This window comes from Misgurnus anguillicaudatus, chromosome 21 (genome assembly GCF_027580225.2).
Source record: "Misgurnus anguillicaudatus chromosome 21, ASM2758022v2, whole genome shotgun sequence".
Classification (NCBI taxonomy): Eukaryota; Metazoa; Chordata; class Actinopteri; order Cypriniformes; family Cobitidae; genus Misgurnus; species Misgurnus anguillicaudatus.
This window is the reverse complement of record NC_073357.2, coordinates 12,137,176-12,209,264: the sequence shown is the minus strand read 5'-3', so window position 1 is coordinate 12,209,264 and position 72,089 is coordinate 12,137,176. Positions and strand designations below refer to the sequence as shown.

General features: G+C 38.3%; 1 protein-coding gene, 3 long non-coding RNA genes and 5 pseudogenes across 20 annotated transcripts; 7 read left to right on the top strand and 2 right to left on the bottom strand.

The window, feature by feature from the left end:
• Positions 1-27,182: 27,182 nt before the first annotated feature.
• On the bottom strand, positions 27,183-29,439 carry LOC129442743 (E3 SUMO-protein ligase ZBED1-like). The gene is made up of 2 exons (XM_055203357.2): positions 28,429-29,439; positions 27,183-28,120 (listed from the first exon to the last, which is right to left on the bottom strand). Exons 1-2 carry the CDS (start codon positions 29,249-29,251, stop codon positions 27,183-27,185), a joined length of 1,761 nt encoding a protein of 586 aa, XP_055059332.2. The 5' UTR covers positions 29,252-29,439.
• Positions 29,440-29,899: 460 nt separating this feature from the next.
• LOC129417509 (5S ribosomal RNA) lies at positions 29,900-30,018 on the top strand (annotated as a pseudogene).
• Positions 30,019-32,658: 2,640 nt separating this feature from the next.
• On the top strand, positions 32,659-32,777 carry LOC129417137 (5S ribosomal RNA; annotated as a pseudogene).
• A 141-nt stretch (positions 32,778-32,918) lies between these two features.
• LOC129417601 (5S ribosomal RNA) lies at positions 32,919-33,027 on the top strand (annotated as a pseudogene).
• Positions 33,028-33,146: 119 nt separating this feature from the next.
• On the top strand, positions 33,147-33,263 carry LOC129417652 (5S ribosomal RNA; annotated as a pseudogene).
• Positions 33,264-33,642: 379 nt separating this feature from the next.
• On the top strand, positions 33,643-33,761 carry LOC129417047 (5S ribosomal RNA; annotated as a pseudogene).
• Positions 33,762-41,056: 7,295 nt separating this feature from the next.
• LOC129436019 (uncharacterized) lies at positions 41,057-48,860 on the top strand. Of its 9 annotated transcripts, none has more exons than XR_012360162.1 (9): positions 41,057-41,596; positions 41,727-41,795; positions 41,891-42,003; positions 42,875-44,618; positions 45,181-45,306; positions 45,564-45,588; positions 45,862-45,936; positions 48,437-48,509; positions 48,758-48,860. It is a non-coding gene; the product is annotated as an uncharacterized lncRNA (long non-coding RNA). The 9 variants fall into 9 exon arrangements; XR_012360163.1 differs by having other exon boundaries at positions 41,058-41,596; positions 45,188-45,306; positions 45,564-45,584; XR_012360161.1 differs by having other exon boundaries at positions 41,058-41,596; positions 45,188-45,306.
• Positions 45,100-52,215, bottom strand: LOC129436061 (uncharacterized). 5 transcript variants are annotated; one of them, XR_012360172.1, is made up of 7 exons: positions 51,976-52,215; positions 49,986-50,084; positions 48,767-49,901; positions 48,425-48,493; positions 48,247-48,284; positions 45,684-45,918; positions 45,100-45,361 (listed from the first exon to the last, which is right to left on the bottom strand). It is a non-coding gene; the product is annotated as an uncharacterized lncRNA (long non-coding RNA). The 5 variants fall into 5 exon arrangements; XR_012360168.1 differs by lacking the exon at positions 51,976-52,215 and adding an exon at positions 51,135-51,748; XR_012360169.1 differs by lacking the exon at positions 51,976-52,215 and adding an exon at positions 51,135-51,748 and having other exon boundaries at positions 45,684-45,737.
• On the top strand, positions 49,895-58,065 carry LOC141353146 (uncharacterized). Of its 5 annotated transcripts, none has more exons than XR_012360158.1 (6): positions 49,895-50,697; positions 51,745-51,872; positions 52,028-52,065; positions 52,210-52,380; positions 53,336-53,395; positions 56,093-58,065. It is a non-coding gene; the product is annotated as an uncharacterized lncRNA (long non-coding RNA). The 5 variants fall into 5 exon arrangements; XR_012360157.1 differs by having other exon boundaries at positions 51,745-51,918; XR_012360156.1 differs by lacking the exons at positions 49,895-50,697; positions 51,745-51,872 and having other exon boundaries at positions 51,882-52,065; positions 56,093-56,278; positions 57,278-58,065.
• Positions 58,066-72,089: the final 14,024 nt, after the last annotated feature.

Sequence of the window (72,089 nt, the reverse complement as noted above, 5' to 3'; positions counted from 1 at the left end):
TGTCACTAAAGTCAAAGCTAAATACTTAGATAAGGCCAGGACAGTGAGCTAGCTAGTCTGAACTACAAGATCTCCTGAGTTAAAACTATCCTAACTTCCGAGAAAGAAAATAACAAACACAGGAAAAGTCTTCCGGTTCAGCTCACTTACCCACACATACAAATTCAAACTCACTGTTTGATACCAAAAGAAAGGCCTACATACAAAAGGTTTTCAAACAAATGGGTAGCTATCCTCTGTGGGGGGGGGGGGTTGGTGCAACAGCTCTTAAATAGTTATACCTTAGGTGCCATAGATAATTGGTTTCCGCCCTCTTTCAAATGGACACCTACTACAGGGTGAGAGAAAAAACACAAACTACACAAAAATAATTATATATAATATATAATTTTCAAATTTAAATACTAATGGTCTGGGCTGAGTTAACTAGCACACAAGCATTTTCAGTATCTTGGGAGTGTGTATCTTAAGACATTTCTTCCACATATCCAAAAAAATTCAGCTACAACAAGTTTTTCTTGTTTGCAACAGGAAAAAGTTATAGTCTGGTTTTTACAGGTCTTCCTAGTTAAATTTACTATTGTGAAATTGTCTGTGAATGTCGTTGTAGCTCACAGATTAAACCAAGTTCTTCATACATATCAATTTTGCCAAAACATATATTTATCCAAATGTCAAATTGTGATGCAATTATTATGGAATTTTCCCCACATTTATTCCCCTAGTTCCATTAGTTCTGTTGAGACATTATCCTCTAGTGATGAATCTACATCATACACAATTGGGGCTACAGTTATGTCTCATTTTTATAATATGAATGTGTAGCAGGATTAGGTGAGCTGCCTGTGATTGACAGCTACTTTCACCTATCAGGAAGGGGCAGTCCCTTTTTAAGCGCTGATTGGCTGCTGCCCGGAATGCGTCATGTCCTGTTTTTCCCCCGGGTGTTTGCAGCAATAGCGACAGGTGAGAATTTTTAATGTGCTGTTCGTAGTTTTAATCTGTATGTTATTTAAAACTAGTTTGTGTTGGTTTTAGTGTGTTTGTCCAGCGTACTGGTGCCCTTGTGCTCAGTGGCGGATTTAGCAAATTGGGGGCCCAAGGCGGAGGTACGTGTGGCCCCCCATCCGATCTATAAAAGTATTTTTTTACTCCAAAATGAAGATGGAAAGCAGAGGTCACACAAAGTGCAGCACTACACAAACCAATAGAGAATAAGTTAATGGGGCAAAAACAGCCACGAACAGTAAATGAGGGAGAAATAATTTAAATCTGATGCTGCACAAAAACTTGCAATGCATCAAAGCCAATGTTGTTACTAATCTTTCACATGCCCAAGACTGTGATAAAAGGTTAAAAAAATCCAGTCTACAATCACTTTTTATATTAAAAATATGTTTTCTTTGATGTTTTCTTCACAAACATAACAAAAGGGTTGTGAATTTTCCCACAGTGTATTGTTGAGTTTTTGAGCATTTTCCCAAAATATGTGTCAACATAAGATTTTTCACCAAAAATCATTCCATTTGCTGAAAGTTGTGGCCAAATTAAGACTCAACAGCACCCCATAGTGGACGAAAACATCCCCAACATAACAACAGCAGGGCTCCAGACTAACATTTGAGAGAGGTTGCACTCAATTTGGTGGCACCAGTCACTGGGTGGTGTAAAAACAAAAAATAAACACTAAAACTAAGTCCAAACATGTTTAATGCATTAATAATTCATTAAAACCTAAGTCCCAACATGTTTAATGCATTAATAAATTAATTACAAATACAAATAATTGTATTCTTTATATACATTCATTTCTTTAACTTTACCATACTTTTATTTTTAATATATATTTGCCTCACTGTAAACCATTAAACTTACAATCAACTTTTTATTACTTTGTTGTAAAAGCACTCTGAAGATATCATTTGGCCAGGACTTGTAATCTGAGGTACTGAGCACAATGTAGCTATTGCGTTTTTTCTGACTTCTAGCGTGAATATGCAGTGTACAGCGCTATTTTTAGGCTTTCATTGATTAAACTAAAGCAGCTGATATCCGCCTCTTTTATTAGTGTCATTTTGCGAGCGTGTGGAGGTTGTGGGGAGATTATTTCATCAACTGTGCTGAAATATCAGAGAAAGCTCTTACATACACATAAAACACACTGTAGCATTGTTAATTACAACACAAGCACCGGACTCTGACATAATATTACTTAGTTCGCGTCATTTTAAACCCGTCATTTCTCCCGAAAACGAAAGCAGAGGCTCTCGCCCGCAATCTCCATAGACCACCCCTTAAAATAATCAGGGCAGAAGCGGTCGAAATGGGACAAAAGAGACGGATTTAGAGAGGTGATATGCACCTGAGCTGTGATAGAAAGCAACAGGAAGAGTGATTCGATGCGCCGCAGACGTAATCGCCTGCGCATTATATTAATATAATTGTATTTAAATTTCATAGTCGCGCCAGTGCGACGTTTAATAATAAATTGTCGCATAGGCAGGGAAAATATCCGCAAAATGCGACTATTTACTTGCAGTCTGGAGCCTGGAGGGATACATTCGTTTTTTTTCTGTAGTAACATTATTTACTTCACCACAAAATAATTTTTATCAATGCAGGGCTATTACTAGGCGGTTGACTTACCAAAGCCCCATTTTCGCGTTTATATTTGTCTTTACGTCTCTGTTCGTGTACTTTCCCAGTCCCGTGTCACTTGTGTTTATCTTTCGCGCCGCAGCACGCACCGTTATGGACTAGTCCATTTCATTGTGAAAGAAGGGGGTGTAAGTGTTTAGTGACAGAACATGAACTGGACATTTTAACTACTATTTCAAAGTTTCAACGTATTTCTTAAGAATATTAATACAATTTACAATGCTTTTGAAGTGTTCGTGATGATAAGGGTTTTATTTATTTATGTAGGCTATTTATTAGGTTGGTTTGGGGCCCCCCTAATTTGACCGCTGGTGGGGGGCCCCAGGCGGCCGCCTACCTATGCCTCTATGGTAAGACCGCCTCTGCTTGTGCTGTTAGTGGCTTACATGACTGTGTACCCTCAGTTGGCTGTGGTTGACCTGTTGTAGGTGAAACGGTGCTGTAAAAGACGTTAATGTGTCTGGGGTGATGCCACTGTGCGGGTTCTCCCTTTTGCTCTACGTTATGTTTACCTCTTGAGTGTTTGGTTCTCGTTCGGCTGTCACACCGCTGTAAAACCGACATCATCTTCCTCGCAGTACAATGGATTGTACATCGTCTGGTTTCTGCATTTAAGTGTATTATATCTTGGAGTGGAGGATTAGCTAGTGCGTTGGAGCTGGCTTTTGGACTTTAGTTGCCTGTGTAGCTCCACCTGCCATTCATTTTTTGTTTTCTTTGCCTTTAGTAATTCTTGTTTAATTGTTGTCTGAATATTTATTTTGTTTGATATCCTTTCAGGAGCTGGGGTCCCCCCGGGTGAAAGAGCTTGTGGTGGTGGTGGTACTGCTTCAACATTTGCAGTGTTACACATTTTGAAGTGCATAAGTGTATGTTTTTGAGTTCACGGTGTGGTGTGAGTGTGCTTTTGGACAACTTGTGCCAGTGATCACTCCGGTGGGTAACCTCAGCTCTGTAGGTTTGTGTATTGTTTCAATTAGTTTATTATTTGTCTTCCTTTCCACGCACTGCATTTTAGCAGTGAGGACTGTTAAGCCTTAAGTTGTTTTGTATTTCTGTATAACTTTGTGATTGTGATGTTTTATGTAATTTGTTTTTATGTCTTTTGTTTTGTTTTATGTATTTTGCTGCAGTGAGACAGATTTGCTTTGAATAGTGTCGTCTTCTGTCTATTTGACACCTAGCTCATTGACATGAACAACGAATATTGTGTAATAAAATCTATTTTTGTACTTTACCCACGTCTCTTGCTCACTCTGCCTTTTAAGAGGAACGAACTTGTGTGCCTTACTGCCTTTTTGGGTGTAAGGAATATTTCCCTGGGTGTAAGTCCCAGGGTGGCGTAGTCGGAATTTTATGCAAAATCTTTGCTTTCGTCATGAAGCTGACCTCTCACCCCCTGGTCATGCCACAAAGGCTGTAAAATGAAAGTAAGGCACTTAAATTTTATTGCTTCACCGAATAATTAATGATTTTAGGGATATGCAATCTTTGTTAAATGATCTTCTACCCTATCAAAGCTAAACTCTGTCATGTTTTTTCCTTACTTATGCCTTCTAATTTGCTGGGTCATAATTTCAGTCTTATATGCAATTAATCTTATAAAATATTTAAACTATGTTTAACAATGTTGTAATTTAGCTCTAGAGGCTTTGTGCCTCCCCCCTCAGATAATTTATTTAATACTTTTATAATCTCTACAGCATTGCTCAAGTGTGGAATAGCAAATCAATAGGTCATCCACATACTGGAACAGCGCATTGTCCAGCACTAGATCTTTTCAAATCTGTTTTTAATAATTAACCCTCTGGGGTCTAAGGGGTTTTTAGGGCCCGGGGGAAGTTTTGACATGCATTGACATTTGTGCTTTTTTCAGTTGCTTAAAAACATATAAATGGCAAAATTCTCATAACACTGGGTTCAGCACGAACTGGGCTACAATATTTTATTATCAACATGTATGTACATGTGTGTATTTTTGAGACCAAATTGTTTATGCGTGGTTTTTGAAAAAGCTACATTTTTAAGTCACTGATACAAGTCCACAAAACTCATTCTAAACATGTTTTCCCAAGACTTTTCAAAACAGGATCTAGTAGTCTAGAGTTTTTTCTTCAAAATGATGTGAAAATCATTCGGCCCACTCATTCACAAAAAGCAATGTATTGATTTACAATTTCTAAGACATTTTTTCCTGGGAAAGGCTGTATGCATGGAGGTGGGATAGCTCCTGAATAATCAGTGATTGACAGCTGAGGAACAAAAGAGTTGCATAATGAGCCACATAATGAGCCTTGTGGGGATATTCAACAGGAATGTAACTTTCTCTGTAGTAAAACCATGATAAGGTTTAAGCTACTTGGGAATTTATAACAAAACATATATATATATATATATATATATAATGTGTGTATATATATGTCACACCCAGGGGCTGGCTGCAAATGGCTAAAGCCACGCCCCTTCTCAACTTCCACCTCGAGGAGGTCCCCAAAGCCAACCCAATAACCAAACAACACGAGAACAAGTAAGTATAAAATAATCTTTATTTAATAAATATCTAAAATGTACTGGGGAAATGGGGAAAGGGAAATTAAAACTAAATTCTGGCTCTGCCCTCCAGATGGGCCTCAGCCGGGAGATGACGGGGAGCAAGGGGGCAACGGGGGTCCGGGGCGTGGGACTCAGGCTCCGGCCTGGATTTTATTATCTGTGGCGCGCTCCTTCTTCCTCCTGGAGGCAAAATCAAAAGCCAAATGAGTGTGGGGGGTTACTATTCTGGTTGCGTACCTGAATCTCTCTGGTGGAGGCTTTTCCTCGTACTTGCACAGCTCTGGTCGTGTCACTCACTACTTTCCTCTATCTCTCCACAGGTAGCCACTGGGACGGAAAGACACAGTTAGTTCAATTTGGATGGGTCTCACCTCTCGGCCGAACTCAGCGTACGGTAAGTACAGATTTCCTCGATTCTCTCCTCAAATTATTCACTCCCTCTCCTCTTCTCTCCACAGGTATCGACTGGGACACAGAAGCACAGTTACTCTGCTTTGGATGGCTCTCACCTCTTGGCTGGACTCGGCGTACCGTAAGTACAGGTTTCCTCGATTTATCCTCAGATTATTCACTCTCTCTCCTTTTATCTCCACAGGTATCGACTGGGACACAAAAGCACAGTTACTCTGCTTTAGATGGCTCTCACCTCTTGGCTGGACTCGGCGTACCGTAAGTACAGGTTTCCTCGATTTCTCCTCAGAATATTCACTCTCTCTCCTTTTCTCTCCACAGGTATCAACTGGGGCACAAAAGCACAGTTAATTTGCTTTAAAGGGCTCTCATCTCTTGGCTGGACTCAGCGTACTGTAAGTACAGGTTCTACTCGATCTCTCTCTTCAAGGTGCTCCTCACAGATCGACAGGTACAGTGTGTGCTCCGTCCTTATGAATCGACGGCTTAGAAGGTTGAAATCTACAACTGGCAGCAGTGGCGGACTTACAGCACTTTGCGAGGCGTCTGATGGGGTAAGTAGTTCCTACTTGGCGTCTGGGGCGAACCCTCTCGACTACTCGGTGGTGGCAGAGGGGTGGGATATCACAACGTCTCACCGGGCCGAGCGCTGCCCTCTCTTCGCTGCCGTCAGGCGTTCGAACTCTGGACAGGGGCGCCCCTTTGTAGAGGCCACGGGACGATGGAATTCCTTCACCTCTCTCTCTGCAACAACAATATTCATACAATTGGAAGTATCAATGATAATGACCCCAAATCGTACTCACACCTCTGCTGTTTCTTCAGCTCTTTACTGCCACTCTTCACATCCGCCCGATGTCCAGACGGGAAAAGATCGTCCCAAGGCACCGTTGCTATTTCCCGAGATCTGAAGCACGCTCACAACATATGCTGAACTGAGCTAGGCTAGGACCAGCAGCCTCTTTGTCCTTCCTCGACGAAGTGCGTGAAGGCGGGGGTTTATCTGACAGGACACACAGCAATACACAGCAACCCACAGCAATATACAGCACCACGTCAAAATTAAAGGTGTTCACAGCACAAGGACTCACCCACCACGCTCAGTGTACAAAAAGGACACCCGTCTTCCTTCACTTCGCTTAGTTCGGATCTGGCGATGAAATATGCGGCCTAGCTAGTGGTGTCGTCGTTGTGACTGCTTCGATAAGTATTCTTTCGGCTCACCCACCACGCTATGCTAGGGGTAGGGCCGCCCTCCTTCTCCTGGAGGAATCCAACATAAAGCCAGGTAAATATACAGGATGCTTTCAACTTGATCTTGGTACTCACATCAATGCCGTTTTCAATCCCCTTTTTCCTTCGTCTCCGTTTGAAATATACTCCGTTCACTTCTCAACCTTTAAGGTTCGCGATGTCTTCCACAACCATACGGTTTCAGCCTGAGAGAGAGAGAGAGTTTAGACAGCCACCAGCAGCGCACCAAACGGGCACAACACAGTGCTTCAACATGCACCAAAAAGCTCCCAGACTGTGAATAAACTTGGCCTTAAGTACTGCCTTGTTTGGCGTATCCTCCAATCGCCAACCGCTGTTCCTAACTAGGCACAGGTGCATCGAATTCCCTGATTTTCCCGCTTACGGTGCTACCGGAAGTTCCGGTGTTCTGTTTTTCCAGTCCGGGCGGAAACACTTCCGGGCAGAACCAAACTTCCCCAACTTTGGTTCCGCCCCCTAAAAGATCGTCACCTTGTGACATATATATAAATATTTTCTATTGATTTCACAGGTATACCTTTAACAACCATAGTAATCATAGTAAAGGTACTGTTTTGGTCATCGTACAAATGAACCCAGGAATAGTGTTTGGTTGGCCAGCGAGAGTTTTACTTTTGTGTAGTAAACAGCTCAAAATAAAAACTGCATATCGTTGTCTGGACTATTATTTGTGTTTTTGTAATCATTATAGTAGAAACACAACAAGGGACAAGCGTGTAAAAACGTATCATTGTTTGTTTACAGCCGCCGCCATTACCTCACGTGTTGATCATGAAAGCAGTGAATGTGTGCACAGGCGCGTGATTCTGTGTTTAATAAACTTGCTGTGCGGAGATATGCGCTCGCAGTCGCGTATTTTATAAGAATACCAAAAACCGCGTCAAGTTTCCTGACTTGTGTGTTTGTTTATGCGTGTTCCCCTCGCGTGAAATGTTTGACGGAAGAACAAAGAAACACTCACGTCTGGAGATATTGACACACATACGCAACTAAATAAGGATTGTACTGTTTGCAGTCGCGTATTTTATAAGAATACCAAAAACCGAGTCGAGTTTCCTGACTCGTGTGTTTGTTTATGCATGTTCCCCTCGCGTGAAATGTTTGACGGAAGAACAAAGAAAACACTCACGTCTGGAGATACTGACACACATACGCAAGTAAATAAGGATTTAGATGTCGTGTTTGGTGCATTCGGATGAAACAACAAGGAATAGAGAGACTGGATTGTGAATTGTGTATCCATTGACTGCAGGAGGCACGAGTTGTGCGTGTGGATGTTTCTGCTCGTTCGCTTCAATGGCGCGGGGGTGTGGCGATCTGTTCTCATTAAAGATAATCAGTTAACAAGAGAAAAACGGTACTTGTCCTCCTTCTCATACAGTTTACACCGAATGACAATATATGTTTTCGATCTCACTTACATCATTTAAAAGTAGACATTCCAAGCATTATGTAGACATTTATCTTTTTTTTCTGTGAAAAGTATTCGTTAAGTTACAGTTTATTTATCTGACGCGTTTGAGAAAGGACTTCACTGAGGGAGAGAGAACAAAACGAGCATCATGTTTATTTTCTTAATTTTGCATAAAGCACAACATTCTGTTTTTATTGGGAGTGGACAGAAAAAAAATAGACACTTTAACGATTAAAATGATGTATAAATCATATCTGTATGTCAAAAATTAGCAGAGTTATCTAAGTCTCTTTGCGGAGTGAATAAAAAATAAAGACCTTGCGGCGCCCGCGCCGCAGCCGACCCCAGAGTGTTAAAAAGGAAATCTTGCAGTTATCTAGAATAAGTGAGTTGTTTACCTTTGTAGATAAATGCAAAGTTTCTGCATTTCTCGTCCAGTTAAATACTAAAGAAAGCAGAGCATAAATCAATTTCATTGAAACATTTTACTTCAGGAGGGATACTAGTTAACCGTGTGTGTGGATCTGGAACTTACTGTGTGCTGGCCAATCTTCAAATACATCATTTATATTTCTCCAATCATGTATAAAAATAAAGCTTTAGCTATAGAAAATATTGGTGTTTTACAATAGCTTGTTGTTTCTACTAAAAACTCCTAATGCCTCAATAGTGCTTCTAACATTTTATTGTTTCCTGTCACAATGGTTACTCTTGTTTTCTATTTTAATTCTTACGGATTTTGCTAATTTTTGTTAAACTCACGTATGTTTTAGCTTTTCCAGAAATTAGTTCGAATCAGTTGCTCTATTTCTGATGTTAGGCCTGCCTGTATTTCTGGGATGACTGCCAAAGCATCTCTATCTTATCAGTTGCAACTACTCCTGCCAGAACCATGGTGCACACAACTTTCTTGTTTCTCCTCTCTTCCAAAATGAGCAGTATAGAATTTTACTGCGTTCCCTATTTTATTTTTCATCATATGGCTAAGATCTTAATACTAAAATTATTTGCCTGCAAAATAGTTACATGTGTTGTAGAGTCAAAAATCCTTCTTTCTTTTTTTTTTAAATCAAGTGTCTATCTGTGAAGCTGTAACTTGGGGCCCTATTCTATATGTGGGGAAATCAGGGGAACTTTTGTGGAATTTGATGTTGTTTAAATGTATTCTACTAATCATATCATTATAATTCAGCTTATGTGTGCCTTTACAAAATTGATTCCTGTGCTGAAAATATGGGGGCTGTCTGTGTGTGTGTAGAAGCTGCAAGGTCGTGGTTTCGGTTGAGCGTAGGACCGACCTTGCAGCTCCTGGTGATAGCCAAAATAAGAACAAGGCTTGAAGGAGAAAACACACAGACAAAAGAAATACATGCTTTCGATATTAATTCACTAATAATCATTCATTTCCAGATTATTACATATAGAAGTGTTTGGATTTATAAAATTAAATGTTGTCATGAATATTAATGTATTAAAATATATAAATGATTATGCCTTTGTGCCCATGAATAATGTAGAAGATTGCCCTGTAACAAGACATTGCCATATAAGGATGAAATGCTCTAGGGCACAAGGTGTTCTGTATGTTTGTGTGGTATATACCCCCACAGGCTGAAACTGGGTGTGGTGATGGAGTCAGATCAAGGAGGAAAAGCAGCCTTTGTGGGTGGAGATTCTAAGAAGAAGATCGACGTCACATACTTTATAAATAATTGTTTCCCCAAATGCTGGGGGTTGGTTGCTTGCCAAATGTGGCTTTGAAACAACCCAGCGCGCTGTAAAACGTTTTCATATCTGATCAATAAATAGCTTATTTTTTAATACCATGTCTTTCCTCTAATTATGAACATGCAATGGACGCCTTAAAGTCCAACAATTGGTGACCCCTGACGTTCTTTGGAGGGAAAGGAGAGAGTGAGAGGAAGGAGGGTTTCGTTGCAGAGACCTAAGTAAGGGAGGATTCCATTTCAACACAAAAAGAGCGCTCTACTAAAATAAGGTAAGCAGAAACCTGTTTTATCGAATTCTGCTATTTGGATATACCAAATTACTTGTGTTGATAAGGAGATCCGAACTGAATTACAAATTTACATTTTTATAAACTGATCAGAGTGAAAAACTTTTTGAAATCATTGAATTTTGCTATTAATTAAAAAGGTTGAGGATTACTTTAATACATTAGGTATTATAAAATACCGACTCGGTTGTAGCCGTAAGGAGTGAAAGGCTCTTGGATGAAAGGTCCATAAATACTGTTAATGGCGGTGTAAGTTAACAGAATTAATTAAAAAGGTTGAGGATTCCTTTAATACATTAGGTGTTATAAAATACCGACTCGGTTGTAGCCGTAAGGAGTGAAAGGCTCTTGGATGAAAGGTCCATAAATACTGTTAATGGCGGTGTAAGTTAACAGAATTAATTAAAAAGGTTGAGGATTCCTTTAACACATTAGGTGTTATAAAATACCGACTCGGTTGTAGCCGTAGGGGGTGTAAAGCAGCCCGTGGATGAAAGGTCCACAAATACTGGAAAGAAGAAGTGACGTCTTAATGTGAATTGTATTGTTGATATATTGTTGTTATTTTTGTGACATTTCTGTGAAAGTTGTATTGTGTTTGTATTGCGGGTGAAACTCCTGAAAACTACTGGTGTATATATCTTTCTGCTAGAAAAGAGTGACGTGTTGTGCTTTTTGAAGTTTTGAATGCTTGTAAATTGTGTGAAAATGGCAGTTTCAAAAGGAATGTGATGAGTACGATTGTCCACCAGTGTACATACAATGGCAAAAAATGGTAAAACTGCTGATGGCCCAAACTGATCCGAAAGATGTTAAAAAAAAGACAAAAGGAAATTAAATTGGGGTGGAAAATATTAAGAGAAGAAAACTGTTGGGAGGCAGAGGAGAAAAAGAAGGTTCCTCTTGCACTTATTGTTTTTGCTATGGAACACAGAGTAGTACATAAAATTGAGACTGTACAGAATGAAGGGGAAAAAATGGTTTGGTAAAGGAAAAAGTGTGACAGGCCTAGAGAAAGAGTTACGATTCTGGACTAAGTTGGCTGTGGTAGCTACCGCTATGCAGGCTATTAAATCAAAGAAAAAAGGGGAAGTTGACAGTTGTGCTGTGAGCGAGCAAAAGGAAGTAGAACAAGGAAGCACTGAGCCAGTACCCTCAGCCCCACCCATGGCTCCTCCTCAAGTGAAGTCACTATACCCCTCACTGCACACACCTCCTCCTTATGAGGAAAAGTCTGTTTTGATCTCAAAGCAACAGCCGGTGTTAACAGTAAACAGCGGTGAACTAGATGTTGAATTTGATGAAATAAAGGCCCTGAAAAGAAAAATGGAAAGATTACAACAATTATGACACAGGGAGAGATAATCACAACTCTATTAAGATTACAGAGAAATATAAATGATAACAACATGGGAAAGAGATCTTGTGTATTACACAGACAGGGCCATAAACAAATCACACAAACAGAACTTGTAGAGGTAGATAAGATTAAGAATAAGCTTTTGAAACTGCAGCTAGAACAGACTAAACAGGCCAACACAAAAAAGAAACAAATGCCCCAGCAGGCCCAACCAACACCAGTAGCTATGACAACTAGTGTCCCGGGCAACGTACAATATCCCAATCAGCCGATAGATCCATATAAAGGCCCACCCTATAAAGGAAACCCGTGGGAGGGATATAACCAACAGAGAAGGGGAGGGCCAAGAAGGAGTAGTAGACCAAAACGGGGAGGTTTTGGAGGTTTTGGCAGGAGTACATGTTATGTGTGCGGACAAGAAGGTCATTGGGCCAGAAGATGCCCTCAAAATGGGTCACAGCCCCAATATTCCGGTGTAAGGTATCCACTTAACGCACCAAATGCAAGGGGATGGGGTCCCAATAGAGGAGGTGGCGGGCGTGGGAATGGTGGTTTTGCTAGGGGACCACCAGCGCCACACAACTCATCATCACCTGATTTAATGGCGCCTGTGCACCCATCATGGGGTCATGGTGATGGTGCAGAGGAATGACGGGGCATAAAGAGAACCACCATGAGGGGAATGGCTGAGCCCCTCATGGAAATAGTGGTAAACGATACACCACTAAAAGCTCTAGTGGATAATGGAGCTACATACTCCACTGTAATAAGAGGCACCATACAGTCAAAAGACCTGAGTAATAAAACAGTGAGTGTGATGGGTTTCTGGTAAAATTGAAAAGTGACTATCAACCATCACTACCCTATAAGGTAGCAAACCAGTCTAGTTTGCACACATTTCTGTATTCCTCCAACACACCAGTTAATAAGAGATAGGGACCTAGAAATTACTATGAACTGTCAATGTTGTAATGTTCCCCCGGACGGACGGGGAACAAATGAATGGCTAATTAAACTATGGAGAGATAGAGCCTTATGTCTGGCCCAGGACCAGAGACTTATGTTATTTTTATTTTTTTTTTTTTTGTGGGGGGGGGCCTTATAAACAACAAACAATAAATAATAAGGTATGTACCAATATATAAAACGGTGTCTTAGATAAAGTTTACCAAAAAATCCTGGCCAACCAAACCTGAAATTATGTCCATGAGGGTGTAAACATGACTGACCTAATTACTGAGGGGATGCCACATGATAGTAAAAAAAAAACAAACAAACAAACAAACAAACCCAAAAAGGGCCAAACAAAATTAGACATAATTTGTTTAAAACACCACAGCCAACTACCCGCTACTAATTACGCTATTTACGGATGGCTTTGTTTTAGAGCATCAGATGGTACGCTAAAGGCAGGGTTTGCTGTGGTTGACCAGGTTGAGGGTGATTTTGTGACTAGAGTGAGTGGTAAATTGGAGGGTAAGCAGTCAGCACAGAGAGCAGAAATGATAGCTGCTGTCAAAGCCTTGCACTAGGCTGGTGAAGAGAGGGTGATTATTTCTAGTGACTGTGAATATGTGATTGGTGCAGTATATATGGAACTGCCATATGGCAGATAGGTGGGTTTGAAACCAGGAAAGGCCGGCCTATAACACATGATAGCGAAGCCTGACACATAATAAAGGCTGTGAAGGTACCTAATGAAGTGGCTGTTGTCAACTGCCTAATAAACCACTTATATCCCCAACCATGGTTTCCCAAGACAAAGTTAGATCTGACAAACTGACAAACACGCACTGGAATTGACATATAGTTTCTGGGCTGCTCATCACCCCAATGACAGAGCAAAGCTGAAATAATGAACCTGACTTTGACATTAAAACTTGACTTGACAAAATCTGTGCACAGACAAAAATAACATGGCTTGACGCATTGCCAATTGCATTAATGTATAATCGCTCTTGTGTTAACAGGATTTCTGGTTTCTCATCCTTTGAATTGCTTACAGGTCGACAGTTTCCAGGCCCACGGAACGCCTTGGTGTAGGATCCAATCCTGCCACTAGCTAATGATGTTTATTTCTACAAACTAACTTCTCTGATTAAACATTTTTCCTGCCAGGCTACCACACAACGAAATTGTGAGAACGACCCAGCTGTTACAAATGATGATTGGGTTTCTAACAGACAGAGGTGTGGACCTGAGGACTCAGGTCCAAGAGAGAGAGAGTGTTGAAAGTGAAAGTGAATCAACTGGAATACAGAGAGAACAAACAGGAAGTGAAACATCAGTGGTAACACATCAGTGGTAACACTCGCACAACACCAACAACAAAGTCAACAAACACTCTGTAAAATTGTGCATAAAAAAGGTGACATTTTTTCCAGCCCAGCAACAGAACCACAAAAGGTTGTAAGACAGAACAAACACACAGGTGAATGTGCAGTTACCCATGAGGACGACGGCAGACTGATCTTTCATTTAATAACCAAACAAAACTGTACTGATTTACCAACATATGAGAATTTTACCATCAGCTGGGGTGTGGGTTAGATAAATTGGAATTCCATAAGGTGGTGGAAATCCTGACAGAAGTGTTCAGGGACCTGAACATCACAATTACTGTTTATTCATTATAACCTGGGTAGCTACATAACATATTGCCCTTCAAATTTCGAATTTCTTAAGTTTCTTATATAATCTTACATTTCAATGTTTCCTTTTGAATTTAATTTCTAAGTTTCTTATACAATTCTACAGTATTAATTTTACATTTTAATTTTCTTTTTTCCTTTCCGATTGTTATTTGAGTATTAGCCAATAGGCATAAGTGTATTTTTTCCACAGAGATGAAGCTATATGGAAATTGGAAGGTTCTGTGGGCCCTAGGGGTTATAGCTGCAATTATAATCACCATAATATTTAGCATAAACAATGGAAATAATCTGAAAATTGACAAGAGGTCCAAAACAACACCACAAGATCAGTGCTTAAAGAGATATGGGGGAATTGAATTAAATTACACAAAAAATTCAACGACGTCATAAACCTTTGATTTATGCAGTGTGATAGACTGTGTGTGGAGGGCAATAGTAACCTCTATAGTAGTGTCCATCGGTCTATTTGTGGCTATCCTGGTGACCTGTGGATGTTGCTGTATTCCCTGTCTTAGATCCCTGTGTAACAGACTTATAGTGTCTGCCATTGAGAAGAAAGAAAATAATCCGCCCCCATATAGTATGTATTATAGGAGGACGAAGAGAATGTGTGACCTCTTTCAGAGGTCAAGAGAGGGAATTGTGGAATTTGATGTTGTTCAAATGTATTCTACTAATCATATTATTATAATTCAGCTTATGTGTGCCTTTACAAAATTGATTCCTGTGCTGAAAATATGAGAGTTGTCTGTGTGTGTGTAGAAGCTGCAAGGTCGTGGTTTCGGTTGAGCGTAGGACCGACCTTGCAGCTGCTGGTGATAGCCAAAATAACAACCCAGCGCGCTGTAAAACTTTTTCATATCTGATCAATAAATAGCTTATTTTTTAATACCATGTCTTTCCTCTAATTATGAACATGCAATGGACGCCTTAAAGTCCAACACTTTCTATCCTTCCTTCTCATTTATTCACTCTTTTTCTAGATCTGTTCTGCATAAGGGGTCATACATCATAATACAGAAAAAATTCAGACTGTACCTTCTATGTTCATTAATTTGCTCTTTCACAAACTTTTTCCATTTTGTAATTATCATGTATATATTCTATTCTAAATTTTCCTATCCAATATAAGTTTACTTGTGGTGTCATCATTGTAATTTTTCTAACTACCTCACTGTTAATATAAATTCCATCAGGGGAACAAGATATCTGCAATTTTAATCTACACCAGACACCTCTTTCTAATAATTAATGGGTGTGCTTAGAAACTAATATTGCTAAAATCACTTGTTTGACTTTTGCTTACAGACAGACTGTGTCATGACTTTGGTCTTTTCGACTGTTCTGTTTCTTTTGTTTTTGTTCTGTGTGTGTGTTTTGTGTTTTGACAGTTCTCACGTGCGCGTCTGCCACCGGAGCGATCTCATCATCACTGATTTCATTCACCTACGACCTTATTTGTCTCCCAATTCGTTTGGTATTTCAGCTCTCTGTGTTTAGTTGCTCCTTGCGAGTTCGTCAATGTTATGTTGATTTAGTCTTGTCATGTCATGTTCGCCGTTTTTGTTGGATTTATATATTTTTGACCTTTTTGTATTTTTTGCCATTTTTTGCTCTGCCTGCTCTGTCTGCTTTCTATCATTCACCTCTCATTAGGACATCAGCACCTCCGCTCCTCTCCGCTTCAGTGGATTATTACACCTCTCTCTGCCCTGCCGGTCTTATGCCCTGCTGTCTCTCGTGTGTGGCCGTTGCTCTGTTGCACTGAGTGAGCTCCTCTCCGCCGCTCTGTTGTATCTATCGGACTTCATACTGTGCGCTGTCCAGAGTACTGGTAATCCCTGCTGTCCAGCAGCACTGTGACGGATCGTTTGGTGTCCAGCCTTCAGCCGGCTGCATTGCCGGGTTGTCATCTCTCATCTCCCCGATTCGAATCGGTGGTTTCCCTACTTCGCGCTGGGTGCACGATCTCCAGTGCACGTCTGAGACTTCTATCCTCTACTCTTCACTGCGGCAGAAAACTTTGGACAGTTTCTTGGACTATTTGTGACCGGCAGAGCGGTGGTTTGATTCCCCGAGTGTGATTCCAGATTTTTCTCCCTGGCTAGCCCAGTGGTTTTTCTCTGTCTATGATTTGATCTTTATTAAACTTTTGAGTTATCTGCAATTGAATCCTTGCCTCTGTGTGTGTTTCTACCAGTCCTGACAGACTGGAGCAGTCAGAAGTGTCAGCTGGGTTTTTCCTTAAAATCCTGCTTGTTTTTCAAAATTTTCAGACAGGTGGAGGTGTGTAGTATAATTTGGACTTACGCATGTGTAAGTTGCTCAAGTGTCAGGCTCTGTTTACACGTACATGGTTATTTTTAAAAACTGAGAGATTTACCTTCGTTTGTGCCCCTCGTTTACACGCAAACGGAGAACTCGCCTCTAAACCGATTGTTTCTAAAAACTCCGGCCAGAGTGGAGATCTTGAAAATCTACGGTTGCATGTAAAGTGAGACAAACGGATGTTTAAGCAGGCAACGTCACAGAGTATGCGCCAGAGCTCGCACCTACGTCAAAAGTGCGACCCATGTTTACATGTGACTGCTACTCTGAATGCTTCCAAGATCACATTTATGTTCGTGCAAACTCGTTTCGTGTGTTTGTATTTGCAAATACAGCTGCTCCATTATGTCGAGAAGCAGAGACGAGTGCTCAGAGGTCAGCAATTTTACGCGTGTTTGACTTCATGCGGCGCTGCAAGAACCGACGGACGGATGATGTCAAAGTACTGCGAGAGCGATTCGAAATTAGACCTCTACGTGTGATTCCTCAACTCGCTCTCGCGGTACGTTGACGTCATCGATCACCTACTGCAACAGCTCACGAAGAACCAGTTCGCGTCACCACCAGCGCTGCCGGTGATTGGCTTACGTGGGCTTGAGCTTCTCTTGACTGCATATATGCACGGGTACGTGTACATAAACACTTTTCTGAAAACTGACATGTGTGCACAATATTATTTTTGAAACCGGAGAGGTTGAAATGTCCGTTTATGAAAATAGCCGTCCACGTGTAAACATAGCCTCAGTCATCATAGGTTCAGACTTGCCTTCAACTTCAACCTGCAGAGTCAATAATCTGTCGTTAGCATTGTCAGTTATCAATTAATGTTGGCCCCTCCCATTAGGATCCTCTGGGCAACCTTAGTAGGTTTGGTCTGGCCCACGCCACAGATTCACTGGACCACACTGTGATTGTTGTTGTGATTGCTGCTGCTGCTAGGGTGGGCCTTATGTCTCTGGTTTGGCTGCCAGTCTTGTTGGTTCTGCTGCCAGTTTTGTTGATCTTAATATAACCATGGGTTATTCGGACATTCACTTCTGAAGTGTCCAGGCTGCCCCAGCATCTTCACAGCCCCAGCATCTATCACGTGATCTTTTTTTCTTCCTTGTCCTTTGCCTTCATGCTGTTTTTGTCCTTTCCTGCTGTTTTTCTGTTTTGCCTTTGCACAGATAACAATGAGAGTGGCTTGCTGTTGAGCATTTCCCGGAGTGGGTTGGGCTGGTGTTGCTATCTGTGTTTTGCCGGATGGTGGGGGCAGGTGTGTTGATGAGCGCCATTAAAACTGGTTGTTTCTCCTTCAGAACAGCTTGTGCTTTTTTCTTAGTTTTGCTCACAAAGTCATCCCACTGTAACTGTGCCAGCCCCCTCTGCATCTCTCTCTCTCTCTCTGCTGTTGTTTCCTTCAGCTTATTCTTTCGGTGCAGCTTGACTGCATGTGAAACATGATCACAGAACTCCTTGTGTGTTTTGGAGTTCAGTCCGACCACATCTTCGAGTTTGGTTTTAACTGGTGGTGGCATAGCTTCCACTATTGCATTTCTGAACAGTGCAGCTAAAACAAAGTCTTCTTCCGGGTCTTTTCCCAGTTCTTCACATCACCTTTTCATATGTTCTTGTATATATGCTGCTGGATTTTCTGTTTCACCAATCGGATCACCTCTCCGCATCTTTGGGTCAATCTGCATGAGGGAATTCTCTGCGTATTGTTGTCCAAATGCTCTTCCTGAAGGGGGCAAAGGTCATTTTATCTCTTCTGATGTTGTCAATTGCAATTCTCAGTCCAGCATCATTCAAAAGTTCATTTAACTTTGTTCCACCGACACACTTTGCAACAGGGCCTCGATATATCCTATGGCTAAGACACACCCTGCTGTCTTTTGCTCAAAAATTTGTATCCATATTACGGCTCCTTCGTGTATTTCTGGAAGGCGTGCAGCTAGTCCATCAAAATCCTGCGTGGCCCAGGGTATATATTGTCCTTGTTGTCCCTTTATCAAAATCAGGCACATTGATGTATTTCTGGGTTCTTCAACATAAACATTGTCTTTTGGCAATAAATCCATGCAGCTTGCTGTTCTTGTCCAACGTTTACCCAGCGTCCAGTCTCAAACTTTAAATCCTTGCACCCTCTCTCTCCATCCTTGAGATACTGGCTACTTGTTAGAATTTTCCTCTTGTTTGTAGCTTTTTACTGGTCTGGTTTCTCCAGCCTGCCTGGTCCCTACTCTACACTTCCTGCCAGTGTTGTATCATTTACTTTTTAATTTTTTTAATTTTTTTAATGGCATTCCTAAATTTGTCCATCCTTAACTTAAGCCTTTCTGTTCTGCCTACGTCTAGGGGTGTTATCTGATGTAGGGCTGTGGCTACACTATCATATGCCTTATGTATCTCCGGGGGTGTTAAAATCTTTCCTAATGCTTTGGTTGCATCAGCCTATGTGTTTAGAACTGGGTTGTGGCCTTGATTTCCTGTCTGTGTGTTTTTTTGTTTTTTTATTGGGCCCGTGGGCTCATCTGTGTTTGTGGCGCGTATAGGGGTTCGTAAAAGGGGTTGTGCTCTAGCCTACGATTGGTCTGGCTCTACTTTTATTATGTCCTCACATTGTATGTCATCTGTAATTATTGGTAATTGGTTTTCAGATCCCTCATCCCTAGAGGAGGCCTTTTTTCTTTTTATCTTTTGATCATCTTCTTTTAGAATCTCTTTATTCTATATAAATCTATTTACTCTAAATTTTAAAAAGTTAAGTCCCTCCTTTTTTAATAAATTAAAAACAATTATTTTTATTATTTTCATTTATTATTATTATTATTATTATTATTATTATTATTATTTTCTCATCTTTTCTCATATTTTACTCTTAGGGTTTGTAATTTTTACAAATGCTTCCATGTCCTCACACACTGTTACCTCAAATGTCCCATCCTCTGGCCATTTTGTCCTCAATTGTTTGGTCCATTTGTTTGGAAATTCTCTTAATCAAATCCCTTCTGATAGGATGGGTGGACTTCAGCCTTTCCAATGATATGGATGCCATGTCTGTAAACACACTTCACCATAATTAGAATTAATTACATGAGTCAATTTGGAAAATGTATTTCTTCAAGGTTCCTCCCTCAAATTCTCCCACAAATACTCTTATTATACTTTCTCTGTCACAGGCAATCAAAGGCCTACGTTCACAATGCACCGGTCTTATTTATGCATATACTCTTATCACAGATTTTTTTATTTATTTATTTATTCATAATATTGTTTATTATTGTTTACTATTATGTAATAATTATTGTATATTCCCTAATACAAAATAAGGGGTGACCAATGAATAAATAGACAACTTCACACTCAACAATAATATTTCCAAAATATTATTATTTCCAGTTTCAGTCATACGTGGCCTACTTGATCTCTGAAGGTTGTATGAACAAACCTCGTCTGAATATTCTATCAACATGACATTCCACAAAGGATTCTAATTATTACTTGCCAGGTTATCTATGGCCACTTTTTCTCTACTTCTGGTAACTTTTGTACTTCCACTAATTATCTCAAATACCAGTCTATTAATTTATATTATATTACTGCTACATATTTGCAAAATGTCTTTCCTGAAGTGATTGTTAATATTTCTTATTTCAATTTGAATTTTAGCGTTTCACCCTCTTTCTGCTGCAGGGATGTTCATATTAGTTAATTTTCCCGACTGACAACTGCAGCTTATCAACCGAACATTAACGATTAACTTATAAGATTTTAATATTAAATTGTCATTGAGTAAAAATAGTTGACGGTTGTCTGTAACCTGATAAAAACAAAACATTTTATCTCATTTAAACGTGCAAACAGCAGCGACAGATCAACAACGGAATCAGGATTCATACATTATCAGATTGTCTCTTTTTCATCTACCACAGACAGTGGCGGAGTGGCAATCGGGAGAGTCGGGAGTTTTTCCGGTAGTGTTTTAAGGCTGCGAGGGCTGGTCTGATAATAGCCGTGGTTTCAGTCTTTAGTCATGCATTCCGGCCACACTAAAACCTATTTATCATATATTTAATATGCTTCAGCGCTCAAAATGTATCTGGTCGCACCGCTCTCTCTATCAAGCCCGTCTCCCCTGGAGTTCTATCAGCCAATCAAAAAATAAAGAAAGAGGCTACACAATAGCCAATCAGAAAATAGGACTGTTGTATCTGGGTGAGATTTAACGCAACAACCAATAAAAACGCATAGCCTCGCACACCCGCAGAGGAATGGAGCTCCTAGCATCACTTTGAGCAGCACAGAGTAAGTCTGATCTTCTGTTTTAATGTTACAACAAATGCACAACTTTGACACAAACAATGACAACTTGACTGCTGTTAGAGAATGTTTCCCAGATAATCAGCATCAGTTTTTTACGAGTGTCTGTAACTTAGCCAACAGTTTACAGCCTGTTCACTGACAATACCTGCTCAGAACACGTTAGTTTAAGCCTCGTTATATTTTCGTTATCACACGATGACTGACATTTTGTCACATAAAATATCTGTCTCCAAACAGGCTTAATAATTTTATAAGCATCTGCTTTGCAACCAAAGTAAGGTTTAGCTTACCTAAAACTAGGGAACTGTTGACTTTAAGATCTTTTAATAATAATTATTACACTTGGTATTTCATGTTGTTTTGCAGTCATTTTATTGTAATTTTAGATTTCAGCATTTGCTTATTTACAGCGAACCATTTTCTTTTTCTTTTTTTTTGACCACAGATGTCATGACTCGGGAAGTGAGACAAGGACGCAAACGCAAAGTTCAAAAATAAATAACATTTAATGATAAAGACACGAGGGCTGACACAGTGAAAACAGGAACACAGGAACATCAATACAGGGAACAGACAGGGTAGCAATGACAATAATCCGGCGACAGGTGCGAAACAGACAGCAGCACAAACACACAACACCCAACAAGGAACAGGTGTGATGAGGAACCAGTCCGTGAACCGCCCAGGCGACGCAATCGGAGACACAAACAAAACACGACACGGACCAGCCGTGACAACAGAGGGCTGGTGGTCTATGAAATTTCCCAGTAGATTTTTGGGTCCCACTCCGCCCCTGACCACAGAGGTCATTTCTAAAGCAGGACACATTTCAAAAAGTTTTGCTTTTGCTAATTTGTGTCATTTAGAGGCCACCTTTGTGACACCATGCGTTAACAATTATTATTATATACAATATGAACATCCCTAGCTGCTATAAATTCACATCTCTTATATTTTAAGTTATTATTATCCATAATTACTTCATCAAGTCTATTAAGGAAAAAAGAAAATGAGAAAATGAAAAATAAGATCAAAAGCTATGTTTTTAACTCATTCACCGCCAGCCTTTTTGAGAAAAGTTGCCCACCTGCATTTTTGTGATTTTAACAAAAGTTTCACAAAATTCCTTGCAGGAAAAATTATCTACTATAAATATATAAACATACAAATTATATCAAATTAAAGAACACACCCTCTGCTTTCAAACAAACAACAAACAAACAAACAAAATGGGGAAAAAACGTTTTATATATTTACTTTTTCCACTTAATTTGACCACTGAAATATGGATATTTCTCTTCAAAAATACAACATTTTGAGCAAAAAGCTTAAAAAAATGCGTTTTTGTAAAGGAATTTATGTTAGAGATCAGACTCAGAATGACTATCAAACATAAAGGCAGTTCAAAATGATTTAAATCTTTTTAACTTCCGTTTTTGATAAATTGGCGGCTTTCACTTTGAAATTCGTCCAGAAAGGCATGTTTATTAGTTAAATATTAACTCATAATTGACGAGATAACTCGTCAATGGCGGTGAATGAGTTAAAGATAAAATCACTCATATTTACAGTTTATATTTACAGAGGCCTCACTTTCTCCTTATCTCTTTACTAACACACACATATAGGCACACACACTGATCTCTCATATGCTCTCACTTAAAACAGTTTTTCATTCACAAAAATCTCTCTCACTCTCTTTCTCATACACAATGAGCCCCTCCTTTCTCTGCTCTCTGAGCTCTTATCTCTTCACACACACAGTTCTAGAAGGCAAACATTTTCCCATGCTGAATAAGTCACAGAGATAGAAAAACACTCTCTCATCAGCCCAACCTTCATATATAACACACAAACTGATTGCAGTTTTAACACAGTTTACCAACTTAATGCTACAATTACTGACAAAAACAACACACCCGCACTCACACCCACACCTGTTTAGAATCTGGAACCCTTTTTGCTTTTTTAATTCAATATTTTATCATTATCTTAATAGAAGCAAATAATTTATATTATAAGTATCAAATTGCTGTGTTCAATTTGGAGAGACCTGGAGTATCAACACCGCTCAGGGCTTACCTTCGGCAGACCACACAAGCACTATACAGAATAAGCAAGTAAATTTATGCTCACCTCTATAGTGGCGCGCCCTTTTGTGACCTGGCCGACCTCTGCCCGTCTGCAGCCCTCCACTCCGTAGCCTCTGTACAATCACGTCGGGGTCACCAAGTTATGTTATGGCAAAGTCTTAGCTTGAATCTTCATAAGAAAAAATACTCAGGAGACAAAGGTTCCAGGTGCCAAAAAAAATTACTTTATTCGCTCGAGCCAACAAAGTGAGACAATCAATACCCCTCAAAGAGGTGCTCAAAGATCATCTGCCCTCCCAACATCTGCCTCCATTTTTATACAGTAAGATCAAACACTTCTTATCTAAGATGACGTACATTCTTCTCATTGGTCTCGGTCTACCACAATTAAAGGGGACAGAGAATGAAAAACCATTTTTACCTTGTCTTTGTTGAATAATGGTAGTCTACCCACATTCACAAACATACAAAAAGTGCTAAACATGCTAAACATCTCAGTCTCATAGAAATTCCTCTTTTAGAAATGCCAGCCAGAAAACAGCCCAATCTGAAAAACTGATGCTTATGACATCACAGGCATCTAACTGCCCCTCCACTTTAAAATAATTGGCTACATTTTTTGAGTGGCACCAAAGTCAGCCAATTAGTAATGAGATTGCAAGTTAAGCCAGTAGGGGGAGCCAAATAGGTGCAAAACCACTTGTTTAAAATCCCCCACCCTAATAGAGCTATCTGAGAGAGGTTTTTAGGAAGCTTCTAAGGCATTACAGACCCAAACAAAAAAATTTTTTGTCTACATGTCACATCACAGAACAAGGATAAATACTCCGTTCAATCATTCTATGTCACCTTTAATTTTATTTGTTTGATGTAGCAGAAGTGCAGCTGAATCCTTCCTCATATCTAAAATGATATATTCTGCTTATTGGTTCTCATGGCCTTGGCCTAGCTTGCACAGATACCTTATTGTTAATGTAGCGAAGTACAGCTGGATGAATTCTCTAATCTAAAATAACGTACTCTTGTTTATCAGTTGTTTCGACCTTGATTCTCAAGATAATCGTGGCGAGAACAATCAGGGTATAGTCGCAGGATCGCACCTGGACTCTTTTAATTAGGAAACGAAAGTTAACTGAGAAAACGAAAGTTTAACTGGCTGTCTTATAGCCTTGTGTAGAAACAACAGGCCTTAGGCCTAATATAATATTAATACAGCATATGATCAGTAATATACTCAACAAAAACCACTATATGAGCGAAACATTGACAACTTGTAAGTAATCCAGACAATCCCAGTGCAGATGGTATTAACAGAGAAAGGTCAACCAATAGAAGGGCAGATTGATCACCCATTAATAAAGTAATGGGCTGATCGTTGAAATTTCTCTGCGGAATTTATGTGAGAAAATGTATTTTCGCTGATTGTCGGGAACGCCTCTTTATCGACTGTTTTGTAGTGTGTGCACCTGGTCAGCGGTGCCTTAAGTCATTTGATGAATAGAATTTGGATTTAATTTTATTAAGGTTTAAGAGATCCTGCAGTTGCCTGCTATTGCTCAAGTGGAAGGAGAGCGTGGGACACATTTTCTGTATTTTCTGGTTGTATTCTTATAAAGACACTGAGAAATAATTATATATGATCACTATACAATTGCAAAAACAACAAATCTAATGGTAGCATGGTGGCCTTAGACTTTTGCACAGTACTGTATGTCCACATTTACCCACCTTTACTTTGAGTGAACTGTAATAGCAACAATAATGCCATAAGCATGAAAAACTAGGTAAAAGTGAGTTGTGCATGCTTTCTAGTTTTAGCACAGAATTCTGTCTCCCTTATCTTTTAAAGCTCCACTGTATAAGATCTACTCCCATCTAGCGGTGAAATTCTATATGACAACCAACTGAATATTACTTTCTAGCCCCCCCATTCGGAACACGTTTTAACTCGTACGGTGGCCGTGTCATGCCAAGGTTAACATGACTTCCAGTAGCTACAAAGCAAAAGCAATGAAAAAAATGAACAATTTGCAATGTATTTTGCCTGTGATCCATCAAAGCACACAGATTTATGTTAAACATGGAAAAAGTCTGATTTTCATGATATGTCCGCTTAAAATCACATACATCCATAAACGTAGCTTAGACACTCCTTTTTCATCGACGCGAGGAAAAATATGCCAGGGGCTGTTACACTTGGTATTAAGATGTGTTTTCGTCGATCGGATCACAAGTGGACGAGAGAGACACATCACGTTTACACTTGGTGTTTAAATCCGTCTCTTGTCCATTTTCGACCGCTTCTCTTCAGATTACTGAGGGGATGGTCTGTGGACGAGTACCTCTCATGTCATTTAATCATGAGCGAGAGTAATGACGGGTTTAAATGGACACTAACTAATATTATGTCAGAGTCCAATGCTTATGTTTTAAGTAAACATGTTACATGTCCGTGTATATGTAAGAGCTTTGTCTGATATTGGTGAAATAAGATCGCGCAACTTTCACACGCTTGTAAAATAAAACGAAAGACGCGCAGATCAGTTTTATCAATGGAAGGCTAAAAATAGGGCTGTCACCGTGTGTTTGTGTTAGAGGTGAGAGAAGATGAAAAACATTTATCTCAGTACCTCAGATTACATAAATGGGCGGCGAGACTGCGTGTGGCTGTTCGAACACATTAAACCACATGCATGTTTACACTAACAAGTGTTATGCATAATCATGCTATAGTTAGCCAAGGAACTAAAAAACTTCAAGTTTACAACATAGACTGTATAGATGTAAACGAATATGCTGAATTACCTGTGGAGAAGATATAAAGTGCAACTTCTGCAGGTATTAAGACATCTTGGAAAACTAACATTACTCCAATATTGACTTTGGTCTTGTTGTTTTTCCTGTAGCGTTGTCATTTTAAATCCCCTTTTCGCTTCCTTGGCGACGTGTTTTAATGTCCTCGAAAATATAAACCCTAACCCACACAAAAAGTAAAGCTATTAAAAACAACTTTATATCGTTATGTCTGTATGTCATCATCCATAACAGCTATCTTACCTCAACCCCCATCGTGTAATCCTGCATTTAAGTGCTTTCAAAGACACACCAAAACGTTTTGCTATCTCACTGCGAGGGATGCCAAGTGAGATTTGCATATGTAGTTGGTCTTGTAGTATGTCAATACTGGGCTGAAACTCTGAGACATTACCAATGCGAATTAAATGCTTCACTTCATCAAACTTAGTCCAAACTAGGGCTGGGCGATAGAGCTAAAATGTTTATCATCGATATAGCATGTTATATCATTCGATAGCGATAATTATTGATATTTTTATGACCCATTTAAAATAAGGACCAGGAGAAAAATATATTACATTTAAACATTTTTATTTTAAACTTAACCTTCCTCTGATCATAATCCCTTCAGGTATTAAGACAGAAATGTCAACAACCATAGAAAACTTAAATAAATACATTTAAACATGAGTATAAATTTACAATGAACACTTAACAATTATCTTATCTAACATTTAAGGTGCACAATAAGAGAAAATGTAAGAAATTCTTAATAAAGTAAAATAATAAAATAGTGCAAAGTGTTAGATATAAACATAGAAACCTGAGAATTTAGTGCAAGTTTAGTGCTAGGAAGTTCACTAGCCGTTCACCTTCTGGTGAATAAAGTGTTTTAAAATATGTGCAGTGTTTTGTAAACATAAATAAAACTGAGGTAGACTTAGGTAGCCTACATCTATAATATAAAAAACAAACCTGATACAGTACCAGCAACATTGTTTGAAATATAAAACCTGCAGAAATAAAAAAGTAACCTGCAGTGTTTTGTAAACATAAATAAAACTGAGGTAGACTGACTGAGGTACATCTATAATATAAAAAACAAACCTGATACAGTACCAGTAACATTGTTTAAAAAAAAAGCAGAAATATAAAAGGTAACTCTTCAAGTTATTCTTACTGTAAGTGTAATCATACTTGAAGCTGAACTATTCAAGTATATTTTCAGTCCAGGTTTTGTGCTAGGAACACCAGCTGGTTGACCTTCTCTGGGTCTAAAGCTGCCCTGGTGCATGTAACAATATTACCCCCAGTACTAAAAATTGCTGGCTGGGATACACAAGTACTTTTTCGCCAGCTGAGACAATCTGGGGAAGTTGTGTTCATGTAGCCTCCACCAGTCCAGAGGGTTAGACTCACTGTCTGCATCGGGGCACATCAGGTACCTTTCCAGCTCACTCTCCACTTTTTGTTTTTCAGTGAGAGGCAAAGCATCATCATCTTGGCACTGTTTTTTGAAAAAGCTCCCCAATGACTTGCGTTGCTTCTTCATGCCCAGTGGCATAGGTGGTCCACTGACAGCTCCTCCTTCTGCACCTTGGTCTGCTGCTCCCTCAGAAGGCCCTGCCTGTGATTGGCCCTGGTCTTCATCCATGATCTCAGACACAGCTCTCATTTGAATGGCCCCTACCTTCTCTGGTCTGATGTATCGGCCTTTAAACCTAGGGTCCACAAAGGTAGCCATGTCAAGGAGATCATCTGTGTCAGGGTCAGCATATTTCTCGTCAAGATAGGTCATTATTTTTGTCTTCAGCTCTTTTGTGAGCTGAGTGTCCCCATCATTAACTTTCAGCAAACTAGAGCGGAAAAGGTGGAGCACAGGCTTCACGTATGAGACCGTCACATATGACTCCCCAGAAAGGGAGTCTGTGAACTCCAGGAGAGGAGTTAAGGCCGCATGCATTGACTCCAGGACGTCAATATCCTGCCACGTTGGGATCAGGTGCCTGTTGTTTTTGTCAGAAGAGAGAACTTCAGTGATGGCCTTTTGTTGCTCTAGGACCCTTGCCACCATCTTTTGTCTTGAGCCCCACCTGGTTAGTGACTCTGTGACCAGCTGGTGTTTGGGAAGATTGAGACGTTCCTGTGCTTTAGAGAGCGCACTCTTTTTCTTCCACGAGTAAGAAAAGCTAGATACCACTTTCTTGCACACACCTACAGCCCTCTCCACTCTTTTATCTTTCCCTGCAGCACCTGCAGAAAAACAATGCTAGCATTAATAACTGATAATAGATCATACACAAAAACACACACACAGAAACATACACACACACGCAAGCACACAGACACACACAGACACACGCACGCACGCACGCACACACAAAGATGCACGCACGCGCACACAGACACACACACAGAAACACACACACGCACGCATGAACACGCAGAAACACACAGACATAGATCATAATAATTATAATATATTATCTCAATTACTGGCTAATAAAATCACAATAGGAACCAATATTGATGACGACCATTAAAATGACAAAGCTACTCACCAATAGCAGAGTGCAAACGATGGCCAAAACACTGCAGCCGTGTCCAGTTGTTCAGTGAAGTCGCCTTCACTACATTTGCCCCGCTGTCTGTGGTAATGCACACCATTTTGTCTTCAATCAGACCCCAGGACAACAGTGCCTCCTTCAAGCCTTCTGCTATCACTTCTCCTGTGTGGTCTTCGGGGAAATATGCAGTCTCAAGGCATCTGGTTTTCAAACCCCATTCATTGTCGATGAAGTGAATGGTCAAGCTAATATATGGCTCAGAAGTACGGCTTGACCACAGGTCAGAGGTTGTTGCAAAGTACTTTGCTGACAATATTTCTTGCTGTACAGATTCTTTGCACATTACATACAGCTTAGGAATGGCAGTCTTAGAAAAGTACTTTCGGCCAGGAAGAACGTAGCGTGGGTCAAGCACGTGTATAAGCTTTTTATAACCTGACTTCTCAACGATGCTAAACGGAAGCATGTCTTTGGCTATATGATATGCCACTGCCTCCGTTATATCTTTGTACCGTTTTGTTTCTTTGTCATAAGGCACTGATGCAGAGTACCTCTCCATGGTCGTCTGCTGCTTGTGCGGTGTTGCAGCTACAGATGTTGTTGGTTGAATACGGCTGTGCTCCAAAGGGTGAGCGCGGCTAAGGTGGTACATCAGGTTCGTGGTATTACCAGACTTGGCTGGGACGACGGTCTTGCATAATTTGCAGACGGCATTGGTCTGACTACGGTCAGACTTATAATATCCAAAAAACTGCCATACTGGCGAGCTGAATTTTCCTCCTTTATTTACAATTTCCTCGCTCTCTGCAGCACTCATTTTCTGCTTCTCAGTTTTCTGCCGGTTACTGAAGAGGAATCGAGCACGAGACAACGCAACCAAACTTGATACTGTTACATGATTGGCTGTTAGCGTGTCACTCCCTACGTTGCTAGGTTACCAGAGAGCGAGTGCCTTTGTTAATGCAACGAAACTTGCTTTGCAACCTCCGTTTTCTTCTGACGAAAAAAAAAATCGAACGTTTTATCGAACACATTTTTTATTGCTATCGATCACGTGTCTATCGTGATACATATCGTTATCGTTTTATCGCCCAGCCCTAGTCCAAACCGTGTCCTCAACATGCTGACTGGAGGCCTTCAGGTTTCTTCTAAGATTAAGCAATGTCGTCAATGCATAGTCATAGTTCACTGGATCATTAACGTTACTCTCCACATAATTATCCAAAGAAATTAGAGCATTTATTGTGTCGGTCCACGTATCCTCCATTTTAAGTTGCCTTCTATTTTAAGTTCTTCTTGGATGGGAGACCGCCTGGGAATACCAGGTGCTGTAAGCATTTAATTATATATTTAAATTATTTATTCATGAAATTTTTCCATTTATGCATCCTTTCTGTAAGCGTTCGCTGATGGCATGGCGTTGCCACATTAGTCTTGAAGTGGATCTCGAATCAAATCAGCCTTCGCTTACGGCCACACCACCCTGAGCACGCCCGCTCTTGTCTGATCTCGGAAGCCAAGCAGGGTCGGGCCTGGTTAGTACTTGGATGGGAGACTGCCTCGGAATACCAGGTGCTTTAAGCATTTAATTATTTATTTAACCCTTGTGCATTGTTCAAATTAACTACCTTTCGTGTTGTTAGTGGATGAAAACATCCACTAAATTCAACGGCTATAAAAATGTATCGGATGAATATTTTTTCCAAATTTTTTTACATAAATCTGTTAATCAACCTCAGTACTGATCAAAACTACCAAATCTTCACAAAATGTCAATGATTTTAACTCTTTAATTGCCAAATTTATAAGTGGTGTCACTGATTTGGGGAAAAAACACACACAAAATGACGATTTTCAATATAAAATGTGATTGTAAACTGGATTTTTTTAAACCTTTTTCACAGTCTTGGGCATGCCAAAGATTGGTAAAAACATTGGCTTTGAAGCATTTTTAGTTTTTGTGTAGCATCAGTTTACATTTTTTTCTCCCTCATTTATTGTTATTGGCTGTTTTTTTCCCATTGACTTCCATTATAACCACATTTTTTGATTGCAGAGCTATGACACCTTTTTATCATGCATTTTTGAATGTTGGTGTTTTTTCCTTTTGCTAAGAGGTCAAATTAGTCATTTTTACTGTTGATCACCATGTGGCACTATTAACCCTTTGGTGGCCCTGTGCAAAAACAAAGCTTGGTTTCTGGCTTGTACATTGTGTTTTATGGAGTACGGCTCCATAATAAAAGCATATTATTGTGTGTGTGTGTGTGTGTGTGTGTGTGTGCGCGCGCGCGTATGTGTGCGTATGTGTGTGTGTGTGCGTATGTGTGTGTGTGTGCGTATGTGTGTGTGTATGTGCATGAAAAAAAGATATTCTGTAAAAATCTTCTCTGCATTAGACATTAGATTTATGAACATCATTATTATGAACACATAAGTGTTTAGTCATTCCAACAGGACTTGCAGCATATCACTTGGTGCTCTCTGCAAGTTTGTCTGGAGGGACAGCAACTCATGCACGAAGGAGGTGAAAAGCTGTTTAGGAGAAGGCTTTCCTAGAAGACCTGGGAAAATCTCTGCAGCAATATTGAGGAGAGAGCATCACCCTTGCACACCAGTTGCTACTGCACTGGTGAGAGAGATTCAGTCTCCTGCAGCTGTCTCTCCAGACACAAATCCACAGTGAAGAGGGGAACATGCAATTGGTGCAAAGAACAAACATGTCAGCACTTGCATCTGTTGTGGTGGACACACTTGCAGAGAGCACCAAGTGATATGCTGCAAGTCCTGTAGGAAATACTGAACACACCCCCGGCACACATACACACTAAAAGTTAGTTTGATTGTTTAGTTCTCCATCCATCCTCTACTCTTGCTTCATTGTTCAATTTATTTGAAGTTGTTTTTGTGTTCATAATAAATGATGTTCATAAATCCGATGCAGAGAAGATTTTTACAGAAAATTTCCCTAACCCCAACCATCACAGAAACCCTTCTCCTACTTCACATTTTCAGAAAACATCATTTTGTTTGATTTATAAACTTGTTTCCTCATGGGGACCTCAAAATGTCCCCACAAGGTCACAAAGACACTGGTATTCCTATCTTTGTGGGGACAATTGGTCCCCACAACGTGATAATTACCAGGTACACACACACACACACACACACGCGCGCGCACACACAATAATATGCTTTTATTATGGAGTTATACTCCATATAACTCAATGTACAAGTCAGAAATTAAGCTTTGTTTTTGCACAGGGCTACTAAAGGGTTAATAGTGCCACATGGTGATAAACTGTAAAAATTACAAATTTGACCTCTTAGCAAAAGGAATAAAATCCAACATTCAAAAATGCATGATAAAAAGGTGTCATAGCTCTGCAATCAAAAAATGTGGTTATAATGGAAGTCAATGGGGCAAAAACAGCCAATAACAATAAATGAGGGAGAAAAAAATTAAAACTGATCAATGTTTTTACCAATCTTAGACATGTTCAAGACTGTGAAAAAGGTAAACAAAAATCCAGTTTACAATCACTTTTTATATTGAAAATCGGTCATTTTGTGTGTGTTTTTTCCCCAAATCAGTGACACACCTTATAAACTTGGCAATTAAAGGGTTAAAATCACAGAATTTTTGTGAAGATTTGGTAGTTTTGATCAGTACTGAGGTTGATTAACAGATTTATGAAAAAAAATTTGGAAAAAATATCCATCTGATAAATTTTTACAGCCGTTGAATTTAGTGGATGTTTTCATCCACTAACAACACGAAAGGGTAGTAAATTTGCCCACGGTATATCGTTGAGTTTTTAAAAAATTTCAAAGCATTTTCTTAAAATATATGTAAATATAAGATTTGTCACCAAAAATCATTCAATTTGCTAAAACAGAGAGAAAGTTACGGCCAAATTAAGAGTAAAAAAAACTCTGTAGTGGATGAAAACATCCCCAACAACACATGGGGGTTAATAAAAAAAACTCGCCTGCTCTCGTCAGATCTTGGAAGACAAGCAGGGTCGGGCCTGATTAGTACTTGGATGGGAGACCGCCTGGAAATACCAGGTGCTGTAAGCATTTAGTTATTTATTTAATTATTTATTTAATTATTTATTCATATAATTTTTTTCCATAAATGCATCCTTTCTGTAAGCATTCGCCGATGGCATGGCGTTGTCACATTAGTCTTCAGGTGGCTCTCGAATCGAATCAGCACTAGCTTATGGCCACACCACCCTGAGCACGCCTGCTCTCGTCTGATCTCGGAAGCCAAGCAGGGTCGGGCCTGGTTAGTACTTGGATGGGAGACCGCCTGGAAATACCAGGTGCTGTAAGCATTTAGTTATTTATTTAATTATTTATTTAATTATTTATTCATTTAATTTTTTTACATAAATGAATCCTTTCTGTAAGCGTTCGCCGATGGCATGGCGTTGCCACGTTAGTCTAGAAGTGGCTCTCGAATCGAGTCATCACCAGCTTATGGCCACACCACCCTGAGCACGTCTGATCTCGGAAGCCAAGCAGGCTCGGGCCTGGTTTGTACCCGGATGGGAGACCGCCTGGGAATACCAGGTGCTGTAAGCATTTAATTATGTTTTATTGATATATTTTTTTCCATAAATGCATCCTTTCTGTAAGCGTTCGCCGATGGCATGGCGTTGTCACATTAGTCTTCAAGTAGCTCTCGAATCGAGTCAGCACTCGCTTACGGCCACACCACCCTGAGCACGCCGCTCTCGTCTGATCTCGGAAGCCAAGCAGGGTGGGCCTGATTAGTACTTGGATGGCACACCGCCTGGGAATACCAGGTTCTGTAAGCATTTAATTATTTATTTATTTAATTATTTAATCATGATTTTTTTTCCATAAATGCATCCTTTCTGTAAGCGTTCGCCGATGGCATGGCGTTGTCACATTAGTCTTCAAGTGGCTCTCGAATCGAGTCAGCACTAGCTTACGGCCACATCACCCTGAACATGCCCGCTTTTGTCAGATCTCGGAAGCCAAGCATGGTCTGGCCTGTTTAGTACTTGGATGAGAGACCGCCTGGGGATTCCAGGTGCTGTAAGCATTTAATTATTTAATTAATTTTTTCATGATTTTTTTTCATGATTTTTTTTTCCAAAAATGCATCCTTTCGCAGATGGCATGGCGTTGCCACATTAGTTTTAAAGTGGCTCTCGAATCAAGTCAGTGCTCGTTTGCGGCCACACCACCCTGAGCACGCTCGGTCTCATCTGATCTCGGAAGCCAAGCAGGGTCGGGCCTGGTCAGTACTTGGATGGGAGACCCCCTGGGAATACCAGGCGCTGTAACCATTTAGTTATTTATTTAATTATTTATTCATATAATTTTTTCCATAAATGCATCCTTTCTGTAAGTGGTCGCCGATGGCATGGCATTGCCACAGTATTCTTGAAGTGGCTCTTGAAACAAGTCTGCGCTCGCTTACGGCCACACCACCCTGAGGGTGCTAGAGAGCAATCAGGAAGTGAGTTGGCTGCAGTAGAGAGAGGAAGGCTCTCTCATTTTTTGTATGTTTATTTTGTGTCTTTAATATCTTTTCGTATAAGTTATTGATTGTTTGTAGTACACTTTTTGTTTAAACCACCTAACAGCAGCTTTTAGCTGTCTGGAGGGTGGTTTCTTTTTTTTTCATTTTGTTTGTTTTTCGTCATTGTTTTTGTTTAAATGGATGGACCTACGGCTAATGATTTGGAAATGGCGGCGGAAAAACGGAATGGCAACGACAATGGATTTGAACATCAACCACGAGCTGGAAATGAAAAGGATACATGAAAAGTTTTGAGAAAAGGATTTACAGGAAGGAGGCAACGGTGATTGTGAATGTGGATAATGCTAATGGAGTAAAAGCAGAGGATGTAATTAAAGCAGTTGCGGAAAAAATCGGCGAAGGTAATATTCTGGCGGTGAGGCCAAGACAAAATAAGGAGTATGAACTGACTTTAGAAAAAGAAGAACTGTGTGACAATTTGATGGATGGACTACTGATAAATGAAGCATGCTGTGAGGTGAGAAAACTTCAAAACCGGGAATACGTTGTTTCCTTCATGCATTTGCCTGTTTACCTGAATGATGAAGAAATTTTAGCAAAATTAGAAGGTTGGCAAGTGTTGCCCATTTCAAAAATAAAAAGAAGGGTATATCCTGGCACTGTAATCGAGGATGGAACAAGGTTTGTGAGAGTGAGGTTCCCCAGGGAAATGGGCTCACTCCCGTATATCACAAGACTGGAAACAGCAGAAGGGACGCAATATTTCAAGGCAAGGCAAGGCAAGGCAAGTTTATTTGTATAGCACATTTCATACACAAAGGTCATTCAATGTGCTTTACATAGAAATGAGAAAACAAAAATCAAAGATACATGAATTTAAAATATCAATTAAAAGAAAATAAATGTGATTTTAATAAAAACTGTTTAAATGTGTGAAGAAGAATAAAACAGGAATAAAAGTATAAAACAGTTAAAAATAAGAATAAGAACAAGAGAAATAGAAAATAATTAAAATAGTGCATATATAATATAGTGCAATCAGTTCGGACGCAGCATAGTGCTCATTCAGCAAATGCATAGCTAAACAGATGTGTTGGAGTCTGGATTTGAATGTGGCTACTGTTGGAGCACATCTGATCTCTTCTGGAAGCTGATTCCAGCTGCGACTGGCATAATAGCTAAAAGCTGACTCTCCTTGCTTTGAGTGAACCCTTGGTATTTCTAGTTGATGTGATCCTAATGATCTGAGTGATCTGATGGGTTTATATTCAATGAGCATATCAGCAATGTATTTAGGTCCTAGTCCACTGAGTGATTTATATACCATTAATAATACTTTAAAATCAATCCTAAATGTAACTGGTAGCCAGTGTAGCGCCCTGAGGACCGGTGTGATATGTTCATATTTTCTGGTTCTGCTCAGAATCCTGGCAGCAGCCTTCTGAATGAGCTGGAGCTGTCTAATGGTCTTTTTGGGAAGGCCAGTGAGGAGGCCATTACAATAATCCACCCTGCTGGTGATGAAAGCATGCACAAGTTTCTCTAAGTCTTGGCTGGAAACAAAGCATCTAATTCTTGCGATATTTTTGAGATGATAGTATGCTGATTTAGTTATTGCTTTGACATGACTACTGAAACTAAGGTCAGACTCCAGAATCACACCAAGATTCCTGACTTGATTTTTAGTTGTTTGACCCCTAGCGTCAAGGTATGCATTCACCTTGAGAACTTCATCTTTGTTTCCAAACGCAATGACTTCAGTTTTCTCTTTGTTTAACTGAAGAAAGTTTTGGCACATCCAACTGTTAACTTCATCAGTGCATTTGCACAGGGAGTCAATGGGGCTGTAGTCATTAGGGGATAGAGCTAAGTAGATCTGAGTGTCGTCTGCATAACTGTGATAGGCAATTTTGTTATCTCTCATTATTTGGCTTAGTGGGAGCATATACAGGTTGAACAGGAGTGGCGCAAGAATTAAGCCATGCGGGACTCCGCATGTCATGGATGTCCACTCAGATTTATGGCCACCTATACTTACATAATAACCTCTCCCTTCTAAGTATGACTTGAACCATTTCAGGACCACCCCAGAAAGCCCGACCCAGTTTTCCAGCCTGTCAAGAAGTATGTTGTGATCGACAGTGTCAAAAGCAGCACTGAGGTCGAGTAGCACCAGTACTGATAGTTTGCCTGTGTCTGTGTTGAGGCGAATATCATTTATTATCTTTATGAGCGCTGTCTCTGTACTATGGTGTGGTCTGAAACCAGATTGAAAAATGTCAAAGTAACCATTAGAAATTAAGAATTTGTTCAGCTGATTGAAAACAACTTTTTCAATGATCTTGCCTATGAAAGGAAGATTTGAGATTGGTCTGTAGTTGCTCAATACAGTGTTATCTAGGTTGCTCTTTTTCAGGAGGGGCTTAACAACTGCAGTTAAAACCTGTCGACTGTGCATGAGCCCTGAACATTTATTGAAGGAGTGCCCTGAGTTTAAGTGCTATAAGTGTGAAGAGAGGGGACACTTAGCGAGAGATTGCAATGCTGTTAAGTGCCCGGATTGCCAAGATTATTTAAACAAATGCGAGTGTTGGATGGATAAAGGGGAAGGAGGTGGAGAAAAACAGGTGAACGGGCAAATGCATGAAGGAAACAATGAGAGAGAAAAGAGAATAAACGAAGAGGAGAGACACACAGAGACATTAAAGGAAGCAAAAGATGGAAAAGAAATAACTGTAGAGGAACAGAGAATCGAGGAAAAAGAAGCAAGTGAGGAGGAACATACACAAGGAGGGACACAACATGGACACAGATGGAGATAACGGAGAGTTTGAATGTTTTTTTAGATAAAGTGGATGAAGAGGATCAAAAGGACACAGGACAAAACAGTGGAAACGACGAGGAAGGAATGGAAGAAGCAGGACTTATGGACAGAGATAGATTTGGAAAAAGACGGACAAGAAGAAGATCAATAAAGGTAATGCCAAATGTGGAAAGCGCAAGAAGGAAAATTATGAAAAAAGGACAAATGGAAAGAGGCAATAGATATGAGGTGTTAAAGAGGCTGGAGGAGACGAACTAACATAATGGGTTTTAAATGTATTTTTTTATTATTTTTAATGGTTTTAAGTTGTGTGACTTTTAATGCAAGGGGACTAATGGACATGGGAAAATTCGAAAAACTAATAGAAAAATGTAAAAGGGAAGATATTATTGCTTTACAAGAAACGAATTGGAAAGAAAATGGGATGATTGAGTATGAAAAGAGATGGGATGGAAATATTTTATATAATAATGGTGATGGAAGGCTGGGAAGAGGTGTGGCTTTTTATTGAAGGATGATGTGTTTAAAGTGAGTAAAATTGTGTATAAGGATAGCATTGGGAAATGTATGGTGATTGAGATCAATTATGAAGGAAAAAATGTATTTTAGTGAATGTACATGCACCAGTGGAGGAGAAGGAAAAGAAAGAGTTTTTTAACATTTTAAGAAATATTGTAAGGAAACATAAAGGGCTCTATCTTACACCCGGCGCACTGCAGCGCAATGCGCGACGCAAGTGTCTTTCGCTAGTTTACACCCTAATTTTCACGTTTAGCGGCGCGTTGTTTAAATAGCAAATGCATTTGCGCCCCCCGTTGCGCCCATGGGTGTTCTGGTCTGAAAAACGAGGTGTGTTCAGGCGCATTGTTGGCGCGTTGCTATTTTGAGGCAACTAAAATAGACTACGCCATTGACCAACAAAAACCTAGTCTAAATTCAATGGCGCAATATGTTTTATGTTATTTAAAGAGGGCATTAGTAATATGCGCCTATAAACGGGAGGACAACGCGGGTTTGCTTATCACAAAGTACATGAATGCGCAGCAGCACAAAAATGCTTTTAAATATGGAAGATTAAAGGATTGAATGTAAAAGATTATTATTTAGTCTCTTGGACATAAATGAGGACTAATTATGAGACGTTAAAAGGCACAAAGAGCTGCTTCACCTGTAGCCTGGTAAGAAAATAAATGCTTTGCTTTAAACAAATGCATCTGTTTTTAAATGTTTTTAAATGCTACCTCACGGATTTATTGTATATGATGACTCTGTACCTGTGGATATGGTCAGATGAGAAACATTTTTCAGTAATGCTAAAAAAAGTCTTTGCTAAAAAAGTCTTTGCTAAAAAAACGCTGTCCAAAGTGCTGAAACGTGCGGAGAGCCATTTGTAAATTCTTTATCTCACATACTTGCATTTTTTGATGATATTGGATAGCCATACATTTAAAGCAATTAAAAGCCTGCTTTTTTACTTCCATGACTAAAAGAAAACGGGTTTTAAAGGTTTTAATAAAAAAATTTACAATTTCAATACAAGTGAAAAACAACACAATTTTTTTTAACATTAATCTTAAACTGGGGATCTTCTTCCTCCGCTTAGTTTTTCAGTTTACAAAGTCCGTCATCTAAATAGGGATTAGACATAGCGCCAGCGCAACAGGCTTTTAAAGGGGATGAGAGCTGAGACTCTCATTGGTTTATTGAACGTTACGCCCAAAATACTCTCATTACAATAGGACCAACCCTTTTCGACCATGCGCTCGGCGCAAAAACCATTTTTCTCGTCGTTAAATTAGCAAAAGTGGATTCGGACACGCCCATTTAAATGTTGCGCTGTGCGCTTTAGACAATGCGCTTAGATCGTTAAAATAGGGCCCAAAGAGGTAATAATGATGGGGGATTTTAATACTGTGTTCAGTAAACAAGATATGGCAGAAGGAATGGTTTTTAAAAACAGAAGACAAATAGTGGGGCAGTTTGTATGCCAAACCAGAATTGATTTTGTTTTATGTACAAGAAATGTGGAGAATTTTATAGAAAATATGAAGTATAAGGAAACAAGTTTTAGTGATCATATGTTTTTGGACTGGAGTAAAATGCAAAGAGGACCAGGAGTTTGGATTTTAAATACACAAATTTTAAAGGATGAGCACTATGTGTCAAAGGTTAAGGAAATTATAGAAAAAGAAAAGGAAGATGGAATGTATAAAGAGGATATGGTGGGAAAATGTAAAGTTTTTAATTAAAAAATATTCAATTAAATATTGTAGTTCAATACAAAAATGTAAAAAATACAAAGAAAAAGAAATGAAAGAAAGTTTAGAAATGGAATTAAACAAAGAGAATAAGGGCATACAAAAGATTAGGGAAATTGAAGAAAAAATAAAAGAAATAGAAGAAAAGAAATATGAGGGGGCAAAATATGTGGTGGAGGGAGAAAAATGTACAAAGTTCTTTTTTGATCTGGAGAAAAGCAGAGGGAAAGCTGAAACAATAAAAGAAATAAGGGGTTCAAATGGAGGAATTGTAAAAGGAAATGAAAAGATTTTAGAAGAAATTAAGATTTTTTATGAGGATTTGTTTAGTGCAAGGAGCGTGGAAGAGGAGAAAACAAACACACTCTTAAATATGATAAAAACAACAGTAAGTGAGGAGAATAAAAAGGAATGTGACCAAGTGATCAGAGAGAAAGAGATTGAAATAGCAATAAAGGAATTGAATAAAAATAAAAGTCCCGGAATAGATGGTTTGGGAACAGAATTTTATGTGTGTTTTAAAGGAGTTTTAACAACGATTTTAAATGAGGTTTTTAAAGAGATTTTTGAAAAAGGAGAAATAAATGAAAGAACAAGGATGGGGTTAATGAAGCTGATATATAAAAAGAAAGGAGAAAAAGTAGATTTAAAAAACTATAGACCAATCACGATGCTGAATACGGATTTGAAGATTTTAGCAAAAGTTTTAGCCAACAGGTTAAATGAGGTAATGCCAAGTATAATTACAACGAATCAAGTATATGGAGTTAAAGGGAGAGATATTGCAGATATAACGATGAGTATAAGGGACACTATATGGTACATTAAAGAAAAAAATGAAGAGGGATATATAATCAGTTTGGATTTTGAAAAAGCTTTTGATAGGGTGGAGCATGGGTATTTATTTGGAGTTTTAAAGAGTTTTGGTTTTGGAGAGAATTTTATTAAAGGGATACTTCACCGATTTAGCATTCAGCTTTGTATCTGTAGAAACCCGGCAGTATTACTGAATGACCATGTTTCCCTCCATCATTTCCCCCTGAGAGGAGAGATATCTGCATTTTGGTTCTGCAAAAAAGTCCTCCGATGATGCAAAAATCGTCATATTACATCATCGGAGGACTTTTTTGCAGAACCAAAATGCAGATATCTCTCCTCTCAGGGGGAAATGAGGGAGGGAAACATGGTCATTCAGTAATACTGCCGGGTTTCTACAGATACAAAGCTGAATGCTAAATCGGTGAAGTATCCCTTTAAATGGATTAAGATTTTATATAAAATAAAATAAAATGTAACAAAAATAAAATGTAATGGTTTTTTAACAGACTGTTTTAAAATTACAAGATCAATTAGACAGGGTTGTCCGCTCTCAGCATTATTATACTCGCTGGTATCAGAACCTTTAGGACTAGCCATAAGACAAAATGAGAAAATAATAGGGATAGAAATTGAAGGAAATAAAGCAGATGGAAAAGTTTTTCAATATGCTAATGACACAACGTTAATTGTAAAAGGACAAGAAAGTATCAAAGAAGTTATGAAGGTTGTAGGAAAATATTGTAGAGGGTATGGAAGCAAAATAAATGAGGATAAAACAACATATAGGAGATTTGGTAAAGCCAAGGATTTAAAAGATTGCTTTGATTTTAAAGAAGTTGAAAAAAATGAGGATTTTAGGTGTTTTAATGGGGAAGAATGAGAAGAAAGTAAGAGAGGAAATGTGGGAGCAAATGGTAACAGATATAGAGAGGAGGTTACAATTTTGGAAACTAAGAACTTTAAATTTGAAAGGGAAGGTTTTAATTTTAAATGTTTTAATGGTGTCTAAACTTTGGTATATTTTATATGTATCGGAAATCCTTTATGGATGGAACAAAGGTTGAAGAAATGTTTTCTTGATTTTATATGGGAGGGGAAACCATCGAGGATTGCATACAACACAATTTTAGGGGCGGTGGAAAAGGGCGGTTTAGGCTTAATGGATGTGGAACAATGAAAAAATGCTTTGAGAGTGAAAATTATTAAGAAATATCTAAATGAAGATATCAAAACTGAGTGGAAGAAAACAATGAAATACTTTTTAACCTCTTAAGGCTCGTACAGACTACATGACTTTGAAACGTAGGTCCGAACTGTGCGGTTCACACTACATGACTTGCTCTCTGTGAAATCAGGAGTGTTCACGTTGTTGAGCAGTTCACACCACACGACACAACGTGAATGCCCCACAACAGGAGGTAACGCACTACACTACACGAGTTGCGAACAACTCTATTACCCAACGATTCTATCTTGTCTACAAACCACGTTCTGTCACGAAAAATCACGCGATAAAACAAACCGGAAATGACGCGAAACTACACGCGCGCCGGTAAAAACCCACAGAAGAAGAAACAAGACGCGCAAAACTTTTGTTTTTATATATAGACTTCAGACAGAAATTAGTGCTGCAAACCGTTTGCGCGATGCAAAGCCGCAAAAGAAAAAAATTATAGAGATGTGATGTGGAGAGGTGGATCAGCACCACACGCGGACAGCAGGGATTAAAGATTTGAGGTGAGTAACTGTTAAAGCTTGTTTAATATAGCTGCATGCTTATGTTTGGCTATGATCACATTTAAAATATCAAAGTGTTGTCTACTGTGCTTAAAAGCTGTGTTTCTTAATTTAATTATCGTTCAAATAGAATAGGACAGGCTTCGCAAAACATGATTTGGAGAGCGTTTGTCTTTGACCCTGCGATTCTATGCAACAGGTTTGTGTGATTTCATTTCAAACGAATATGAACTGAATGTTGTCATAACGTTTTTTCTGTCTGGGTATGTTTTTGAACTTTTTTGTGTCTTACAGGTGACACGTTCAAGTTCATCAGGTTCAAGTCCAGGATGGGAGACCAGCACCATCTCACAAATAGTTTTGGATGTTCTGCTCTGTACCAGGTTATAAAGGACGATTTCTTGAAGGTAGGGTTATTACAAAATATAAAGATATATATATATATATATATATATATATATATATATATATATATATATATATATATATATATATATATATATATATATATATATATATAAAATCTACTACTTCATTTTAAAAAAAGAACACCCATAACATTGTGGACATCAGCAGTTGACTGTCTTTGATAAAAGTATTTTAGTAAAAAGTATTATTAGAAACAGGGATATAGTTCTGAAAAGCATAAGTAATTCTATTTTTATGTCTATACATACCTGTATACATTAATTTCATAATTTTATCTGAGCTTACACTATGTGTATATTAAAGTATTTTGTGTAGAAACATGAATTGTGGAACTAACACAACAATAAATATAAAATTACTTCTAAACCTAATATTGTAATATTTGTTATTCTACATGTTGTTTAGTTTATCGTTATACTTATTTATATGGATTAAGTAAGAGGGGGTCTCATTTATAAAGCATGCGTACGCACAAAACAGGTCTGGAAACATGCGTACGCCAGTTCCCACGCAAAGGTTGTGATCTATAAAAAAAAAAATTAATGGGAGAATGGGCTTGCATGGTGGGATCTGAAGATAATTCATGTACGCACACTTGCAGAAAGGGAACATTGCTTTGTCTGTCTTAATAATTTTTGGCATATGCCTTTTTGGCTTTTGTGCATACGTAGACTTTTAGTAAGGATCCTACGCACAGTTTTATAAATGAGACCCAAGGTGTTTGACTCACAAAAGCATGGCTATCCAACTTTGTTCTGCATATAACTATGCAAATAAATCCATTGTAAACTGTAGTCTTGAATATATAATAATTTAATCACTGACATTTGGTGTGTCCTATTGTTTTAGACACCATCAACGTAAGGAGAGTGGCATACCATAGTCATGGACTTCGAAAGGAAGTGGCAGTTTCCACATTGCTTTGGGGTACTTGCTACCACTCCAGCTGTAGCAGACTGCTGACCACAACATGGATGATGTGCAGTGGAAGATTCACGGGATGTGTGCTTTTCAACCGATGAAATACACCTCACATCGCAATTGTATGGCAATAGCAAAAGTGCAACGCAATCTGATGCGGGACAACTTTGCCTCACCAGCGGGTAGTGTTTATAGGCAAGTTCATCACATTTTAAAAGGAACTGATGTAGAGTTATCCCTGCAAAAAGCAGATTAAAGCCAGTTATTGTCAGTTTAGGACATTCGTTTTCTTGTGTGTTCTAAAGTCCTGTATTTGTAAAGAACACACATGTGGTTCACTTATTCATTGTTTTAAGTATTCTGTTTATTGTTGTGTTATTATTGAATACATTTTAATTGCATACAAATCAAAAGGTGCAGGAATGTAATAAAGGCAATCTGCATGTTGCAATTAAGTGCCTTATACTAACTTTATTTCTTGATCCACACTCATTATTCACAGAACATTAACAATGTTTCTATACTAGGGCGATTAAACATCAACATATCTGATCATGATAAAATTTATGGCGATTGTGATGATAAGCTCTGGGCATTTTTACTCAATGTGGATTAATATAACAGCCAATCACACACAATTATATTACGATATTTATATATCACCCAACCCTTAAAGGAGCTCTACACGGGGAGTTTTGTAATGTTTAATTGTGTTAATGTGGCGCACTGCATGTGTTCTAACAATGTATATTTTGTCTGTTCACATAATACCCAGATAGCACACGTACGTCGCGGAGATGTCTGCGCGATGTCTTGTTTTTCGTCTGGAAGACGTATTATTTAGGGCGTTTGCTCATCTGGAAGGCGTCGCCGAGACGTCCGACCCAGCTGTTTGCAAGACACCCAGCAGATCTTTACAAGATGTATGTTATTTAGAACGATGGCGAGCCGCCGTTTCCCAGATCTTTACAAGATGTTAGAACGGCAAGCCGCTCTTTCACAGATCTTTAGAAGAGCTTTAAAAGATACGGAGCCGCTCTTTCCCAGATCTTAAGAAGAGCTTTAAAAGATGCGGAGCCGCTCTTTCCCAGATCTTTAGAAGAGCTTAGAAAGACGGTAAGCCGCTCTTTCCCAGATGTTTGTAAGATTACAAGATCCCTCATTAACAAATTGAATTGCCCTAAACTACAGCAAATTATTTCTACACATATACACAATACACATCTACACATGCAAGCTGTGTCATCGATATTAAGTAATTAAAACACCATTTTCAATTGATCTTAAAACAGGCAGTTTTTGATTTTATAAAACACATTTATTCAAATTAAACAATGAAAACTTTCATTCATTTATTTTTAAATATATTTTTACATGACAGTATGCGAAAACAACATAACATATTTAAAATAATCACAACCTTCCGCGTCTGCTTTATTAATCTCCATTTTAAAATAAAACATTTTAAAAAATTACCAGGAAATAATCGTGAAAGGCTGCTCTTTCTTTATAGCTTTAATTGGGATCTAAAAGATAAAATTACCCGAAAGTGTTGTCATTGTTAAATAAATTACGGATGTGCGTCTTTACGTCAAGGTCGTGATTCTACATAACAACATCCGCTTGACCTCGCAATGACAAGAAGAAGAAAGGCGTGGAACACATGCTTAAGGTATGTAGTAATAATGCATTTAAATAATAAACTGTTTGGTGTGGAATCATTTAAATAATACCTTGAAATTGGGTTGATAACAGTTATTCATGCTTTAATATTGATATTTCGCCCACCTGTCTGACGTTAATTTATTTTGATCGTTCATGTAAGTAACTGAGTCTTGTGTAAGATTCTAGAAAGATATAGTGGCTTACTTTTTTTAAACGATCAGTATTATGGTTGATATTTGTATTGCACTTGTTAAAAATAGTTTTTGCCCCCATTTTTCATTTCATGAGCTGAACTTAAATATTTTCTATGTCCCCAAAAGGCCTATTTCTCTCAGATATTATTCACAAATCTGTCTAAATCTGTTAGTGTTGCGTTTATAATTGTGGTTAGTGTGTGTGTAAGGCCCTGCCTGTGAAAACCCAGCTAAAGTCTTTTTTGTGATGTATTGTTTTTTTACATAAAATCATCCTAAACAATGAAAAGAACATTTTGTAAAAATATCTGATCTTTAATATTGTCTGAGTAAGATTCTTTATATAAACCCTCAGTCTGTTAATTTTGTCTCCAGCGTCCAGCCTGTCAAGATCTTCAGATGATGTTTGAGAAAAAAGTCATCATCCTCTTCGTCACTCTTCATCCGTATTTGGGGTAACAAACACCTGCTTCCCACAAGAGACTGGACCGCTGAAGTCAGGTGGTCAGTCTTTATTTGCATTCATCCTAGAACCGTCAAGACTGCCTTTTTGCAGCTGCAATAGCAAAGATAAATGAATTAGGAGTGTAGCTTTTAAAATGCTTTTACTATTAAATGCATTATTTTGATTTATTTAAACTTAAGAATCAAATAGGTGTGTAGTTTAGGTAAAATTCTTATAACTGCATTTGTCTGTTTTACAACAGATGTAACTAAGTATAAATTTACTGTTTTTTTTATGTTGGATGGATCATCAGACCTGCACCTTCCTTGAACATGTTGGTAAGGTAACACTTCATCTGAGTAAATGATGATGCTTTTTTATAAGAACTTTTCATAAATAAATATTAATATTGTTTTTTTTTTAGGTAACTTACTCTGTATTTGTTCACGGTGGTCACCCCAGGGTCTCAGGACTCAAAACAGGTGCTCTATGGATTGAACAGAAAATGTAGTATAAACAAGTGTTAAGTTATGTCTTTAAATGCCACTAATAATGTGTTTCTGTTTTCTTTCTCATTATGCTAACACACGCTCTTTTACCCCTCATGTTAGGTGGATCAACACTCCAACCATCTGCATTAGGGACTGAATAAAGGATGCCCTCTGTAGCTGGGAATGTTAGGTCAGGTAATTTGCATTTGATATATTTTTAAAGACACACACTAATGCTGCTTGTACACCGCCAGCGACTAGCAACACAATCTTGTTCATTCCAATGGAAGCTTTGCCCCATTCAGCAACATGAGCAACTGTGACCATCGACAACAGGAAGTGGGCATGTACAGCTATGCCACAACGTTGAGGAAAGTTTAACTTGATGAAGGACTTTTGGGAGCAACTACCAATGAGAGTGAAGCAGTGAAGTTCGTGTCATCACTCTTTAGTCATTTACTGAGAGGATTGTTACTCATTTATTTGTAGTTTTTACTAGGACAACCAGAATTGGGAACGCCTTCTGATAAACTCATTAAAAGAAATGGCTGAGACACAGTGACTAGGTTGTTGGTGGTGTGAATGCAGCATAAGGCCTTAAACTGTCTGTGGCAAATATTTTTAGCACCCAAAATAAATAGGGGTGCTGCTTTTAAAAGAAAACACCACAGTTTTTCAATATTTTACTATGTTCTTACCTCAACTTAGATAAATTAATACATCCCTATCTTTTATCAATGCATGCACTTAATATTTGTACAGCGCGTCGTGAATGTGTTAGCATTTAGCCTAGCCCCATTCATTCCTCAGAGCGCAGTAACATCATCACTCCTGACCACTCCCCCTCTTTTGAGTTTGAGTGAGAGGTGGAGTAATCAGGAGTGATGATGCTACCGCGCGCCGAGGTTGAAGTGCTGCAAACTTAGTGCTCTTTTGCCATACAATATAGTTCTCATTTTTAACCGCTTAAAAAATTGCCACGTTTTATTTTGTGCCACCATACTTACTCGTGTAACTACTTATGTAACAGTCTTTAAATAGGGAAAACATGAAAGGGTTGGGTGGCTTCTAAATTCATCCCTGTTTGGATCCTAAGGAATGAATGGGGCCAGGCCAAACGCCAACACATTCACAACACGCTGCACAAAGATCAAGTGCACGCACCGAAAAAAGATGGGTATGTATTAATTTGTCTAAGGTAAAAACATAGTAACATTTTGGAAAGCGGTGGTGTTTTCCATTTAAAGGGATAGTTCACTCAAAAATGAAAATAATGTAATTAATGACTCACCCCCATGTTGTTCCAAACTTGTAAGACCTCCGTTCATCTTCGGAACACAGTGTAAGATGTTTTAGATTTAGTCCGAGAGCTTTCTGTCCCTCCAAAAAATGTATGTGCTGTATACTGTCTCATTTCCAGAAAGTTAATTAAAACATCATCAAAGTAGTCCATGTGACATCAGTGGGTCAGTTAGAATTTGTTGAAAAATAACGATTTATTCAGCATTGTCTTCTCTTCCGGGCCTGTTGCGAATGCGCGTGCACAATGGCGCTGCTGACCTCAGTGTTATCCTCAGAAATGTTTGCGAAGATTGTTTGCGAAGATTTTGTTTACAGCGTCTCCCTCAGACTGTAAACGAAAAAAGCTTGGGTGCACCAGATAACACGCCAGCAGCGTCGTACGGCAGCAGTGTCATGCACACGGTTCACAACAGACCTGAAAGAGAAGACAATGTCGAATTAAGTCGTTATTTTTGGACCTAAATGTATTTTTGATGCTTCAACAAATTCTAACTGACCCACTGATGTCACATGGACTACTTTGATGATGTTTTAATTAACTTTTTGGAAATGAGACAGTATACAGCACATACATTTTTTGGAGGGACAGAAAGCTCATGTGACATCAGTGGGTCAGTTAGAATTTGTTGAAGCATCATTAATACATTTTGGTCCAAAAATAACGATTTATTCAGCATTGTCTTCTCTTCCGGGCCTGTTGCGAATGCGCGTCCACAATGGCACTGCTGACCTCAGTGTTATCCTCAGAAATGTTTGCGAAGATTGTTTGCGAAGATTTTGTTTACAGCGTCTCCCTCAGACTGTAAACGAAAAAAGCTTGGGTGCACCAGATAACACGCCAGCAGCGTCGTACGGCAGCAGTGTCATGCACACGGTTCACAACAGACCTGAAAGAGAAGACAATGCCGAATTAAGTCGTTATTTTTGGACCTAAATGTATTTTTGATGCTTCAACAAATTCTAACTGACCCACTGATGTCACATGAACTACTTTGATGATGTTTTTATTACCTAACTGGACATGAACAGTATATCGTACATATTTTTAATGGAGGGTCAGCAAGCTCTCGGACTACATCTAAAATATCTTAAACTGTGTTTCCGAAGATGAACGGAGGACTTTAGGGTATTATTTAAATCAACTAAATGAAAAAAAATCCTTAAATGGTTACTAAAATTGAGGTCAGATTTTTGAAAACTTACTGTCTTGATGGTCATCCAAAGTTCTCGGTACAGAAAATCTGTTTTGTATGGATCAGAGTTAGACATTGTCATGTAATATATAACAATGTAATAGCAAGTGTTATGTTGTTTTTGAAAATGCTGTGAAAATGAAAAAAAGCTATTTGTTTATCCACTATGCTATCAAATGCTCTTTTACCTTGCATGTTAGGCGGATCAACATTCCATCCATCTGCATTAGGATCTACCTTAGAGACACTCACTGGAGCTGTAAAGGGAAGCAGGTAAGTTGCACAACCCATCAAGCCTTTGTGGGGAACAAGGTTTCTTGTAGAATTCTTAGACTAGCAATTTTTGTGTGAGAACTTTCACATGATAGAAATTGTTAAACTACAAATATGGTCAACCATGAAGCCATCTGAGTCTATATTGTCTGAGAGAAATTCTTACTCAAGAATTTGCATATTGCTATAGATATGCAGAGTACTTATCTTGAAACAGTCGTAAAATATTAATGTTTTTTGTTTTGTAGGTCACTTACTTTTCATTCGTCCTTGGTGGTCACCCCAGGGTCTCTAGAGTGAAAATTACTCAATCTATGGATTAAACAGAAAATGTAGTTTTATGAAGTGGTATGTTGTCTTTAAATGCCATTAAAAATGTTTTTCTGTTTTCTGTCTCATATAAAAAATACTCTTTAACCTGCCCACTGGAGCTGGGATTGGTTAGCTGCATTTTTTACATTTACAAATAAACACACTAAATCCTAGGCTTGGACCTGCCTTAGGTTTTAGCATCCAAATTAACTAGGGGTGCTGATTTTTAAAGGAACACGTCCACATTTTGGGAATTTAGCTTATTCACAGTATCCCCCAGAGTTAGATAAGTCCATACATACCATTCTCATATCCGTGCATGCTGTAACTCTGTCTGACGCAGCCCCCGCTAGCTCAGAACAAAAGACTGGCAGTGAATTTGACTATACAAATCACAACACATAATAGGAAAATGTTTGCGTTATTTTGTCATGTTTGGAAGCCGTATGCTAGATGGAGCCATTCACTTCCAGTCTTTGTGCCAAGCTAAGCCAGCGGGGGCTGCATCAGACAGAGCCACACCACGCACAGGGATGAGAAAGGCATGCATGGACCCACCCAACTCCGGGGGACACGGTGAACAAGCCAAATTCCCAAAATGTGGGCGTGTTCCTTAAGGATTTAGGGGTATTTTTGAAGTTAAATGAAGCCGTTTTACCTTTTAAACTGTCTCTTTTATAAGGACTTACTGAATTTCTTTTTGCAATTTGGGACATTCTTCCAGTTGTGGGCAGCTTTGTGAAAAAGGCTGGAAACTAAAATGCAGGTACTGTTTAATTCTTTTGTTTTTTTACAGCTATGAAAAATAATGTGTTATTAATTGTACTGTCTATTAATTAATGATTTTATACAGTGTAACTGATTCTGCTTACTTGACTCATGCAGAATTCTGGCCTCGTGTTTGGTCCGTGCTGTCTTTGGCTCTTGCATCTCCATCATCCTGACCCTCTTTAGCAGCCTGTCCATGTATTTATTTGGAGGCCACCATGAGCACCCATCTGCATAATATGACTTTGTTACTCAGTTGTCCATGCTCCTACAAATTCTACATTTTTTGTAAAGCTGCAACAAGTTGAAACCCTACAATTATTAACATTTGATTTTGAATTATGTAATTCAAATACATGAATAAGTAACAAAAGCAGAAATATATTAAGACATTACCTTTTTGTTGATTGTTTACTGATCTATAAATCCTTTTGCATTCTCATAATTGATCATCATAACTTGGTATACAGTGGATGTGTGGCTGTAGATAACTTTCTGAAGTCAATTTAAAAAGGCAAAAGTTAATAAATGCTAAATTGGTCAAATATACATTGTTGTATTTTCACCATTTTGATCTTATTTAGGCATTTCATAACTTGGGGGAAATTTACGTATACGGATGTTTCAAATCAAATATTAATTTATTAATGACAGCTAATCATTTTATAAAGATTTTTTATAACAATATTTATTTATATAATATCAATTTAATACATTTATTTCGTTACACCTACATCACTGAGCGCAAGGGAGTGCAGCCAACAAATACATTCAGGTGTGTTTGACTTAACACCGAGATGCGCAGACAGCACGTGGTATGACATCAAGTACCGCGAGAGTTTGGGAAAGCCCCGGAAAAGGTTTGAACTCGCGGTACTTGATGTCACGATTGGTTTGCGCGTAGATCAGCATGAAGTCAAACACATCTGAGAGATATGTGGGCTGCCTGGCTGCACTCAACGTTGCGATCATTCAATAGAGTGGAACCTCGTGTAGAACGATCACAGAACGATTTTTTGTTCTTTTCCAACTCGATTTTTAACTCCCTAAACTAGTAGGATGTTCCAACGGGTGAAGCAACAGTGCTGACGGCAGTTTCAGTGTCAAGGTAAGTTAATATGTTATGCATGCATGTAAGTTAGTCGATCTACAGAATTATCGTCTTATATTAATGTTCTATACGCGATTAAAAGCTGATTAACGTTTATCAATGCAATGCTATTCAGGTCGCTGCAAAGTCCCGAAGCCACGTTGTAACGTTAACTTTACATGTTACGCACTGGTGGGGATAAACCAGCCAGTTTAATAGAGTTATTAAATGCCTTAAACCTTTCCCGCCCTGTAACGTTACGTTAAAATGGCCTTTATACGGATTACGTTAATTTCAGTCAGACCTTTTCCTAAAAACCACTCAAAACCGTTAACGTTGTTCTATTGGAGTGGTTCGATAATTGTATTTATTAATTGTTTCAGTTATATTAGTTATATATGTTCTTTAATTAGTATTTCTAACAATTAAAACCCGGAATGACAAGCTATACTTACCAAGATTTTGACGATCAAACTGACAGAAAAACTAACTTAAAGCCGACTATTAAACCAAAAACATACTTTTACAACGTGAAGAGGAACGTAATGTGTACAAATTTTATTATTTACAGGTTATTAATAATGTTATTTGCGACAAAAAAGTTGAGGGAACTCGAGCAAATAACGGTCTTCTGGTAAATATTGTGGTCACGTGATGGCCTCGCGACATATAAGTCGTTTCCGGTCGTTTCTCAAACGCACAGCTGCGTTCTTTTTAAAATATTTTTAATATATTTTTTTAAATAATAAGAAATACAAGTTCAGTCAGGGGGTACATTATACATATATAAAATAAAAATAAATAAGGCTGCGTCCATTTTTTTTTTTATTTTTTTTTTTATAAGGCTGCGTCCTAGAATGTTGCATGTCTCGGCTGCCACGTCATCAAGCATCGTCGAAGGACATCTCAATCTGTTTGTTTTCTCTTTTGTTGTTTTAATTAAATTACAAAAGGTTTAACTGTCCATGTTGTAAAGACCGTTGATACATGACTTTTATTCACTGTACTACAGTATTGGATTTTTTTTGGTGATGCATTGCTAATTTTCAACTTCTCTCTTTAAAGTTTTCATGCCATGACCACTGGGGCGGAAACCATTATGACATTGCCTTGGACATCAAACTAAACCATCTCATTCTGGCTTTTGAGGTGGACTCTAACCTCGAAATCTCAGAAGGACAGGTCTAAGACAGGTCTCCATAGGATGCAACCTTGCATTTGAGAAACACCCATAGAACGGTCAACTTACCCCATACTCTAACCTGAATGCAGGGATCATAAAACTTTATCTTTTACCTTAATTGTTAGATGGGTGTTGATACCAAACTTTTTTTTCTCGTCTACCCAGGAGAAAGTCATGGGTTCTGCTGCTAAGGTTGTCATAAAGTATGCTTTTTTCCATTTGTTGCATTTGGCAATATTATCAAAAGACATAAATTCTGAAAGAAATAAGATAATTTTCAAAGCATTAACATGAATATAAAAGCATTAAGTCATTAATGACCATCTTTTATTATTGTTTATTTACAGCGTCTTTTATTCTGCTTACCTGACTCATGCAGAATTCTGGCTTGATGTTTGGTCCACCTGTTAGCTGGCTCTGGTGCTTGGTAGTCTTCTCAAACCTCTGAATCAAGACCACCATGAGAGGCCTTCTGAAGACCATCATTACGCTTCAGATCCAGTTGTCTTTACTATGAGGTAAATCTTTTTTAACTGCAGCATTGAGCGTTATGTGCGTCGTTAATGGCACTGAACGCCTTGCATTTTTGCCCCCTACTGCAACATGCGTTTTTGAAGGAGCGCTAAGAGCAGAAAAGCACCCGACGTCATTTCCATTGTCCAATTGAATATGGGTAGAGGCAGGCCTTCCGTTGTAGGACCGATGTTTACAGTTATTTGAAACAAACATACTTCAGTTACTTACTGTCTCCTGTGTGTTTATGCACCTCTCACCTTCGATCAAAGTCAGTGCAAGAGTCCTCTTTTTAAAGTTTCTGCTTATATGACAGTTAAGAGCAAAAGAGCGCTCACGCTTCAATATTTGATTGACAGGACAGCTGCCTCGGTGGTTGCCTAGCAATATAAAAAGCTGCGCTGCACTGCACTTCTTTTTATAAAGTGACCAAATAAAGGTGCACTTTGTGTTTCCACGTCTTTAAAACGCATTTGGTGTGATTGGCCCCCAACAAGAGTTTTTTCTGCCACTTTTTATTTTTTTCAGCTTTTGCCTTGATATTGTATTTTACATTGGTAAATGCCTATGGACATTGGCTACTAGCGTTCTGCATGTGTAAATGCACATCGATGCGAACAACGACGCAAACGTGTAAATGAAAAGTGGCGCATAGCTTACTGTGTAGAGGCATTGGGGTAGGTCTGACAAAATCAGCCTTAATGACAACTGCATCAGTCTTCAATAATGGTTTAACTTTTACACAGATAAACACTCACTTTGTCTATCCAGACCTCAAGGTTAGAGTTCAGACAGATTCAGATAGTTGGTTTTGTTCATTTTTTAAGTGTTTTGTTGATATTTAGTCCTAATTGATTATGACAGATTTGTTAAAGCCTTGTCTGTCAAAATGAAAAAGTTTAGTTCAACCTCTGGTTGTAAAGCAGATTTTGAACCAGTCTTCTTCAATTGTGTCACTAGCCTACCACAATCCCTGTGCACCAGCTATGGAAAGTGCAGACCAAACTTCTACCTCCACCTGTGAGTCTCTTCCCATATTTAGTAAAGTAATGAATGTGGTCTTACAAATGAAAGTTTTTTTAGGGTACATTATTTTAATTACCAAATGATTTCTCGGATGAATTGGATAAAAAGACAATATTTTAGTTTTCATTTATGAAAACTGGTTGTTGCTGCATGAACTCAAGCACATTTATTTTAAACACATCAACGCAACGTCATTGCTATAAACCAATGCAGCTATTTCGGATAAAAGATAATGCGCCTCAGGTCACACAAATCAAACACGAAGAGTTGTCATACACAGTGTGTACAGTCAGTCATTCAAATTGGATATGCACAAAAATCACATTTAAACTGACAGTGTAAACATAGTCTATGAGATAAAACAAAATTTTTTAAATGTAAGCCTTGCTAAATACCTTATTTGTCACGACAGGGTAGGGAAGTAGGACGCATACGCAGATTTCACAAAATAAATAACATTTAATGATAAAATAGGAAACCAAAAACACGAGGAGTAAAATGACGAACAGGTAGCAAACATAGGAACATCCAAAATGTGACACGGGGAACAGAAAAGGTAGTAATGACAATGATCCAGCAGTGAGCAAACAGAAGACAGAGGTATATATACACACAGACTAAATGACAAACAGGTGTGATGAAGCAGGTAATTAATCAATGAATGTCCAGGTGATAACAATCGGAACAGAGACAAGACATGACACGGATTAACCGTGACATTACCCTCCCCTCTACGAGTGGCTACCAGACACTCACATAAAACACAACAAAAACAAAGTCTGGTAGCGAGAGTCCAAGGGAGGGGTGGAGGGCTTGGGGACCCTGGTGAAGCCGGCAGCCGCCGGGATGAGACCAACAGGACGGTTGGCCGGACTGCGCCAGGAGAACCGGAGCGATCGCTTCGAGAACCAAGGCAAACGAATTACCCCCCTCCTGGGAATCGTCGACGATCAGATGCCCCCGGAAATCATCTCCCATCCCCTCGCGGAAACGGAGACCCTCGGTAGCCACCCCGGGGAAATGATCGGGCGTGGTCCGTTCCGGATCCCCCTGCGAGCAGGATGGTGGTCCTCCGAGGGACTGTCGACGACGACTCAACCGTTGGGGGACCGCCTGGGCCGATCCTCCTCCCGCAGGAGCGAGCGATCGCTCACGGTGGTCCCCAAGAGACATCGCGGCTGATGGGGAATGAACCCCGATGTCACTACTCCCCCTCGACGAAACTCCTGGGGGAGCCGCCCTCCGTGAACCTGCTGCGTCCAGTTTGGCTGGATCATTCTGTCACGACAGGGTAGGGAAGTAGGACGCATACGCAGATTTCACAAAATAAATAACATTTAATGATAAAATAGGAAACCAAAAACACGAGGAGTAAAATGACGAACAGGTAGCAAACATAGGAACATCCAAAATGTGACACGGGGAACAGAAAAGGTAGTAATGACAATGATCCAGCAGTGAGCAAACAGAAGACAGAGGTATATATACACACAGACTAAATGACAAACAGGTGTGATGAAGCAGGTAATTAATCAATGAATGTCCAGGTGATAACAATCGGAACAGAGACAAGACATGACACGGATTAACCGTGACATTATTACCCATAGTTTATCCTCTTTATACTATGGTCACTTGCTTTTGTTTATTTTGCAGTACAAAATAGGACAGGACAGATAAGAAAAAAACATTATTTTTATTAATTATTTTATCTAGGGGTCAATAGATCTAGTTCAATCAACACCCTCACCATGCTCTCCCAGCTTTAGGTGCTTAGACCTGTTTTTCTAATCAAACAATACAAGGGCAGATGTTTCGGCGTTATTGCCTTCATGGCATGAAAGATTAAAATCTGCATTTAAACCCAAAGGGGATATGATCTTTAAATAAAATTGCATTGTCATTTTCTTGATTACAACCATAATACTGAACAACTTTAAAGGTCCCGTTTTTCCTGTGTTTTTTGAAGATTTGATTGTGTTTACAGTGCGCAATGTTTCACATGCTGTATTTTTCACACAATCTACTTATCTATATAGTGCTTTCACTGTCCTAAAAACGGGCTGATGTCTTCTTTGTCCTATGAAGTCCCTCTGATTGTGTAGCTTGTTTAGTGTGTTGTGATTCAATAGCAGCTTATCTTAGCCAGGACGAAGTTTAGTCAAACACACTTGCTTTGACGTCATTCAACCGGGAAGTAGAGGGCTGTAGTAAAAACCGGCCGTTCGCTGTATTGGAAGGGGGATTATGTTAAAGAAAATACATTGCCTGGCTGGCAGTGAACTTTGAGCTTTATCATTTACAGGTATTATTTATGCTATTACAGCAACATTACACACTAACTAAAGTTTGAAAAATGGGATCAGGAAAAACGTGACCTTTAATGTTTAAGTATTGAGAAAGAAATTAATTCTTACTGTGGTGGAGACATTGAAAACTTTTAAAAAGAGGGGCATTTTGGGTGTTTTATTTAAAGACCATGTCCCCTTTTAGCCTGACTACATCAGACTTTGTACTTCCGCTCAAGCAAAGTAGCAGAGAATGGTATTACTCGGCTGGTCCCCTTTGGGTTTAAATGAAGATTTTGATCTTTCATGTTTTTAATATTTTGGTTTTTCTTTGGGTGCAATTTTTATAAATGAAATACTTTGTCTGATGTGATGATGTTCTCATTGTGTTCTGTTGTTACAGATAGAACTGAACTGGAGTCTGGTAACTAATGCTGTGTTCGAGACAACTTGGATGTTGGATATTATTGACCTCAAACCCGTAAGAAGTCTGGAACAGCAAACAAAGTTGAGTATCCGACCTCTCAACTTGGGACAGATCCATCAACACCGACCTCAACGAGATGCGTCATTTGACATTGCAGACAAGGTGGTGGCTAGCCTTTCACAGCCTTACATGAACCGCAAACAAACTTTAAACAATTTTTACTGCACATATTTATGAACATGAATGTTAAATTATCCAGTAACCGTTTTCTGCCATAATTGGCACAAGAGCACAAACTTCTCCTGGCGTCTCATTATGTGGTAAACACGCAAATGTGATACGTGATTGACTGGAATGCATTGAGGTTGGAGGTAGGATATTTAATGACATAACATCAGAAATCCGAGTTGTCTGTAACACTGCACAATATTTCACAGAATTGTCACCACCTGATTATCCTCCCATGTTTTTAACACAACCATTGATTGCTTGCTGCCTTCATCCGTGTGACCAGAGACATTTGTCCTTTGTATCTCTCAAAAAAAAGAAATCTATATTTAATGTTAAAAAACACTTACTGTGTTAGATAACTGTGCTCTTGGAAGTCAGCTTAAGTGAACAAATGGTAATGTTAATGAAAAGTTCATTTTTGTCACAGTTGCAAACTAACAACCACACAGAATATGAAGAATAGCCAGAACTGTGGTAATAAGCTAGCCCTAAAATGTTCTGAGAATCTTGATGTATTGGACACAGGTGTGTAGTATCTGTTATTTATACCACGGGTGTGTTGAATGCTGTATTCTGATTGGCTGAGAAATGTTCCGTGGGTATGCATTCATTTCTGATAACCACACACCTAACTTGTCAAATGTCTTAAAAGTAGGCACCAGAGCAATGTTTGTGGTAACTGTGGTATTAGAGGAATAATTGACTCCGGTCCTTTGAATTATTTGAAAATAAAGCACACCTGCAGTGTAACGGCACTCCGCTTCGGGTCGTGCCGCATTGCACTTTGGGTGTGCATTATTTTCTTTTAATTAAATGGCCCGTCGTCAATTATTCCTTACATATTGACGGTTGACAGGTTTGTTTGCATGTAATTGCGTTATTATTAATTTGGGGTTGATAGTCCAATGTCGATTTTTTTTTTCTTTTTAGATCCTTTCTCTTTTTAATGCAGAACTTAAGGATGAACCACCCTGATCTACTAAGATGCACAGATTCAACTCTGGCCCAGCATCATCCCCACACCTCATCTGCCATCAGTTTAATTTAATTTCTGTCAATTGCAAATGCTATTTATTTCAGTTATATTACAACTTAATGTTAACTTTAATTGAGACTAGTATTGTGTAAAGCTGGGGTTTCCAAACTTTTCATTTCAAAACCTATTAAACAAATGTAATCTATTCTAGACCCACTAAAATATTTTTAAATATACATTTTTTAATGGGGTAAAACATATTTGTTCTCTTTCAGTGGAGTCATATTATTTTCATAATATTTTATAATGTAAAGCTGTGGTTCTTAACGCCATTCCTCTAAGCCCATTGCTCTGCACATTTTGTTGACTCTTTTATCTGACAGACTCAGTTCAGTTCATTGAGATCTCTTCTAATGAGCTGATGATTTGAATCAGGTGTGTTAAATAAGGGAGACATACAAAATATGCAGGGCAGTGGGCCTCGAGGAATAACATTAGGAACCACTGATGTAAAGTAACTATAAGTTTATTTGCAAAACCAAATATTTTATGGTATATTCTTTCAAAACCATTGTCATTGTTAATTATTAATTTGGCCAAACTGTTGTTGCATCATTAAGGTGCGAAACACACCTTAACCTACTGTGTGACCGACAAGTGGGTCCTCCTGACCCACAGTTTAAAATCCCCTGGTGTACCGAATGTTGTATTGTAATTAAAGTCGCATCTAAGTCTTGTGTAACAGTCTCCATTATTTAAATTGTGATTATATTCACAGTTTCACATGGTACTTTCAGCACTTACTACATCACAGTGTTTTTAATGCTTTAATTTTTAGGTTTATTATAAATTCATTCATTTTTAAAGAATTCCTTCTTTATGTAGAACATGCAAAGTCTAAAATGTAAAGTGTCATGATATGCTCTGGGTCTTGTGCAGTGATTAAATAAACAGATGGTAAATGTCATAGCTTTGCAGTATAGCTCTGGATGTAATGAACATTCAGCACATAGGTTTCATAAATTTAATTTGGTAAACAAACTTGTCAGAACAATTCATTCTGTGATGCTGGATAATACCTGGTCAAATTAATACATGTATAATGTGTTTCGACATTGTATAAGGTTTCTTCATTTATACAGACATCTGTTAGAGAACGGTGCAGAGACTGCTCTCCATTATTGGTTACAGTATATTTGTTAAAATGTTGCCAGTAAGATTATTTCCGTGTACAAGGTACTTTCTTTGAGTACCTTTATGTGTTTTATTCTGCACTTAAAGCATAAACGCAATTTAAATGCAGGAGTCCCCTCGTCCTTACTGCCAAATATGCAAGTGAAATTGGATTAAACGCATACAGTATACATACGGGTATGATTTCATGTTTCTATATTACACGTGATACGAGGTAGGGTATATAAAAATAATATTTTATGAATGCTAAATAAATGCCAAACTCTTAAAAAACTGGCAAATTATATACAGCTGAGTTTTTTTATCTTTTGTTTGTGTTCAATACAATTAAACAAGAAATAAGTGTAAACAATGAAATGAGTTGAGCATTTCGGTCAGCTGATTCGTCTGCGTTTGCTCGGATTCAAGATCTCCAGAAGATGCATGCAGCTCGTAAAATTTTCGAATGTTTCAAGACATCGCCAAGACGTCTTGCAGAGATATTGCAGACGTCTTACTTTTCAATGTTCGCAGCCGATCTACAGAAGATGAAGCGATATTTAGCAGACGTCTCCGCGACGTACGTGTGCTATCTGGGTATACATTCAAATGTACTACATTTCACTAAAGCACTATTCATATTGCCTGTTTTTGTAAAATATTACTCAATGTGTTTTATACTTTTATACTTTGTTGCATTAAATGTATTACTTTCCGATAGACCATTTATTTCATGAAACAGCACTGGGAAATTCAATCTAAACCCTTTAACAAGTTTAATCACCTTATTGATAAATGTAATACATAGTAAAGTCAATAGTTTGTAAACAAAAACACATCGGGACCGCACATGTCATGTATGATATGTGCATAGGGTAGGTTGTTCAGGTGACAACATTGATCCGCTTCTGTCAGTCTCCTGGGCAATCGAATATCATCACCATTATGCTTCTTTTGAGATGTGATAAGAGAACTGGGTCTTCAATATCCCTCGATTCCAAAGCCATGGTTCCCAAATGAAGTTGATGTATATAGTTGTTTGTGAGTCCACTTGTGCAAAAGTAAAGTCTAAAATCAATAAAGAAATGGATTGTTTTCAGTTAATATTTATATTCACACTTTCATTTATTTTATTTGTTTATTCAAACTAAATATGAGAATTTATTCCTTGGTTTAAGCTCTTTCGACTGGTACAAAAGGCAGATTGTAATGTAGCTGAATATCCTTTAATACACAATATATAACAATAAACCGAATCACCGTAAAAATAATTATACACTTTATAATGTTTTACAGACATATCCCAAAAATAGGATTACGATAATATTTATTTATATGGAAATATGACCAATTAATTTACATTTGACCATATAACATTTAGATAATGTAATAATAACATTTGCTCACCTGGCTGTTTTACAGCGTTTGCTATTTCTCTCCACCGTTTCTTTTTCTCAGCGCAGTTGTTGTACATATATGTGAAACGTCATACAGGCATTCATAACTGTGACATGCTACTCATCTTTCCGTGGACCTCAACCCCTGGTCGGATTGGCTGTAGCTCGTGACATCACAGGAGGGCGAGTCGCGCGACAGCTCCAGATATCTAGCATGCTAGATATTTTTCTGGTGTCAGCGACGCGTCTGCGAGGCGTCTGCGAGCGTCTTTGATGCGTTGTTGGCTCTTTCATACCAACAGATTCGCGAACGTCGATCGCCCGCTAATCCCCCGCAATTTGCACCCGATCACACCCCGACCTGTCGGCGAGCGAACGACTTGCAAATCGGGCTTAAATCTGGCTTAAATCATGTAGTGTGAACTTAGCTTTAAGCGTCGTCTTATCCTTTAGAGTGGGGGGGTGAAAAGTTGAAGTGCATCTTCAAATGAATATAACTCTGGCACTTTTTGGTCTAGAAGCCTAATCTTGGTCTTGTTTTAAAGAAGACAATTCAAGGTTTTAAGCAGGTGAAAATATTTAACAGAAAAATTGTTATAGCAGTTTACATTTATTTTAATAAATAAAAATAATCCAATAACACATTAATTTTATTTAAAAAATTATAAAAAGGTAATTTTTTTTAAAAAAGTAATAATGTAAACATGAAGCCATATGTCTCAAGCAGTTGCAGGGGTTAAAGCAAAAAAAATCCTGAGCCTGAACTTTTGCAGAGGGCGGACACATTGTTGAAACTAACTAGTAACGTATCTGCCATTAACACTTGACAAGCTTAAAATACAGATTATGATGGGCTATGTGAAACACCAATACAAAAGAAAGGTTACTCAAAATATATTTCACTAAAATATGGTGCAAACACAAATTTTTTTTAACTTTTTTGTCATCATTTACTATATGCCTCAAAGTAAACCATCAGACTGAACAAAATCAGTCACTTTGTGCATTTAAAGGTAAATACATCAATGTGGTGCATTATGAGAGTAAAAATAAGTTGCTAGATCTATGAGGGATTTAATGTTCTTATTAACAATTTTGTGCTCTATTAGTAAAATCTTTGGTTGCATATACAGTATTGTTCAAAATAATAGCAGTACAATGTGACTAACCAGAAGGTTTTTAGTATATTTTTTATTGCTACGTGGCAAACAAGTTACCAGTAGGTTCAGTAGATTCTCAGAAAACAAACAAGACCCAGCATTCATGATATGCACGCTCTTAAGGCTGTGCAATTGGGCAATTAGTTGAAAGGGGTGTGTTCAAAAAAATAGCAGTGTCTACCTTTGACTGTACAAACTCAAAACTATTTTGTACAAACATTTTTTATGGGATTTAGCAATCCTGTGAATCACTAAACTAATATTTAGTTGTATGACCACAGTTTTTTAAAACTGCTTGACATCTTTGTGGTATGGAGTCAACCAACTTGTGGCACCTCTCAGCTGTTATTCCACTCCATGATTCTTTAACAACATTCCACAATTCACTCACATTTCTTGGTTTTGCTTCAGAAACAGCATTTTTGATATCACCCCACAAGTTCTCAATTGGATTAAGGTCTGGAGATTGGGCTGGCCACTCCATAACATTAATTTTGTTGGTTTGGAACTAAGACTTTGCCCGTTTACTAGTGTGTTTTGGGTCATTGTCTTGTTGAAACAACCATTTCAAGGGCATGTCCTCTTCAGCATAGGGCAACATGACCTCTTCAAGTATTTTAACATATGCAAACTGATCCATGATCCCTGGTATGCGATAAATAGGCCCAACACCATAGTAGGAGAAACATGCCCATATCATGATGCTTGCACTTTCATGCTTCACTGTCTTCACTGTGTACTGTGGCTTGAATTCAGAGTTTGGGGGTCGTCTCACAAACTGCCTGTGGCCCTTGGACCCAAAAAGATCAATTTTACTCTCATCAGTCCACAAAATGTTCCTCCATTTCTCTTTAGGCCAGTTGATGTGTTCTTTGGCAAATTGTAACCTCTTCTGCACATGCCTTTTTTTTAACAGAGGGACTTTGCGGGGGATTCTTGAAAATAGATTAGCTTCACACAGACGTCTTCTAACTGTCACAGTACTTACAGGTAACTCCAGACTGTCTTTGATCATCCTGGAGGTGATCATTGGCTGAGCCTTTGCCATTCTGGTTATTCTTCTATCCATTTTGATGGTTGTCTTCCGTTTTCTTCCACGTCTCTCTGGTTTTGCTCTCCATTTTAAGGCATTGGAGATCATTTTAGCTGAACAGCCTATCATTTTTTGCACCTCTTTATAGGTTTTCCCCTCTCCAATCAACTTTTTAATCAAAGTACGCTGTTCTTCTGAACAATGTCTTGAACGACCCATTTTCCTCAGCTTTCAAATGCATGTTCAACAAGTGTTGGCTTCATCCTTAAATAGGGGCCACCTGATTCACACCTGTTTCTTCACAAAATTGATGACCTCAGTGACTGAATGCCACACTGCTATTTTTTTGAACACACCCCTTTCAACTAATTCAACTAATTGCCCAATTGCACAGCCTTAAGAGCGTGCATATCATGAATGCTGGGTCTCATTTGTTTTCTGAGAATCTACTGAACCTACTGGTAACTTGTTTGCCACGTAGCAATAAAAAAATATACTAAAAACCTTGATTATTTTGGTTAGTCACATTGTACTGCTATTATTTTGAACAAGACTGTATGTGTGGAAACAAAATTGCAAAGTTTAGAGTATCTTATAAGACACAGAATGGTTTTTACAGAGTCGGTTTTATATAAAATTGGTTTAGCTCAAAATGCTGTGTAAAGTGTGCAAGGAAAAAGAAGAGGGGATTTTACATATGTTCTTATTTTGTAAAGAATTGGATAATTTTTTAAGGAAATGTAAAAGTATGATTAAAGATTTAACTGTGGATTGGAATGAAAATGAATTTGAATGGAACAGAGTGGTCATGTTTGGTTGGGCAAAGAAAGGTCAAAACAAGAAGTTTATAAATCTGTGTATAATGTTGATGAAAAGTGCAATTTGGGAAAGGAGAACTGCTTAAAGGAGAACTGCTTAAATTTTCAGAATTTTAACCCTTCAAATGCTGGTTTGTTTACACAATGCCACTGTTGTTTTTTATGGAAAAAAAGACACCTCCTTTGCAGCGGTTGTAGTCTTGTGATTTCCAGTACAATATATTTTTTTTCATTCAAACTGTTCACACACGCACACACACACGCTCACACACATGCACACACACACGCACACACACACGCACATTCTGGTTTCCATGTTTTCTGGGGACATTTTATAGACGTAATGCATTTTATACCATACAAACTGTATATTCTATTCCCCTTACCTACCCCATTCTCTAACCCCAACCATCACAGAAACCCTTCTACTACTTTACATTTTCAAGAAACATCATTCTGTTTCATTTATAAGCTTGTTTTCTCATGGGGACCTCAAAATGTCCCCACAAGGTCACAAAAATACTTGTATTCCTATCTTTGTGGGAACAAAGGGTCACCACAACTTGATAATTACCAGGTACACACACACACACACACACACACACACACACACATACAATTTTCAGCACACACATACAAACCACACTCTGACATCCATACCAACACACACAATTATACCTTCATAATATATCTATTTGGCTCTATAATATGCATAAGCAGAAAACAAGAATAAAGCGATAATTTGCTTTATATGCCAAACCTAAAAAAATGGCACCATCTGGTAAAAAATAGTAAAAATAAAAATTTTGAAGCCTTGCCAACAGAATGAAAGCCTGTTAACAAAGACTGCATCATTTTATACACTCAAAAAAATAAAAAAGTTGGATTTACTAAAAAAACCTTCGTCAAGTGGGTTCCACATAGCTTTGTTTAGTAATCTCAACAAATAAAATGTAAGTTGTATTTACTAAAAAAGTTTATGTAAAGTTGACAATTTAAATGTAGTATGGACTAAAGAAATCCTAGTAAAGTCACTATTAAATATACTTATTGTTATGTTGTATGAACTAAAGAAATACTTAATGTTATGTTGTATTAACTAAAGAAATCCTAGTAAAGTCACTATTAAATATACTTATTGTTATGCTGTATGAACTAAAGAAATACTTAATGTTATGTTGTATTAACTAAAGAAATCCTAGTAAAGTCACTATTAAATATATATAAAGTTATGCTAAATGTACAAACATTTAGTGTGCAATAAATATTTAAGGATTTCAGTTGCTTAGTAATTACAATACTTTGCCATACAAGTGTTCAAGAAAAACATTAAATAACCAGACAACAATTTTTCAGAAACAAATAGCTCTTTATTTCTAACACAATCTTTGCAATATTTTGCTAAACAATTCTCAGTAAATTTTACTCAACAAAAGAGCATGACAACAAGCATGCACAGAAGTACTACAGAGTTTCAAAGGGTCTAACATGCACACCAAAGTGCTACAGAGTTTAAAGGGTCTAACATGCACCCCAAAGTGCTACAGAGTTTAAAGGGTCTAACATGCACCCCAAAGTGCTACAGAGTTTAAAGGGTCCAACATGCACACCAAAGTGCTACAGAGTTTAAAGGGTCTAACATGCACCCCAAAGTGCTACAGAGTTTAAAGGGTCTAACATGCACCCCAAAGTGCTACAGAACTTACCCCTTGATATTAACAACAAAAAACATATAAACATAGATTAATTAATCAACAAGTTTGTTTTTAAGTACCTGAATTTTGTGTGAAAGTTTGCTTGCATCAAGTTCCATTAACACCTTCTGGAAAAACTCAAAGGTGTACCTGAGATCAGATGGATAGCTCAGATTCAAGCTATATATTACTGCCAAAAGGAGGGCACAAGCCTTGGCGACGTCTCCAAGCTGCTGAAGCACTTTTACTCCTTCAACAAGGATCCCAACATCCAATGGTGGTTGTTCAGGTCCTGCACCTTCAGCTTGGACAACGAAAATTCCAATGACTGTAGTAGCCATGTCTCTCTCAGCTTGCTCCAAGCCACTGTCCTAAAACAAACAGCAAAAATGACAGTTTTAAAACATGGCACTTTGACAAAACAGTTTCTATATTATTATCATAATAAATGGAATAGCTTTTTTGAAAATTTAGTCACCTAAAGGGCATCTTACACAATATATGTGGCAAGCTTTTCTTGTTACTTTGCTTCCTCTCAAGTACCTTTTATATAGTTCAACGGAAACGCACAAGCTGTTGTCGATGTAACAAACAATAATACCTGCTTGTGACACTTTGGGGTGGTTTCCCAGACCAGGATTAGCTTAATCCAGGACTAGGCCTTAGTTTAATTAGAAAATATAACTAGTTTTAACAAATATGCCTTACTAAAAACATTACCTGTGTGCATTTTGAGATAAAACAAAGGGCACTGATGTATTTTAAGATATGTGAGTGCAAGTTGTTTTCAGTTTGGAGAGCTCTTAAAAGTGTTTAAGTCTAGGACTAGTCTAATCCCTGTCCGGGAAACCGCCCCTTTATGGTTTAAGTCCAGTGTAAATTGATTAAAAGCTTTTTTTCTGCATTATAATACGTCAAATAAGCCGTCGAGACAGTATTTTTTGTTTATCAACCACTACCGAGTTTGGCCCAGCAAATGCTACAGCCCCAAAATGCACACAATGGACTAGATAGGGGCAGTAAGCTAAACGCTTTCCAAATAGCTTTTTTAACCAGTAATATTTTTCAAAACAGCACCAAACCTCGTCAGAAGCTTGCTTATGGTCCCTACCCATAATACAAAGCACATAAAACCTTGTTAGTGAACCTGTAGTTTATCACAGAAGACTGTTAAGAACACTTACCGTACTAGCTCCTCTTGAAGGAAAGGCTGATATTCGATTATCGAATCCAATGCAAAAACAATGTGGCCTATTGAAGATTTGGCTTATTTGACGTGTTTTGGTCAATTTATGCTGGACTTGAAAATAAATGCTTTCATTATTTACTCACCCTATAGTTGTTCTTTATTGTGCTGAACACAAAGGAAGATATTTTAAAGAATGTGGCCAAGCAGTTGCTGGTCCCCACTGACTTCCAGAGTAGGTAAAAGTAGGTAAAACTATGGTCATTGTTATTGAGGACCAGCAACTGTATGGTTAGCAACATGCTTTAAAATAAGTTTTATTTTCAACATAAAAAAAGAAAAAAAATGAGTTTTAAAACAACTTCATAGAATCAATTATGCCTATATTAGTTTTGGGAGAAACATTGCTTTAAAAGGATAGTTCATCCAAAATTTAGAAATAAGTAATAAAAGTGCAGTGTGTAACTTCTAGAAGAATATCTTGACAGAAATGCAATATAATCTCCATAACTATATTATCAGTGGTGCATAAACTCCTTTCATAATGAACGATTATGTTTTTATTACCTTAGAATGAGATGTTTTTATCTACCGTAAAACTTCAAATAACAGCCGAGTCCCAAATAGAAGCCCTTCTCTTTTAGATGCCTGGTGTGACGACAGGTTTGGGTAAATAAACGCCTGTCTCAAATAAAGGCCTGGTCTGTTTTTTAGTTTCGGGTTATATTTAATCTTCTAAAACCCATCAGATCGTCTGTTTAAGCCAGTTCTATGGTGCAGATTGCACACGCTAAAGTTTTGATTACCGGTAGATGTCACATGACAGACACAGTCGTTCCATTACTCATCACTATGACAACACAACAAGGTTCGTCGTCAGGATTGAAGTGATGATGACAGTAGCGAAGTGGCAATCGGGAGAATCGGGACTTTTCCCGGTGGGCCGGTAGTGTTTTGAGGCCGCTGATAATAGCCGGGCTTTCAGTCTTTTGTCATGCATGCACTCCCGCCACACATTGTATTTCTGACGCGGAAACACTATTTATCATATTTAATATGCTGCAGCATCCAAAATGTATCTGGCTGCACTGCTCTCTCTATATCAAGCCCGTCTCCCCTGGAGTTCTAGTCGAGCAAGCCAATCCAAAAAAAAAGAGGCTACACAATAGCCAATCAGAAAATAGCACTGTTGTATCTGGGTAAGATTTCATGCAACAACTAATAAAAAAAGCATATCCTCGTTTGCTTTATTTATGCTGCCAATAATTTAAGACTAATTTGTTAGACACATTCAAATTATAAATAAAACGTAATATGTGGTAGCCTGCTGTCATGCTTGAACAATAAAATTAAAAAGCCTGTCTCTTTTAGACGCCTGGTGTGACGATAGGTTTGGGTACATACACCGAGGGTCCCCTACATGGAAGTCACCATTTTGTGCCGCCATGTTTCTACAGTAGCCCTTAACAAACAAACTGTGTTTACTTCGTTGTCTTAGACAATGACATGTTTGTCCTGTGGCACTACCGTAGCTTCAGAAGTGGGGGGTGAGCCTTTGGTTGCAATTTGCAACCTCACCACTAGATGCCACTAAACTTTACACACTGCACCTTTAATGACTTACCCTCACGTTGTTCCAAACCCATAAAGCCCGAAATACACCACATGATTTTTGCCATCCTATAAGATTACCTTATCAGCAGAGGTGTAAAGAGTACCTGAAAGCCACACTTGAGTAAAAGTACAGATACCTTACTGTAAAAATTACTCCACTACAAGTTACAAGTCACCAATTTAAATACGACTTGAGTAAAAGTCTTAAAGTAACCCAATTTATAAGTACTTAAGTATTTTACTCGTACTGAATGTTGGCTCAAAGATGCGCTAGTCATCAACACAAAGAGACATTGGTCCCGTACACACTGCATATTAATTCGGTTGTCACTTCACCTTTTAATGCTTAATCCTGTTCTGTACACACACAGTTCAGTAATTTACGGGACTCACAACCACATTCTACAACCGAATTAACTCCCGCAAAATGCAGGTAGTGACAACCGAATTTACAAACACTCTGCACAGTGTGTACATAACCAAAGTAACTCAGTGAAAACCAAGGAAATTTATTTATGATGTTTTACTTCCTAATATAGAAAACAAATCAAACAAAATTTTACCTGGCAGAACAAACACAGATTAAACATTGCCATAGTTTTTTGACTAAAATTTAATTAAGTTTTAGTCATATTTTTGTCATCTGAATTGATTTAGTTTTAGTCTAATTTTATTCAACTAAATGCCATGAGATTTTAGTCTAGAAATCTACATTTAATTTAAATCCATTTAATTTTAATCTAGTGTCATTGTGTACTTGAATGTGCCATGCTGACAAATATATAGCCTAACTTTGTGATATAAACATGGTAACACTTTACAATAAGGTTTATTAGTAAACATTAGTTAGCTACATTAGTTAACATAAACTAATAATGAACTGCACTTATACAGCATTTATTAATCTTTGTTAATGTTAATTTCAACAATTACTAATACTTTATTAAAACATTGTTAAGATTAGTTAATGGACTCTGAACTAACATGAACAAACAATTAAAGCTTACATTTTTATTAACTAACATTAACAAAGATGAATAAATACTGTAACAAATGTATTGCTCATGGTTTGTTCAAGTTAGTTAATATATTAACTAATGTTAACTAATGAACCTTGTTGTAAAGTGTTACCAAATATTCTTATAGGCCTATCCTAAAAAAGTTATAATCTTAATATTTCAATAATTCAGAGATGGGGACTCGAGTTTGAGACTCGGACTCGAGTGCGACTTAAGTCGCACACACAGTGACTTCAGACTCAACTTGAGACTCGACCCTCAAAGACTTCAGACTCGACTCGAGCCGCGCGACTCGTGAACAATGTTTATTTTTAGGAAACGTCTGATGAGTTCGCTGTCATACCCCTCCCTCCGTTACCTACAACCTGCCCACGACGTGACACGTGACGTATCTGCTCCGCGTGCGCGGCCGCGAATCGAATGCACCGGCTGCTGCTGTCCCACTCATCTGAAGCTTTCGGTAGTGCTGTGACGGATCCGCGGTTCGCTTCGCATGCGATTCGCGGATTAATATGCAATTTAAATAGGGTAAGTTTATCATTAACTTGTTTCTAAGGCTTGCAATTGTTTAAATGGTTAAACAATTTAACCGCAAAAAGGCGCTCAATTGAGCAGATTTCTGTACGCACATGCGGTTAAGTGTAAGAAACCAGTCAGAAACCAATCTGGGCTTATTTGTTCTTAATAAAGAGACAGTAACCTCAATTAACCTACTTAAGTCTGTGTCATTTATGTTAATCAAACAACCCAAGACAAACAGAAAATCACGTCTATTGCTCAAAAATATAATAATAATATTTAATTTGTACAATAAAGACAGTGTTATTATCCATTTAATTTAATTTCTGTACCTAATGCTAATTTTAGACCTTACTTAATGTGCAACTTTGTTCTTTTTTATAAATGTTTATAATTTCTTTATTTGTTATTAGAGTTTTATTTGTTACAACGAGACTTGAGACTTGACTTGGACTCGAGCACAGAGACTTCAGACTTGACTTGGACTCAAGCTCAAAGACTTCAGACTTGACTTGGACTCAAGCTCAAAGACTTCAGACTTGACTTGGACTCGAGCTCAGAGACTTGTGAACATCTCTGCAATAATTCCAGTATTAGAGTCCAGTAGGTTGTTAGAGTTAATATACAGTAACAGAAATATGATAAATGCATATTAAAAACGTGAAGTTGTTCATTTGAAAAATTAATTGAAAACACATGTAGTAGACGTAACACCACTATCTCACATTAACTGCACTACATTTTTTCAGTCATGCATCCCTCTTTACAGTAAATACATACAGCATAATTGATTTAATGTGAGGACATTGAAATTGTACACTTATTATCAATCTTATAACGTACTTAAGTTACTCAGGCAATCAGTACAGGACATCGCTGGTTTATTTAGGCTTATATAGTAAGTTATATCAAGTAATGTAGCTGATAAACATCAGTATAAAACATTTGTGCTTGCCTTTGAGTTGCGGGATAACCCTCCTGCGATCGCGCTTCATTTGTCCTTTGATTGTAGCATCACAAGTTTAACAAAGGGTCCCGTGACAGAATCAAATGTGATATGCATCCATATGTTTACTCTTTATCTCTTCTCTCAGACCAGACGCGAACTTTTCTCTACAGTTTATGACATACGCAGCACGCAGATGTCCCGCTACGGTGGCTCAACGCAAGCCATTCAGCGTTTGACATCAAAATACCGCGAGACCAGACTTCTCCATATGCATTTGATTCGCTCTTGCAGTACTTTGATTTCATAAGATTGCCCTGTGTAGCGCCATATGAAGTCCCTCAGTTGTGTGTGTGCGTCTAACCACGCGACCACAGATTCTATCCATCGTCACCCTCTGACACTTTCGTCTCGTTTTTATTCGTTGACAAATTAACAATGTAGCGAGTAACGGTAAGTGTTATTTCAAATGTAGTGGAGTAAAGAGTACAAATAAGTTACCCAATCAAAAATGTAATTGAGTAGAGAGTAAAAGTTGCTTATATTTTTGATACTTAGTACAAGTACAAAGTAGCCCAAAAAATACTTAAGTACAGTAACAAAGTACATTTACTTAAGTACTTTACACCTCTGCTTATCAGACTGTGCAATATAGAGCATTTAAACTTGGGTATGACAGGTGTAGACTGTACAATGATGACACCTATTGAATCGCAGGCCGTGACGACTGCGACACACGTTAGCCAACGCCATTACCATATGCTACTGGTAAATAAATATCGGTATGCAGGTCGTAGCAGCAAACACACTATGCATTGATCATGCTGAATTTCTGACACTGTCAGCAAACTATCTTAGGCTTTCTTTGAACACAAGACCAGGAAAATGGCTGTCTTTGAACATCTCTCACTGTACAACATAGGAACACCGATGAAGAGTCACTTTCACAGAAATCGTGACGATTGTTTCATGATGGCAATCTTTTGTCTGGAACAGCAATAAATGGTGCCGTGTATCCCAGGCTTAAGACCTCCGTTTATCTTCAGAGCACAGTTTAAGATGTTTTAGATTTAGTCCGAGAGGTTTCTGACCCTTTATTGAAAACGTAGTTACACTATAATTTCCATGTCCAAAAAGGAAATAAAAACATCATCAAAGTAGATGTAACATCAGTGGGTCAGTTAGAATGTTTTGAAGCATTGAAAATAACACAAATTACAACCTTATTTAGCATTGTCTTTCTCTTCCGGTATGTGCACGTTCCCGATACCGCAGTGACGCTGATGACGTAGACCTGCTGATGTGTTATCAGGTGCGCACAAGCTTTATTTCACTGTCTGAGGTAGACACAATGTTCTACATTGATTGTGTTTTGGTATTGCTATATTTTTTTTAAATGGTGCAAAAGTGTGTCGTGGATGTCCTAATCCATCCAACTGTAAATGAAAATCAGGCGCACCAAATGCATGTCAGCAGTGTCACGTGCAATGTAGTCAACAGGTATATCCGAAAGAGAAGACAATGCTGAATAAAGTGGTAAAGTGGCTTCAAAAAATTCTAACTGACCCACTGATGTCACATGGACTACTTTGGTAAGGTTTTACTTCCTTTCTGGACATGGACAGTATACCATACAAACATTTTCAATGGAGGGTCAGAAACCTCTCGGACTAAATCTAAAACATCTTAAACTGTCTTCCGAAGATGAACAGAGGTCTTACGGGTTTGGAACAACATGAGGGAAGTCATTAAAGGGATAGTTCACCCAAAAATGAAAATTCTTTCATAATTTACTCACTCATGTTGTTACAAACTTTTATTGTTAGTTACAAACCTCCTTTGTTCTGATGAACACAAAGGAAGATATTTTGCAAAATGTTTGTAACCAAACCGTTTGTGGACCCCATTGACTTTCACAGTATTCTTTCTCCTACTATGAAAGTGAATGTGGTCCACAAAAAGTTTGGTTATAAACATTTCTCAAAATATCTTCTTTTGTGTTCATCAGAACGAAGAAAGGTATGCAGGTTTGTAAAAACATGAGTGTAAGTAAATTATCACAGAATTTTCATTTTTGGGTGAACTATCCCTTTAACACTAGAAGCGCCAGAATTCCAAAACTACTAGAACCGCCGTGAGCGGTCATTTTGACCGCTAGATTATAAACTCTATAATCGAATACAGCCACTGGCCATCTACGCGTACCG

Excerpts from the sequence above, each read along its gene's own strand:
- LOC129442743 (XM_055203357.2), bottom strand. The coding sequence starts at position 29,251 with ATGAGTGCTGCAGAGAGCGAGGAAATTGTAAATAAAGGAGGAAAATTC. Across the intron at positions 28,121-28,428 it reads TCGTTTGCACTCTGCTATTG|GTGCTGCAGGGAAAGATAAA; the intron begins GTGAGTAGCTTT and ends GTTTTTCTGCAG.